This window comes from Ptychodera flava, chromosome 9, assembly GCF_041260155.1.
Source record: "Ptychodera flava strain L36383 chromosome 9, AS_Pfla_20210202, whole genome shotgun sequence".
NCBI classification, from domain to species: Eukaryota; Metazoa; Hemichordata; class Enteropneusta; family Ptychoderidae; genus Ptychodera; species Ptychodera flava.
This window is the reverse complement of record NC_091936.1, coordinates 7,157,051-7,229,139: the sequence shown is the minus strand read 5'-3', so window position 1 is coordinate 7,229,139 and position 72,089 is coordinate 7,157,051. Positions and strand designations below refer to the sequence as shown.

At 37.0% G+C, this 72,089-nt stretch overlaps 1 long non-coding RNA gene and 1 pseudogene across 1 annotated transcript; both read right to left on the bottom strand.

Moving 5' to 3' along the window:
* Nucleotides 1–34,337: 34,337 nt before the first annotated feature.
* Nucleotides 34,338–39,929, bottom strand: LOC139139892 (uncharacterized). The gene is made up of 4 exons (XR_011553894.1): nt 39,791–39,929; nt 39,000–39,125; nt 38,227–38,318; nt 34,338–35,725 (listed from the first exon to the last, which is right to left on the bottom strand). It is a non-coding gene; the product is annotated as an uncharacterized lncRNA (long non-coding RNA).
* A 5,840-nt stretch (nt 39,930–45,769) lies between these two features.
* LOC139139890 (TNF receptor-associated factor 2-like) lies at nt 45,770–60,097 on the bottom strand (annotated as a pseudogene).
* Between the last annotated feature and the right edge of the window lie 11,992 nt (nt 60,098–72,089).

Here is a 72,089-nt window from a genome sequence, read left to right as displayed (position 1 = left end):
ACCGATTTTGTCAGTGATCTTATGTTCTTTGTGTGTTTGTTTTTACTGTTCATTGGACCTGGTAATTATTTGCCTTGAATGATAATGATTGCTGGAATCGATTTGATGTCATATTCTCATCATCATGAACAAGCTTACTACTGACAAATTTTCTTCATCTCCACAGTCTTATGTTTTCAACCACGTCGGTGTCTGCTAACGGGGACTGCATTTCATTGTCTTCGCCTTCAGCCATCTTGTCCATGAAGTCTGTTATTTTACCATTCATCTTTCCTTTGCCTTTTTTCCCGAAATCTTTCTGGAGCATGGTCTAAAACTTCCACAGTCCAAAGATGATGACTTTAACCAACTATTTATACCCTTTTGAGTCTTCTAACGTACTATTCCACAGGACTCGGGAACCGACACAGACTTCCAGTTACCACGTGTGAGGCATCACGGGATCTCTCTGTTTGGTTTTTCTTAGAAAATCCAAACAAGTTGGCCTAGTAACTGGGCAGAAGCTGCAACTGTTGATAATTGTTTCAATATTTCTATGAAATATATCAAATAGAGTTTATTGCTGTCAGCCCATAGTATGCTGAAACAGAGACATACAATGTATATCAAGGCATGTATTGGATGATAATTGAATTCGAGTCCAGACTGAATGTCATTTGTCAATAATACAAATGCACAGTACATATACACAGACTGTGCTGGTAAGCTGAATACTGGACAGTTCAATATGCTGTAGGGAGTTGAACAAGAACACGGTTGTATGACCTGAACAAAAAATATTGTCAAAATAATCAAAGTTAATACATCTGCCTTGCTACTGCAATGCCACTGTAACTGCATACCTACAGTAACAGAGATAGCTCTGACTCTGATGTAGTTGACGAAGAGTTTGGGTCAAATGACGCTTATGACAGTAAAATATACACTGAAAATCGACCTTCCTGCAACTGTCGGTTGAGACCTTGTTTTAATTGATGTGAGCAGATGAGTATACTAGGCTAAACACAGTAGGGATGTAATTAAATCTGCGACAATGTTTATATCAAAGCAGGCAGCCAGTCTCAATGAGATAACACCGGGAAGATGATTCCACAACTGATACAAGCACAGACAAGTTCAAGAAATCGTCTGAGTTTGCAACCTGGTGGTTGAGTTCTGTGTGATAAAAACAAAACATTTTGTGTGTAGAACAAAACTATTTATGTGGAAACAATTCACTTTTACCGAAACACAACTGCAATCACTTCATATGTTCCTGCAAAGTACAGCCACCACTTCTACACTTAATCGAGTTGTCCCTTGAAATCCTGCACCATCCTCAAACTCAGACTTGTAGCACACGTTCTATATATACATTTACCGGTACTGTAAGCGTTACATGATTACTATTTCCATGGTCCCTCGACAGAGGGCCGCTATATTTTGCTATAAGCAAACAGTCTAAACCCTTGACCATTACCGAATCATCTTCCCGCCTTTTATACGCTATCTCATTTAGACTTGATGCCTGCTTGCTTTGATATAAACAATATCACCAATTTAATTACATCCCTGCTGTGTTAGCCCAATATATCGGCTGCTGACATCAATGAAAACAAGTCATCGTTGATGACACAGTCCCCACTTGTTAATGGGTACTTTAATTACAAGTCCTCCTAGAGGATAGAGTCCTCTTTATTAGGTCTGTGATAGAAATACTGTGATACAGATGGCACTCAATGGCCAAGAATGAGTTCCATGGTGATAAAAACATAAAACCATTTAGGCCACTATCCTAAAGGTCATTAATGAGTCAACTCGGAATTAGTTGACAGGATGTTGCAAAACATTTTTTCATACTATCCTAACATTAATGGATTATCACTTGCACCATATTTCACAAAGTTTAATGCAGTATTTACAACACTATGAGATCAACATCGGATCGTCAAATTTGACGTTGTATTTGTGGATATATCACTCTAATTAGGAAAGTTCATTACATATGCAATTACAAATTAATTAAAATGACACTGATAAATGTCTTTTTCACTGTTAAAGCAACGTGAGCTTAACATCTGTACAAAGTTTCATGAAATTTGATGCAGTATTTCTTGACATATCAGCCTAATTATGAAACTTTAATAATTGACATGATACTGCTACATGAATGAAACAAATGACGAGCATGTATGAAATAGGTCAATGTCCTTGTACCAACTTTGAATGATACTGGTGGAAATATGTCTGAGTTATGGCTCAGTACATGAGAAAATCGTAACAAAATCGCCGCCACGCAGCAATATTTGATCTTACTATTTAAAAATCAATGCGAATATGTATGACATAAGTCACTGTCCAGGTACAAACTTTGAATAAAATCAGTTGAGACTTGCCAGAGTTATGGCTCTCGACATGAAAAAACCATAACAAAATTGCCACCATGTGGCCATATCAGACCATATCGAGAAACAAATCGACGTACATATGCATACTATAAGTCAATGTCTTTGTACCAACTTTGAAGAAATTTGCTTGTGGATGTCTGACTTATGGTTCAGGACATGGAAAATCATTAAAAAAATAGCCTTGGTCCTTGTACCAAGTTTGAATAAAATCGGTTGAGATATGCCTGACTTATGGCTCTGTACATAATAAAAAATTGTTAGAAAATGGCCACCTGGCAGCCATACTGGATCGTATCACAAATCAAATTAACGTGCATATCTATGATATTGTTCAATGTCCTTGTACAAACATTGAATAAAATCGGTTGAAACATGCCTGAGTTATGGCTCTGTACATGAAAAAATCGTAATAAAATGGCTGCCTGGCAACCATATTGAATCGTATCACAAAACAAATCGACGTGCATATGTATGACATAGGTCAATGTCCTTGTACCGAGTTTGAATAAAATCGGTTGAGATATGCCTGAGTTATGGCTCTGTACATGAAAAAATCGTTACAAAATGGCCACCTGGCGGCCATATTGGATCGTATCAAAAAACAAATTGACGTGCATATCTATGACATTGGTCAATGTCCTTGTACCAACTTTGAATAAAATCGGTTGAAACATGTCTGAGTTATGGCTCTGTACATGAAAAAATCGTAATAAAATGGCCGCCTGGCGGCCATATTGGATCGTATCAGAAAACAAATCGACGTGCATCTGTATGACATATGAAGTAATCCTTGTACCAAGTTTGAATGAAATCGCTCCAGGCATCTCTGAGATATCTGCGTGAACGGACGGACGGACGCACGCACGGACATGACCAAACCTATAAGTCCCCCCGGACGGTGACCGTGGGGACTAACAACACCTCAATTTATAGATTGTTGCAGGAAGGTCGATTTTCAGTGTACTTGGACATAGATCAGACCAGAGAGCAACACATGATATTGACGACCAGAAAAGTTGAAAGTTATCAGGGATTTTAGAATTCTGGCATATGAGAATAATCAAATATTAAAAGAAAACAGATGGAGTCACCGTGCTTGATTGTCTAAACTTTCACATTTTCATCGTTAAAGAACACAAAATTAAAACTTCGAACAGCAAAGATACTGAACGGAAGTATTTATTTTCTACCGAATTCGCCATTATTACACCCAAATACTAGAGATTAAAACCTTTATTTATGGAATAATCTCCCTTTTGTCAATTTAGAGGGGCATCTAAGTCATGCATGTCTCGTACTTTTGAAAAAACAATTTTGCTAGGTCGCTGTGCTCAATTTTTCACAATTGGAAAAATGTAGCAGAATTCACCATTTGCATACTCTCTCATGATCGTCATCTTGTATGCTCTTCAGCTGGTGGCAAGAGTTGGATTAACTCAAGTCGGCTTAGACTGATAATGCAAAAATCCGCTGATGCGTTTAAAAATGAATCAATTTAAGAACTTGCCTTATAGGAATATGGCTCTAAAAACTGCTAATAACAGGTAGTGTCGAACATCTGCGAGAATGGGGGGGGGGGGGCGAAGCTCTTTATTTCACCGTTCGTTGTTTCATTAGCGATCTTTCAGAAAACGAACGTGAAAAACGAACGGGCTCGTCGTGTTCCCAAGCATGCTATTGGACAGCTTTCGTCACATTTCCATGTCTCGTCGCAAATTCTGCTACCCGGTTGGACAGTAGCCTAAATATTTAGTAACCTCAATTCTTTCCGTCGTCTCTCGTCGCATTATAATATTCGCGTACTGCTTTGTGTCAAAGACAAGACAATGGACAGAAATAGTTGCTCAAAGGGACAATTAATTGCTGCGACTGACGTGGGGGTGCTCAAATTATCATGTAGAGGTTATATATCTGTAACCTTGGATTAGTGATGAGATTTCCAGATGATAGGGTTTATATCCTGAGTAGCAAGACTTCTATTGGTCAGGAGGTAAACATCTCGTTTTTACTGAGATAAAATACTGAGTACATTCACAATGTATGTAATAGTAACGATGGTTTTAATTCACTTATATTAACCTGACACACGAAACTGGTTGATTGAACAAAATATTGCAGGATTTTCCCAAGTCTTCGTACTAAGTTGATGTGGCGTTGAGCGAGAAAGGCACACACATCGGCAACTGCAGGTATTTTTTTTATTCAGTCCATCATCCAACAGGCGTTAGCCCAATTACAGGATGAGGTAATAACCCACTAACTCCCCCAATGGAGCACTGAGGAGTAAAGTGCCTTGCTCAAGGGCACAATACCGTGCTGGAGTCTCGAACTCACCACCCTCTGACAGTGAATCCGTCACCCTAACCACTGGGCCACGGTGCCTCCGATGAAGCCACAAAAGGTATACAACAGGGTTGGCAACACAGTTCTTTTGTGGCTTCATAGGTCTTGAAATATGATATTGCGTAGTCGACGTTAATGCGACACTGATTAAATGACGATTGAATATTATGCGATACACCAGATTCTCGCCAACTAGCTGACTTGCTTGAAACTTTGTCATAAGTGCATACTTGTTAATGTATCTATCATAAGCAAATAAATGTGTATCATTCGAAATATCAAATGCCATTCCAGATCTGATGCCCAGCAGCAACTGAAATTGTCCAGACTGTAGTTATATAATATTCCCCCTGGTGTCACTGATTGGTTTGGTGCTCACCACATGATATCGAGAAGTAGACTTTGGCCAGAAAACTGACAACAGGGAATGCTATTTGTGACAGTTCGAGACACAATCGCTGAAACCTGTCCAAGAGAATATTCATAACGTCATGCCATTCTGAACGGTCTCAACTTTAAATTAAAACAGTTGGACCAGAGGTCAGGGATACTTTTGAGGTCTTAACAATGCAAAGATTGATGTCTTCCGACATGCAGAAGTTAAAGCAAAAACATCAAAGGGATTGGTTCCTTTTGCAATAGCCCATTAAAGAGGACACAAAGACCAATACTTACATTTTGCTAGCCAATCGGCTACTCAAAAGACGGGTCTGGCAAGAGGTACTCTCTTAGAATGCAAGTATGCTTTTTGATATCGGATCTACTTATTAATGTTTATAAAGGCCCTGTAAAATGACGTCAGAATTATTTTGCATGGAGCTACTTGTTCTTTGTACTTCCTCTTTACAATGATCAATATATTGTAAAGATTAATTTGTTACTACATTATTGTTTACAGTTATTATAAGTTAAAAAAATAGATCAGATAGTAACAAACAAGTTGATGGACAGTCGCCAACATTCCGATATCGGATCTGTTGTTGCTTAGGCTACCCTTACAAATAGTGTTGTACCACACATTAAAAACTCCATGTGTCTAAATGCAGATATACTGCATAGTTGAAAATGAAGATTCCTCAATAGTTCTCTTTATTTGCCCACTCGCAAAAAATGAGGAGGCACGCCGGCCAGAACTCTACATATCTTGCATAAAGTTGACTATTGATTTAACTTTTGACCTACGTTTCAATTTTAGCTCAAACCATTAGGAACAGTTGTCATGTCCGTCCCGAGGAGTGGGGCGGGGGAGTGGTGTCTTGGTTTCATCTAAGGTTTCTTGTTGCTATCGTTTATTTTGTACGTTGAAATATGTTTTGCCAATAAGGATTCATACTACCAACCGTTGGGTGTCTTGGTCTTTTGTTAGCACTAATTTTGCAAATATTTCTTCCTCCTTCATCGTGTCATGTATTTGTCTCCAGACAAGGAGAAAAAATCCTCTTGTCCGTGATTTGCCACTTTGTTGTGTCTATTATCTGATGCGTTTTATTGCCTAATGTGCGAAAGCAAGCAAGCAAGGGTAAGTTACTAATTTGTGGACGCAGTCAGCAGATTATCAAAGAATGAATTTAACAAAGTCAACAACGAACGTACCAGCTGTTTTCCCTTGCTGGTAAGTTCATTGTTGACTTTGTCAAAATTAATCCGGTGCTAATCTGGTGACAGCGTCCACAGATTAGTAACTTACACGTGCTTGCTTTGGTGCATAGGGCAATCCCACTCATGATAAAACTGCGTGAGATTATAACCGGACAAATACATGACACTATGCATGCAGTCATAGCCTGTAGAGCAAACTAGGGTCTATGATACAATGAAGTAAACCACTTCAAAGGAAATATTTAGAAAACCAGTTCTATAAGACCAATACACTTTAGGTCGATAGTATAATTCTTGAATGGCAATGTACATCATACTCTAACGTATAAAATAACGATATTAACAAGAAACGTATGCTGAGACCAAGATATTAATATCAAAACCATCAATAATATACAGTAGTAGACATCACAGGTAAACTTTTCGAATGAAACATGACATATAGAACAATCACTTTATCGATTAATTGTTACTGTCTTTCTATTTAACTCTTGTAGTAAAACTTCCACAGTTACGTGTATTGTAAAACGCCATCCATAATGTCAGTGCCATACAGTGGTTGCTTAGACGCATTGGCATTAGACGAACTAGATATATTGTCTAAATCGAGGTGTTGCCGACACTGTCAGGTGCAATTAACAGCTAAGCAGTAACATGAGTCGATCATAAAAAATCAATTCTGCAAAAGTTGAAACATTGTCTAGCAGAAGGTCAGACGTAGTCTAATAAAAGAATCAACTCGGCAAAAGTTGAAACATTGTCTAGCAGAAGGTCAGACTTAGTCTAAACAACACCACCATATATGTCCAAGGGATGGACCATTAGATCTTGGTAGGGGGGGTGGTCAAAAACAGAAGAAAAAAAATTTCAGAGCAGAAAGTCACAAAAAAATCTTCAAACTAGTTTGCAAATAAAAAAAAAAATTAGAAGACAAATGCGTAAAAAAAAGTTGTGATTATCTTATCTTTTCAGGACTTTTGTATTCTGATCACTTGAAATCATCAAATTATATAGCCTGTTTTCTACTTGTTTCCTGCGTACAAACCAAGCAGGTACACTAGGTAAAACATTGAAACTATGGTATGGTTGTCAAGACAAAAGGTTATATTTGCCTTTTAAGATCAAGGTAAACAGATGCAGGCCACATCAGGTTCATTTTTTTCACAGCATTTTATTGCAATGATGAATGCAAGAATGGGTGAACAAGTAGAAACACGTCAATAATGATAAAACAACATATCAAGTCATTATGTATTATTTTGCTTTTAAAAAGGCATTTTCAATTCTTTTTTCTCAAAAAACATCGTCAAAAACCAACAACGACACATTTTTTAACATTCAACAATACACTACGTAAAATGACATCTATCCAACAAATATCAACACAAAAACACACAAAAGGGTTGAACTTTGAAAGTTTCTCGATAACAAATACTGAATAAATTTGCATGGATAATCGTTTGTGTGTAGCAAATGCTGAATGACAATTATCTGAAGAATTTTTCCACCACAAAAAAGAGCAAGATTTAAACAAATCTTAAGGGACTTGTGTAGCAAATTTCAAAGAAATTGAACAAGCCCATTCAGAGAATACAGATTTTTTGACCATGAATGGCATAAATTGCCCTAAAAAGACAAATATTGAAATTTCACCACATCTATACACATCCAAGCAATTTGGACATGGTGCTACAGAGAAATAGATGTTTTGATCAAAAAAGGGCAACAATTGCTCTAAAAACACAAATATGCAAATTTCACTATATTTTGCAAAAGGCTTCTCAGCTTGTCAAATCAATTGTAAATCATGAGATATGCATGATGTTTGGTAGGGTGAATGTAGGCATTTCACCATGCAATAGAAAGGGAAGCCAGGAAACCAAAATAGTCAATTTTCAAAACTATAGGAAGCTACTAAGGAGCAAGAAGACCATGTTTCAGGGGGAGATGTGTAATCTGAAAAAATGCTCCTCAAGAACACCATTTTAATCTCTATTTTTCAAAAGCTCCAATGGCAGGAGGGGGAACACCCCTCTCCTGACCTCCCCCACAAAAATACTCCCCAAGTGCCACCAAATAACACCATTTAATCTCTATTTTTCAAAAGCTCCAACGACAGAAGGGGGGACAACCCCTCCTGACCTCCCCCTGTGACCACTTGCGCGGTCGCTTGTGGTGCTTCGCACCACATCTTTGCCCTCTTTATCCTCAGACAGTGACAAACTAAAAACAAATTATAAATCTGAAAATTTACTCCGGAAAAAAAAATTACACAGCAAATCTCAATTGCAAAAAAAAATTTTAGAAATTTACAATTGTAAAAAAAAAAATTTCACAATTTCATTGTGACCCAGCCCTCCCAAGATCTAATGGTCCATCCCCAAGCACTGTCCAAGTCTTATCACTTGAATTCAGGTGTACATGTAGTTGTTTTGACTACATTGACCTGCTGTAAGACAATGTTTCAACTTTGGCAGAGTTGATTTCACTGTGATCGATTTGAATTACTGCTCAGCTGATAATTACATCTGACAGTGTTGGCAACACATCAATTTAGACAATATGTCTATTTAACGTAATGTCAATGTACATACAGAGCAAACCACTGTAAATCATGTATTGTGATTGTTCTAGCGTGCAACAATCTTCCCCTCTCCAATTTAAAGTCGAGAACTAGTTCATAAATGTTTGTGGGTGGATCCATAATGTGGCTGCGGTCAATAAACTACTTGCGTGCCCGAAGGCCGTCCTGATGAGGAACGGGAGTAAAGAGGGCCTTTACTCAAGTGTAAATATATGTATGCCATGGGTACCTGTAAACTTAGTCCTTGAACATCTTGATGGCTTGAGATGTGTCTTTGACAAATGTGGGGAGTGTATTCACGATCTCATTAAAAATGTTGTCAAGAAATTTTGAGACGATTTTGGTATGTCACGAACATGCACAGACAGTGGGACGGTCAGGCTTACCGCTTTATGAATTTTAATAAAAAAACATAGGCCAAAGTCCCTGAAGCTACTATAGACATGGATACAAAATTAAGTATTTCCTGACTGTATGAAATTATCTCACTTAGGTCATCCTAGGGACTTGTAAACCAAATATTAAAGCTGTCTGCCAGCGGTTTTGAAAAAAACAAGCAACTCAACAGTTGACAGAGCTCTGCTGTGTTATGTAGAGAATAACCTTTTGTGACACATGTATTGATGAAGAAGGTGGATATCTTTGATAGCTCATTTCAGGATGGCCTGACCAAAAATGGAAAAACAATTCGTAAAAATTCAGATTTACTTATTTTAACAAATCTAAGTTGGGTTATCCCTAGGGACCTGTATACCAAATAACAAAGCTGTCTGACCAGTGGTTATGAAGAAGATTTTTTACCAAAAACGCCTTTTTTGGCGCTAATTTGCATACATACATACATACATACATACATACATACATACATACATACATACATACATACATACATACATACATACAAACATACATACATACATACATACATACATACATACATACATACATACATACATACATACATACATACAGACTGACGGTGCATCCCAATAGCTTCTATAGACTATATTAGTCTATAGTCTATAGTAGCTAATAAACGAGAGTTAATTACATTCTAATTAAAGTAAACAAGACTTGCTTAAATCAAGAATTACGTCATAAAAAAATAAAAAAACAGCATATCTGTCAGGTTATAAAGAATCTTAAGCTGGTTACCTTTATCAGTATTTTCATCCTATTAACCAAGCACATTTTAACTTTCAAATTAACATTGTAAGTAAGTTGAAGAGACAAATGTTTGAAACTTAAGAAGTTCAAGGTCATCAAAAGCATTATAAGGAATCATGTAACTTTCATTGCACTGTTTACACAGATTGCATAATTGCTATAAATAGCACATGAGGAATCTTACAGCCCAGTTTTATCATAAAACCCTATCACTTTGACCACTCTTTTAATTGACCACTCTATTTTTTCCTCAAAAAGTAATTTTATTTTATCCTTACCAAGTCAACCATAAATGGAAATCAGAACTTTCTTTATCTCTGTCTCTATCTCTACTGACTATTTTGAGCAATTTCTTTTAGATAACATACAGGGCACAATAAATGACAGTTCAGATATGTCAAGTTGGGATTCAGGAAAGTTGCTTTACATGTTTTAATCCTCCAAGATGGTAAGCATTTCACCATGAACTGTCAAAAAAAGTTGAACTTTCTGATAATTCTACACTAAAATTATTTTGACTTTGATGATTTCCTAATTAATTCAATTATTTAAAATCATATTAATTATTTTTTTCTGGGTGAATTGATAGGGTTTAAATAGTACAAGAATTACATACAATGTAAGTCAAATTTTGACCAAAAATGACCAAAAAAAATCCTTAAAAATACACATTTGCATATTTCATCACAATTTGAACAAATCTAAGTTGGGTTACCCTAGGGACCTGTATACCAAATAACAAAGCTGTCTGACCAGCGGTTATGAAGAAGATGATTTTTTACCAAAAACGCCTTTTTTGGCATTAATTTGCCTATTTTCAACAATATCAAAAATTAAAAAAAACGGTTTCTCAAAATCATATTTTTCATCTACACAACAAATATCAAATCATTAAGTACTGCGTTTCTCAAGATATTTGAGTGGACGGACGCCTCACAAACGTACGTACGTACGTACGTACGTACATACATACGTACATACGTACATACATACGTACATACGTACATACTACATACGTACATACATACATACATACATACATACATACATACATACATACATACATACATACATACATACATACATACATACATACATACATACATACAGACTGACGGTGCATCCCAATAGCTTCTATAGACTATATTAGTCTAAAGTCTATAGTAGCTAATGAACGAGAGTTAATTACATTCTAATTAAAGTAAACAAGACTTGCTTAAATCAAGAATTACGTCATAAAAAATAAAAAAACAGCATATCTGTCAGGTTATAAAGAATCTTAAGCTGGTTACCTTTATCAGTATTTTCATCCTATTAACCAAGCACATTTAACTTTCAAATTAACATTGTAAGTAAATTGAAGAGACAAATGTTTGAAACTTAAGAAGTTCAAGGTCATCAAAAGCAATATAAGGAATCATGTAACTTTCATTGCACTGTTTACACAGATTGCATAATTGCTATAAATAGCACATGAGGAATCTTACAGCCCAGTTTTACCATAAAAACCCTATCACTTTGACCACTCTTTTAATTGACCACTCTATTTTTTTCCTCAAAAAGTAATTTTATTTTATCCTTACCAAGTCAACCATAAATGGAAATTAGAACTTTCTTTATCTCTATCTCTACCTCTACTGACTATTTTGAGCAATTTCTTTTAGATAACATACAGGGCACAATAAATGACAGTTCAGAATATGTCAAGTTGGGATTCAGGAAAGTTGCTTTTACATGTTTTAATCCTCCAAGATGGTAAGCATTTCACCATGAACTGTCAAAAAAGTTGAACTTTCTGATAATTCTACACTAAAATTATTTTGACTTTGATGATTTCCTAATTAATTCAATTATTTAAAATCATATTAATTATTTTTTTTCTGGGTGAATTGATAGGGTTTAAATAGTACAAGAATTACATACAATGTAAGTCAAATTTTGACCAAAATGACCAAAAAAATCCTTAAAAATACACATTTGCATATTTCATCACAATTTGAACAAATCTAAGTTGGGTTACCCCTAGGGACCTGTATACCAAATAACAAAGCTGTCTGACCAGCGGTTATGAAGAAGATGATTTTTTACCAAAAACGCCTTTTTTGGCATTAATTTGCCTTATTTCAACAATATCAAAAAATTAAAAAAACAGTTTCTCAAAATCATATTTTCATCTACACAACAAATATCAAATCATTAAGTACTGCGTTTCTCAAGATATTTGAGTGGACGGACGCCTCACAAACGTACGTACGTACGTACGTACGTACGTACATACGTACATACGTACATACATACGTACATACATACATACATACATACATACATACATACATACATACATACATACATACATACATACATACATACATACATACATACATACATACATACATACATACATACAGACTGACGACGGACGCCGGACGGATACCCATCCCAATAGCTTCTATAGACTATAGTCTATAGTAGCTAAAAACGAGATGTGCGTGGATATGTTCATGACAACCTTCTGCCTGATAGTGCATCACCTTCAATAGTGAATTTTACACCACGTTTGCCGTGTTGCCATGGGTATACGTATGGGACCTTCTTATGCTTGCTTAGTTGTTGGTTTTCTCGAACAACAGATTTTACATTGATATACCTGTCAAATTCCCGAGCTCTTTAAAGGCCTTTATGGTGATCCCTGGGATCGGCTTTGTTCTATTCTGCATGAGGATTATGAAAGTTTGATAGCCTTTTGTTTTCAATTGAAATTGTAATGTAGTGGGTAAATTTTCTGGGGAGACAATCTGGCGCCAACGCAGGTCTTTAAACGATAAACCCGTACTCGTCCGATTATAAGCCCCTGGTTCGGCAACACAGAACGGCGGTAAAACTAGGGAAGGGGCTTATACACGACCAACCCAATGTTATCTGCTATGAACGCTTAATTTATGCTAATTTTATGCACAATTTTAAACATTTGATTTTCAAAATATGGGCGAACACCTCAATATTTCAAGATAACCCTTTCTTCCTAATCGTTTTGCTTGAGTTTCAAAGTCATATGAACGAAAATGAGTGAAAATTTGAGACAAGAAAATCGAACACCAGCGTCTACGGCGGCCATGTTTAATGTTTACAACTCGCATGGGTTTCCTTTTAGCCTATGTGAAGAAAATACTAACAAACACCGTTCATGATGCCGCTCTCTAGAGACAGACCTCCTATATGAAGTACTTGTCACATTCGATGATTGTTGAATTTACTGCCTATGGAAAGCTTGACCGACACAAAGAAGCTTTTAAATTATTAGAAAATGGCAAATTGAATAGGAGATATTATGAAAATGTCAAATACCGAGACAAAATGTGCAAATATTCATAGTAAACAGTTTTACTGACTGGTCAGTCATAATGAGGGAAAAACAATGAAAATGTTTATGATCAAATGTTTTTGAGATATGCATCTTTTAACAAATACTGAAATTATTAACATTATAAATTATAACATTGTAATAAAATAACGTCGATGATGACACTGTTGCTCCTCAGTGCATTTAGCGGCAGGGATGCAAGGAGAGAGGTTTTGGGAATTTTGCTGAGAAAGCTGCCATGAAAGGGTTGAAATGTGAAACTGTAATAAAACATACCGTTTTTTGGCAGTGAGCGTCTAGCTTGGCAAACGTGCCATCTCATAACGAAGGCAGAAAACATAATTTTCACATGTCCAACAAACTTGGAATTTGCATAGATCAACGATATCATCAAAATCTACTGATCTGCAATATTTTGTACGTTCCTTGCTATCAAATTCTGACCCGATTAAATTATAACAGGAAAACGTGCACGCTTGACTGGACATGATGACGGATTGAGTTCATTGCCAGACGACCACACTGCATCAAAGAACAGTAGTTTACAAAGAAAAGTATAATTCCAAACAAACTTTCTTTGTATCATTGATAGCCTTGATTTCCTTTGGATATTGAATGGACATATTTATGAAAGACGTCACTTTAGCTTGTCCATGACAGTGAATTGATTTTTTGCGGAAACTCGATCGGCCCAGCCAAGTACACATGCTTACTCATAACAGCTGGACCGCGATGATCACAACATTGTTTTGTGATATCCCGATACAAAATTAAAATATTGTGATTAATATGTCGTATTGACTATAAAGTTGCAAATGTTTCTTTGGGTCTTGAAACATGTTAGCACAGTGTGTCACAAATCAACACACCAAACAGCGAATGTGGTGTTCATGTAAGAACAACCTGCTTGATTTCCATGGACTTTCTGGTCTCAAATCGCACTGGTATGCCTGTGTTTCCTCTGGCTTCTGAAAATTCTTACTAGTAGTAAATTTACAAATTAAGTCTCAATAGTTTTAGACAGCAGTTGCCGTTCTCCTTGATTTGGGCACGTTTCAACAGTAACTGTTGTCTTTTGTGATAAGTTGCAACCTATATAACTTTTCCTCTTTTGCACCATTCATATATCATGACATGTCGTTCTCTGTCATGTTTATACCACATAATTGTTATCTGAAAGAGAAATTAAATCTGATTTTAGCAAACAATATTACATGAAAAGACATGACATCATGTTAAATAAATTGTATCAATTCAAGTCAACAGTCTTGAAAATATGAGACATAGAAACACAAATGCAAAGCTTGTACAGATGAATTGGCAAACTCATTAAAATTATCAGTTGTAGAAAGTGCCAGTCTTGTCCAATACTCTCAATAAGTGATAAGTAATAAGTGAACATTTACAGTGGTCATAAACAGCGATAAGTACTTATATGCCAAGACAAAAAATACTGTATTTACTTTCATGTAAAATTCACTGACATCGCCAAATTATGGTACAAGTTATATATAAAATTTGGATTGACTTTGCTAGACATGACTTCGTGTTCCTACTTCTACACTCTCATACTTTGATTTTTACAATGCACTTTCTATTACATGAAACACCTCTCGGTAGTGTTGTTAGTTCAAACATGGTGTTCATGTTACAGTCTCATTACACATCTCACTACAATGTCCCAGATACCTTTGATGAGTGACCTATTTGAGCCGATTGATTTTCAAAGTCATCTCGCTGCTGACATGTACAGTATGCATACAGGTACTATGTGTACTGACCTTCAATGCTTAAGTTTAGTTCAAGCACTTTGTCAATCTTCTCCGTCTTTGTATTCTCTCTAGGCTTCTTTGTGTCTGTAATCTTGTTTCTAAGCTATCTGCTTTCTTTCCACTCTTGTCTTACTTGCTATACACAGCTATAGTCCGTCTACGTTTGAAAAAGTCGAACAGATAATGGCAAGGCGATCCCTATGTACTAACATGCTTGACCGCCATGATAAATAATTAGCCAAAATACTTCCAGAAATGCACTCCTGACCAATAAAATATGATGTTACGAAACAAAGGCAATTTTTTATCGTGGCTGAGGCTTGGAGGTCTTAGGCCTATATGGCTCCTTAAAGACAAGGGTGGGGTATAAATAGCTAGCTGCCCCTGTTTGAGTTAGTTTATGCAAAGCGTCCTGGCTTGATTGCTCCGTAAAAACCATGCGAAAATGGTAACAGGCGAAGCAACTTAGGTGTCCATGCACATATTCCTAACTATTAATGTCTTGTGATTAAATGTATCGATAAAATTTTATGATTTTGAGCATAAAGAAACCTGATTGTGATCGATGAAGGTATTTCTCTTTGTCTGCAACAGGCGCACAGTAAGTGAGACTACCCACAATTCCCCTTGATTGTGTGCTCAGACCTTATTTACTAAAGGCTTCTTCAGTTTTATCAGTTTCTGAACAATATGAAACTTAGAATTTAATTTAAGGATTATTGGTTAAAACTATGCTCCAAAATTATTGATCATGTTTAAAATTCAGGAGTAAATTGAATAAGATACGGCAAGTTTTCAATCGGGTTCGAACCCACAACAACATACGGCATCAGTCGCCTAGCGGAGAGGCCACAGAGAGAACCGCACGGCTAAATCCCCACTCTCAAAAAAGCATGGTTAATAATTCGATGTTTCAAGGTGCTAAAAATCGTACACTTGTCAAGGTAAAGTTATCAGCAACTAAGATGGTCTCATCATACCACCTGTCAGACATGTTAATTTCCTTTGTTACAAACATTCAAAAAATCAATACCCTTTCTTTTGCCAACACAGATGCTACTTATTCCCTTAGTTTCCTTGAAAATATTGCATATGGCTGTCAAATAAACTATGTCGACAAAATTGCAAAACTGCTATCTCCTCTGCGGAAAAGGGGTTGATCTTCTCATTATTCACAGTGAGAAATCGGAAAATTATGATTATCAGAACTATGGTCCCAGAATTTTGAAATATGGACCAAGTTGTTCTGTGTACAGAAGAAATTTGCTTCAGTTCAGTGAGTGATCTCCGTGTGTACGGATCATGGAGAATTGTGGGTAGCCTCACTTACTGTGAAGCGTGGCAAGCGGCCATAACAAAGGTCTGCAAGCTGTCAATCAAAAAAGGACGCGATACAGGTGTGAATTGGTAAACGTTTGCGATGTCAACACGTTATATACGACACAGCATTGTAATTAGATGTGGCGACAGCACTGCTGTTGGAAGGGCAGACCCGCAAGCACAGGCGCTCTTTAGCTTGGTAGTCTGCTAAATAGATCGATTTTTGGCTCGATCTATCGATCCCGTGGTCGATATGCCCGCCACTGCAACCTAAACACTCATTTAGGTTGCAGTGGCGGGCATATCGACAACGGGGTCGATAGATCGAGCCAAAAAGCGATCTATTTGGCAGACTTCCCAGCTCGAGCGCCTGTGCCCGCCTGTTGTATGTCCCGATCGAGCCATAGCGCGTTCTCGTGTAGACGTCGTGCACGCCGATTTTTCCGATCGTTTTTTCCACAGAACTGTCATTTAAAGTTCAGATTCAAGTTCTTTAAGTTGTTTGCTGTCGTTTAAAGTAAGATTATTATCGTCGAGCCGGTTTAAAAGATTTTGAGGACCTAAACGACACTGTGTGTTACTCCATTGCCATGGAATCCGGTGTCAAGGAAAGGCGGCGACTTTTTTCGAAGTTGGATAAAATTTCCTTTATGGTTGTGTTAGTCAATTAATCGAAATACTTTTGTTCACAAAGACCTGATTAGCGTTTTCCATCATTTTCAAAAGACTCGTTGGAAATTGCGTTAAAAACAGTTAATAGTGAGTTAAAATATTCACTTGGTATACATATAACTTACAGACGCCAGCAGGTTGTGTATTTCTTATGCACTTAGGTCAGCAGGGAAGTGCGTCATTACTATTCCCCGACTGTTATTTCGTATTTCTGAATTATTTAACTTCTTTCCACATTGAACTATCTTTAAACAGTTTGTAATGTAGCTTATGCTGCTGATCAACATTAATAATGTGAACTTGCATGCATTGCCTGCATAGAAAAGCAACTAAACATTCCAGTATCACATGGTCTACATCTTGTGAAACAAAAAGATAGCCGTGAAAATTGTAATAGTCACCCGCAAAAAGTCTTCACAAATGAAAGGATAATTGCTTCAAACAGATGAAACTGCATGGTTTGAGGATGAAAACATCGTGGTCACTGTCATGAATGATAATAAACAATGTCGGACGGTTCCCATTGTTTTAACATGTTTTAATAGTTCCTTTCATTTAAAAGTATTTTACCAAGTTTAACGACCAAATATACTCTCCTATTCTTCCTGTATTTGATTTTCACTAGGGCAGAGGCTTATACACGGATGAAATGCATTTTCAAAAATCCTTACACTCGGACGAGTACGGTATTTGTGACTGTTTTGGGGTAGCTGTGGAAACGTAGCTATCTGTTGGCGGGGTAGCGTGCGTCCGATCGCTATGCGGGTCATCAAAAGGTCAACCCGCCAGTTTTAGGGCTGCGTTTTGTTCTCGCGCTGAATTGGACAATGTTATTGAACATGTTTCACATATTCATCCTGCCTTGAATTTATTCCCACAGTTTCAGATCTGTCGGTTTCACTTCTCAAGTCTCAATAAATGGCGATTCGTTGTCTAGCCCATACATAACAAGCCTACAGACTCTCATGCGTAAGATCTATTCCCGACGCGCTCGTCGCATTTGCTCTGATCAAAAGGACTTTGAGCAGCAGATGGACACCAGGAGTACTTGGTTCACGGCTCGGGGTTACTTGCTTTGTGGTTGACAAAGCGAAGCAGCGCGCCAAACCACTAACACAATAGGAAATATTAATGTCAACTACCCCTTCCCAATGAAATCGCATTCGTCTGGTGAAAACCTATTACCGGCAGCATTTTATAAGTGGTATTGCCACAAACTGATGACGTCAAATCGCCGTACACAAAACACAGGCGCCTTGAAATTATGGCACTGTGTATTGTGTATGGCGATTTGACACCATCAGTTTGTGGCTATACCGTTTGTAAAATGCTGCCCTACCACCACCCTTTAAACCATAGTATTCGCATAATCATTTTTGATGAGTTGTCTTTTTTAACAAACTCCACTAACAACCGTCGCATTTTTTCCGCACCCCCGGGCCCCCCCCTCCCAATTCGTTCCAGTTTTCCAATCGCGACCGCGCAACAGGCACAGTATCATGTGGTCGTCCTTGACAGATCCGAACACAACCGTACAGTGTTATTGCTGATATTGCACTATATATACATACCATACAAGCCTGTTCGTGCTGAACCTATGCATGATGAACATCAAAATTTCACACATCTTTCATTTACAAACAAAGGAATTGATGCCATTAATATCAGCAATATACTTCACAACAAAAAAGTTACGTCAACTGTACCTCTATACTTTAATAACCAGTCTGTACCTATTCTGTCATATCGGTACACCAAGACAATCTATAATAAAATATTCAATTACAATAAGGCTTTGCGGCACTTAAAAATTGATGAATTCCTTCAGACACCAGCATCCTGTGACTGCTGTACATCTCCTTTCAAATATACTCCGGTTGGCCACGTCATCACCGGTGACCTGAATTTGGTTGAACATCACCACCTTCCTAAGATATTATCTTGTGGACCCAAATTCAGAGAATCTCGCAGGATCAACTGAAACCATAATTTTAAGATCATTATGGACTCTGCTGAGGAATATGCCAGGGAATGGGCTAAAAGGGAAGATGTAGAGCTAGACACACTGTCAGAGTGTGTCAGAATGGGTCAAATCTGTGATTGGCCGACTTAAATCACATATTTGCAGAAGACCCAATTCTGTATTTACAGATCCGGATGCTGTTAAGTGTCTGAATGATATTCATGGCAAATATGTTGTCGTCCCTGCTGATAAAACAGCCAAAAACATTGTATTTGTCTGTAAGAAATATTATTTTGAATGTCTTATAGCTGAACTTGGTGTAACTAGGACCTCCATCAACTCTTTTTTCGTGGTATAAGTAGGTCATTTTACAGGTTCTAGTGTGTTTACAATCCTAGACCTTACCGTGCGGTTTACAACATGCCTACTAAAGTGGCGATGTTTGGAATTGTAAACCCACTCGAACCCTTACGATTACCTATGCTTATCTTCCGCTGGTCGGTCGGTATTTTAGGCACAGACAAAGAGAAACTGTGTTTTTCCTTGTCTGTGTTTTAGGGTAATATCCGCCCGATATACCATACCGAGTGTCAAAGATTTGGACCGCATTACGCCTTTCATACCAGGCTGAATTTCCCTTCTTTAGACCATGCTCCCTCTATATACAGCGAGGCCATGGTTAGACTTTAGATTCCACGATACTTGTAGATAATTTGTAGTAAGAAATTACAAATTTCCAATTTGGCATCAGAAGTATTAAAGTAAAAATTTTGAATATACCACAAGGATAATACGGTTTTCAATCGGGTTCGAACCCACAACATACGGCATCAATCGCCTAGCGGAGAGGCCACAAAGAGAACCGCACGGCTAAATCTCCACTCCCAAAAAATAGTGGTTCAATAGCCGGCTAAGTTGTTACATTTTGTCTGACTGAGACCGCTCCACACGTTGTAGAGTTCGTGAAGCACTCCCGCACGCATGCTCACTATCACACATCGCACATACAAACCTTATCGAGGCGAAGAAACGAATTTCATCGCTTTAACTGGGCGAACGATAACCTCGGGGACAATTCTGTCCACCAGCAGAGTTACCAACCCAGGATAGAAAATACGGCTAGTTTTCAATCGGGTTCGAACCCACAACATACGGATAAGGATCGGCCAAGGAATATAGCTTTGGAATTTAAATAACAAGAATTTTAATGTTCTGATCTTTATATGCTGACAAATGTTTAATATCATTACACATTTCAATTTCCTCTCCTATTGGACAGGTATAACTGTTTGAGGTATGTCGGTATCAAAAACATATTTTATCAATTAAACGCCAACATACATTAGCAGGACAATTTTTATCGTGCTTATTGCACCTTCACGACAACGTACGGACCATTTGCGAAATAATATTAATTCGACGTTTCTATTTCAAGTAAGCAATACTTGGAAAAAGAGGATCTGTCCTCACAACGAAAGGTTTAGCAGATAAGAAAAATTTCTTCAGCAGTAAATGACCAACAATCATACACAGATTACGACATCTCGTCTCCGATAGCTGTACAATAGTCACCGTGGTCACCTGCGCAATGTTTGTTACAGTGTCAGAATGTTATAATTTAATCATGTCTCGCCCAACGTTCGCAACACTTTATATTGTGTACATTGATCATTCTATAAATAGGAAAACATGAAAGGCTTTAGCTATTGAAATGCAACATGAAGAGATATCAATCGTAATGCCATGTAGGGTACCATACGTACGATTGCATTCTAACAGTAGCAAATACACATACAAGCAAATGAATCTTCGGACAACGATTTCAGATGTCAATGTAATGGCTGTACTCTCACCCTTTCAAAGTAATAATATGTAACAAATCGCACGCGTGGATCATTTCCAACTTGCTTTTTTATGTGATTATTTTGTTTTTCAAGAACCATTTACTACACAAGTTCATTCACAATTTCAGCAGTTTACTACTTATCATGACTTCCCAGTGGAAAAATTTCTAGCACACATAAGATGTACTAACGAGGTAAATTTCATGGCAGCATTTAAATGAGATACTAGATTCAGTGTTAGTACATTTCACATAGAAATGATTCAATGCTGTGAACAAAGCTACTCTTACATCCGATGAAAACATTCTTTTGAATGTACTTCCTAACGTACATGATTGTCAACTTGGGTCTCAAAACATGAATTTCATATTTGACCCTTCACGGTACATGTAGAGCAATATTAGGCATGTCGCCCAATATTCTGTACCCAGTATATACAGTGAGATGATGAGCGCCTTTTCCATACTGAAATATCCCTTCTTTAAACTTCTGTGGAATTGTACTAGATAATTTCGGAATTAGAAATTTGAAATTTGAACTTGGCAGAGGAAGTCTGAAATAGTTAGAATCTAAGAGTCCTGTAGATAATGATATATCACAAGGGCGGGGATACACCATGGGTTGTAGTGGTTGTAAATTTAGATATCGATATTCTGATGTCTATATAACAGAGAATGCTTTGACGACATTGCCAACAACAATTTCTTATGCCTTTCATCATGACAACTGTTTAGGATATATGGCTCAAAATATAATAATATGAGAGTTTGCCCGAAAACCATTCTGAACAGTTGCAAACATACAGCTCCACAGACATAGCTGGGCCACCTTTTATCTGATCTACCTTACGGCAGCTACTACTACTGGCCGTTGGTTGGATTTCGACGAGTCTTTGCAAATTCAATGTGCTAATTAATGCTCGGAGATAGAGATATGCACTCATTACGGAGCATTTGGCATTACAGCCAAAATTGAAGAAATTACCAACAACCTTAACCAATAAGGCTGGCTTATCTTTTCCAACATCTCGTTTCCGAAACATTGCATACTGTTTGTTACGCTTTGTGATTATGACTGTCAATAGAAAATAATATTGGGATAAACATTGCCTTTCAGGCGTTTGTTTTTTGTTCAACCTTCTTCCCCTTTTGATACACAATGGTCACCATTGTTACCTACACCAATGTTTGTAGATGTGCCAACATTTTGTCATTTAGTGAATAATTAATGTGTGTCACAGGGAACTGATCCCAGTTAACGCCTATAGTCAGGGTAAGAATGATTAATAGGCCTATATAATGACACAGTAGCAAATATTTTGCATGTGACCATGGTGACCATTTGGTATATATTGACGTTCATCAAAAGAAGAGGGAAGTTGAACATAAAAATGGCATGACTGGCAATAATAATGTTGTTGGTCATTCACTGCTCTCCACAAACAAATTTTAGTTATAATATGCCCCTTGTAGTCTTCATTTTTTTAGTGACATCCCCCTCAGATTTCTCAGACCTTCCAGGCCGTAAAAAATGACGGCTTCCTTATAGTATACCTATAAAGATGAGAATTCAGGCCATGTTCAACCACTTCCCAGTCAGTAGGGCACATCACTGATTCGCATTTCGGTTACCGTCCGAAGTTCAAATTTACGCATCACATGACAAGCTGGAAAATACTGTCTTCTCGTCGAGGATAAATTCGGTTACATGTCGAACCGTTTTCTGTGTAACGCTTTGAGACCACGAAACAAACTATCCTTTGTGCAAGAGCACGTTCAACTCTTTCGACGCTGCCCAAATTTGTTTTGGTCGATGGAATCAAGGGGTGGACCAGTGCCGTAGCTGTTGCCTCAATTACTTCATGTTGACTGGTTGTACGAGAGAATCTTTCATGTATATCTCTCTTGTATTTTGAACAGCTTCGATCTGTGTAAGTGACCTCCAGTAACTTAGGGTGGATTATTTGATATCCTGGGGGTTTGGAAGATTTTCAAAAAAATCCCGGCAAATGCCAATGAAAAAAAATCAGCTAGAGAAGGCTTGACAAAAAGGTGGGAAAGTGGGGGAAAAATAATGTACAATGAATCGGTGAAAAAAAATTAATGCTACCTTATCAGTCTTCCAGACCTTCCTGGATATCAATGGTCCAACCCTTATCAAAATATACCACCTGTGTGCGCAAATCAAACGTAGATGACGACAACAAGCTACTTCACACAGGACACAATCATGTTATTCCTGATAGACTTTAGCTGCAATATGTCGACGTGGCCACGCACACAGTTGTAAAAAGTGCAAAACTGATAAGACCTAGCGATGTTAAGTATGTAAAGGGACTCGCAACCAGACAGAAGCAGGGTGTTATGTAGACTAGCTCAACTTTCACATGGCATTTATCTGGCGTACGCTGTATTTTGCTGTAAGTTTCGAGTATAACCACCATCTACGCGACAGTTTGCCAAAGAATATTGCTTGAATTTCATAGTCACCTTACCATCAACGCAAGAGTCTTCTGAACTGTATTCCACCACTACACTCTTTTATAATGTTAATAAACCCAGTCACAGATCGAGGTGTTCCACCAATTCACTGCCATCCACACCTGATTTTGACTATTATCGTTCGGCGAAAGACATTCGTCCGGATGTAGGATTATGCCTTGAAAACATGCGAGGTAGCACAAAGCGCTCCCTCATGCAGGAGAAAAAAAGCAGGTCATTTCGGGTGAACTAAATTCCTCCTCCATCGCTGAGGTCGATTGGATGTGCGTACCTAGTGTGACATATGCCCTGTTCGCAGATAACCTTTTCGGCCCAATAGAGCACTATGAACAAAGCTACCTACTCGAATTGTGCGCCTGTTTCTCAACTTCTGAATACAATCCTACGTTCGAAATCATTGAACAACAGATTTGCAACACGTCACTTCAAGAGACGGCGGTTCACGAAAAGCGATCTCTCACATCCAGAAATGCAAGGGCATCGATATCACTGAAACGTGAGCCAGGAGTTTCGGTTAACCCCTTTACTGTCAACGGGTTAAAAACACCAATTCGTGCAGATAGTTTAGAAATGTTGATAAAGTTCAGAAACGTGCATTTTTATTACTAAGGGTGTTGTCCGGTGATCGTACAGAACGCACTTGTTTTAGAAGTCAAACAGAGTTGACTGAGGTCAGACTCTCATTCGCAAAGAAGACCACAGACTCTAACTATTCAGGTCTACAAATAATGCAAACAATTCGCTATGTAAAGAACATTCGGAATAGGATGTAGATGAAAGTTGCCGACGAGAACTCGAACACGTAACGGCACCGTTACCTGCAGCGAAAGAGGTCTGCACGTATACCTACGAGCATAAAATCTCCGATTTTAGACTTAAGGTCAGAAACTGATGCAATATCTAAAGAATCAGGGGACAAAATTAAATGTGACTTAGTTGAAATTATAGCAATGTCTAAGACCTAATGTTATGGGTACCTTTACAATTTGATTCCCATTATAGGTACAGTGGAATTTGATCGAGTGTCCGTTTTGCCTTGCAGAGCTCGACAAGTCTACATGTTGCTTATCATTAGAAAAGTAAACATTTGCAACAAATTGAGTATTTTGTGTTAGATTACAGCGCACGCGGCGAACGTTTCCCAGACACTGTCTCGTCTACAATCATGACAGTCGTTTCAGCATGCCACTCATGCACAACAAGCTTGACACCGCACTATAGCTATAGCACATCATCAAAGTTTTCTTTCAGCTATTTGTGTACTTTGATTTGGGAAATACAACTCAGACAAAACTCACTGGCATATTTTTCGAGTGTTGGATCTATATCTCGAGGAAAGTCCTCAACATCAACCGGACTGATTCTCGGCGTTTTATTACAGTGAAACATTGTATTTTTTCAGCAAGGTAAAGAATATTTGGAAGGCAGAGAGATATCATCGTCCCCTCCATGCTAACCCGTTGCCGTGTATGATGCCGTCCGGGAAATTAAGTGCCAAAATACGGTGAATTATTTCAGAAACACTGGGTGTGTTATTCTATGGCACAAAATGTGCCGTGTTGATTGAATTGCACTTGCCTGTGCAAAATCAACACTTTTCTTCAAGTCTATTTTGTAGCTCTGAGAAGTGTCAATTGAGAAAGTTTCATTTAGCTGAGACAAAAGAGAAAGCGGGATTAAAGTTTCATTTAGGAGTGTTTAGCATTTTCTGGTTGACAATATTCAGTGTTGTATCGTGTCAAACTTGTTGATAGAGTATGTAGACTGCACTCGCAATGCTACAGACTGCATGTTGAAGGAACTGTTGTCGTGATGGCTGACATCGAGAGGAGAAGAAAAGTTTTTTTTAAAAAAAAAGAGAATTTACTTGTTTCTTCATAAAGTTCCCAATTTAAAGTAAACACCTAAAAGAAAACTGGTGATGTGCATGTAGTGCAGTGTTATGCTTGTTGTGAGTGACATGCTGAAACGACTGCAGTGATCGTGACGAGACAGTGTATGGGAAACGTTTGCCGCGCGCTGTAATCTAACACCAAGACTCAACACGAAGACTCAAGTTGTTGCAAATGTTTACTTTTCTAATGATAAGCAACATGTAGACTCGTCGAGCTCTGCAAGGCAAACCGGACACTCAATCAAATTCCACTGTAATACATCAAAGCCGAAACACTGAATTTGATTGTCGTCTGAAGTACGTAAGTCATTCTAAAGTTTATGGAGAAATGTTCAGGAGCGTGACACAAGATTGCCGACTCATTTCCGTAGTTAAATGAATTTTTGTAATTAGGCTATGTATCAAAATTCAATTGTGACAAGCATGGCTGTTAAGTTTTGACCAGCCTATTTCCAGCTATTTCAAAAAGACAATTCTGTGTTCACAGATGCTGGCTGCCTACCTTCGAGCTGATTCGAACTCACAACGTGCGGCACCAAGTCACCTAGCGAAGACATCACAGTCAAAACCGCGCAGTTAAATCCCCACCATTAAAACAGAGTGACTCATTAGCCAGGCTCAGTTGTTACAATTTTTCTGACCCCTCCATAAAGCCTCCAATATATTAAATACAAATTTATTCAAAATTATATGTACCTATGAGAGGATCTGTCACACTATTATTACTGCCTAGAAGAAAGAGTACCTTTTTCTGTCAACAAATTCATTCACATCATATGTGCAATGCATTCTATGGTTTGTACAAGGTGCATAGCTAAATGATATGAAAAGGAAGAAGGATGTATCTAAAATTATCCCATCACCACGAGTATAATATAAAGATCTGCAGCATAATTACGGAAGAAAGAGCAAAATTGACACAGGCAGAAAATACTAATGTGATTCTACTAATGTGATTCTACAAAGGATTTAAAACACTGTCAGTATACCATACAGTAACTTTTCTTGAGTTAAAATGCCGTCTCTACAGGACAATTTCAAGAAATAAATGAGAATATATAAATGATATTAGAAGCTTGATATCTTTTTACTGAAAGGTGTTCACCACTGTGCACAAGTTCAAACTCAATGTAATCTGCACCTTTAAAAAGAAGTGACGCTATTTCAAAATTTAATCTAGGTTCAATATGATTCTTATTATTGACTTTCAATATATTATTCATTGTTTTTAAACTTATATGTTTTGACTTTGTTTGATGACACTGAAATATTACAATGTGTAAATGTTTAACCACACGAAAACATAATATTGTATTAATATAACGATCATTGTGGTGTTCTCTTTGCTATGTTCATAATGGCACACCAATAATGGTGGACACCCTAAAGCAGTTTCCTCAGTGATGTCTTCGAGAACATTCTATTTAGCATAGCTTGGTACATGTTTAGCTTTTGAGTTAGGATTTGAGAGTAGCCTGCATGTGGATGGCTGTGAACTGCAGGTGAAAAGCCTGCCCTGTGAAGCAGTTGACTTCTGTATGATTTCAACACAGGTATACAACTGCACATTCCATCAGCTAATCCAGCGTTAAAACCAATGACAACCAATCTAGCTCGAATCGGATTGTGAGTTTATTGATTTTGGACGTGAGCTACATTTGGACAAAAATGTAAATACATTGCACCTCATCGGAGGTCAAACTTCGTTGTACATGTTACAAACTTGAGCATGGGGATATCAACGAACACTCACTAATTTACGAGATGTATTTGCAAATTTTCCCTACCTTACGGAAACATTCGAGAATTTTTCTGTTGTCTTATACTGGTTGACGACGTCGCCCAGCTCTCAAATACACCTCTATTAAGATGGCTTCGTCCTGACAGGTGTGCCCGGCATAACCTTTGTGCTACTGCAACACTGACCAGGCATGCCACTCATACCTCACGGTAGCTCAGGTAACTGAGTTGGCCGGCGAAAAATTAGGTATTTTGTTCACAGAGATTTGGTTCCTGGTATTAACATTCGAAGTACTTTTTACAATAACACGCTTTAATCATTGCTTTTTGACAATGGTAGCGAAGGACAATGTGACCACAAGGTGATGGATCGTAATTGTTTGACTATTCCTTCTCTGACAAGGAATAATCCTTACATGCACAAAACCGTGATTTTTGCTTTGGTAAGAAGCCCCCATCAAAATACCACATATCAATTGTTCTTACCTTTGACGGGAATTTCAAACCAAAACCGTATGCAACGGTTTTAATTATTTACAAGAGTACTTCGCAATACCCTGCACACAAAGTTTCCTGTTTATGCTATTTGTTTGGTTAAGAAATAATCCGTGGAATTTTCAGACCAACCGAATTTTAATGTCGAAATCGAAGAAGCAATTCTGAAATATCGTCATATTTCTTTCCGTGATTGTCGGTTTAGAGTTGGCACATTCAACATCGGGTTTTACATGTAACACCGTGCATTACGCGGCCAGCGTATATTTGATGATGATATTGGAGAGCTAAACGCATATCGGCTCGAAATGCAGCACCTATGCATTGTTCGCATGAAATGAGTGAGAAGATGCAAAGAGGATAGCTTTCCAATATGCTTGAAATAATATCGAAATTTTGTGTAGAACAGGAAGTTTAATTTGTCAATCTTTCATTTTTAATGCTGACCTTGACCTGGCGTCACAAATCAGACCGCTATGCCAAACATAATTTCGCGCGCTAAACGAAAAACGAAATAAACATAACTGTTCTGTAGACCATCAACTGTATTTCGGTGATTTTGCAACATGGGCGTTTAAACCAGACCTTTAAACAGAGTGATACATTCTGCTGAGAGCATTATTGGTGTAAATCTGCCTCAATTAGATGACCTTTACAGATCTAGGATGCAAACGAAAATAAATTCTATACTATCCGATTCTTTGCATCCTGCCTTTGGTCAGTTTTCGCTTTTGCAATCAGGGAAACGTTACCGCTGTATTGCAGCAAAATCAGAACGTCATAGGAAAAGTTTTTTCCCTTTAGCAGTCCGTCAACTGAATGGGATTGACCCTTTAGCTAGATGTTCGTAACGTTTTTGCTCACGTGTTGACACACGTGAGCATATGTCGCAGCGATGTCTGTCTGACTGTCTGTCTGTGTGTCTGTGTGTCTGCCCGTCTGTGTGTCTGTCTGTCTGTGTACTCAATATCTCAAAAACGGCTCATCAGATCAGAATCAAATCTGGTACATAGATTCAGTATGCAAATGCAAGAACTGATTAGTTTTTGGTGGGTGTGGCTTGCTTTCTTTTTTGCTCATTTGCATAATTAATGATTTTAGAAAAAACGGATATATATTGACAACGACTGCACACAATTTGATGAGACTCGCTACAAATGTTGATCACACCAAGATATATCACCTGTAAAAGGTATGAAGGGGTGATATAAAAGATAATGGATAATTTGCATATTTAATGAAATTTCCTCATTAGGGGTATATATCTGATTTGACTTGATCAAAATTGACAAAACTTGGTTTGTATATTGAAGATACTATGATTTAACATTATTTGAAGTCATTAAGCATTTTTACTTCATCAAACTCTTAATTTGCATATTTAATGAACTTTTGAAATTAGGGATATTTATTTGAATTGACTTGACCAAAATTGATGAAACTTGCTATGTAGATTATAAAAGATACTATGATCTAATATTTTTGAAAGTCATTAAGCATTTTTACTTCAGTCGAATACTTATTTGCATATTTAATAAACTTTCTCAATTAGATATATATATATCTGAATTGACTTGACCAAAGTTGATGAAACTTGCTATGTACATCACAGAGTAACATAAACAGAGTGGCAACACTTGCATGCCTTTTGTTCCATGGTCGTCTCGGTAGACTATTGGCTTTTCATATTAAAATGAGCTTAAAAGGTGTTAAACTTTTTGGAGGCTTGGTTTGTGGTTGATAATTACACGAGATTATGCGAAACATACGACGAGATGGCATCGTACTGCCAGTCGCGTAGCAACCATAGTTACTTTGTGAGCTCTCAGGCCAGAAACACTGCCTCACGCCAATCAAAACATAACACGCCAGCAGTTTCATAAACATGTCCTTTCTTGGCGCACGTGTAAAAGACAGTATGACTGACCGTAAACCATTGAGTAAAACCAGACAGTATCGATAAAAGACTTTCAAATTTGGTTCAAACACACTCATTATATATTCATAAAAATATTAGAGGAATTTTTAAAACGGTAAAACCCACTTTCCTGAAGCTCAAAACACTCCCGTTTTCGCCAGCACATCAATTCCGATCAGCACCACACGACAACAACAACACAAGCTTTGTCGAACATACTTTCGCTTAACAATTGGTGAAAATTCGAAAATTACCGAAGGGTGCATGGTCGGCACTCTTCGGAAAAGAGAGCCAAGAGCTTCGTGAGGCGAGGCAAACATGGATTGCTTACGTAACCGCTTCACGCCTTAAACAATAGCTGTTGCCACTCTGTCTGATATTACTCTGTGTGTACATTGAAGATACTATTATATAACATTATTGAAAATCATTAAGCAGTTTTATCAATTCCATATTTTCATATTTAATGAACTTCACTAATTAGGGATATATATCTGGATTGACTCGACTGAAGTTGATGAATCTTGCTACATATATTGAAGATACTGTAAAACAACATTATTGAAAGTCATTAAACTTTTTTACTTCAGCCAATTCCTAATTTGCATATTTAATTAACTTTCCTAATTAGGGATATTTATCTGTATTGACAAGACCAAATTTGATGAAACTTGGCATGTACATTAAAGATACTATGATACAACATTGAAAGTCATTAAGAATTTTTATTTTAGCCAATTCCTTATTTGCAAATGTTATGAACTTTCCTAATTAAAGATATTTATCTGTCTTGACTAGACCAAAGTTGACGAATTGCTTTGTACATTAAAGATATTATGATGCGAGATTATTGAAAGTCATTTAACATTTTTACTTCAGCTAATTTCTAATTTGCATTTTAATGAGAACATTTCAGTCATTCATAATTTGTATATTTTAATGAACTTTCATGATTGGGGATATACACTTGGCTTTAGAATCAATCTGTGGTGAATATTATTCATTATGTTGATCATAACACTTTCAATGAAGTTGCAAACATGTGGCGAAGGTTCAAATTTATACATAACTGCAATATATAATGAAACACGTGAGCATGTTCAGTTCATATCTGGTTATATTGAGTGTTTGTATCTTATCAGTGTTTTTTATCCTGTTTTTATATTGTAAATGTTTTAATTGTAATCTTCGTGTTTAAGAGCACGAGCCAATGAGATTTCTGGTGTATATTTATTTTTAAACATACATTAGCGAATAAACTATGATACTGATACTGAAACTGATACCTGTTTCCTACCTGATTTTAAATGAGAAAACAGTTTATCGGTATAAAAACTGGTGAGACAGGAATGCACATCCAAAAGACTCGTGAGGACTTTCAAAAAGTTCTACCGTCGATATGACGACATTGTGGCCAAATATGACACTTCGGTCACTCAAATGATTAGTGACAGCATTCCCGGCTTTGACTTATTACATTGATTCAGATACTGTATCACTTCATACAATATTTAGACAACTTTGGGACCAATCCTGAAGGGTGTAGCATGCTAGCAGGGTACGCTTACTCACCCGGACACCTGGTACCACCACTAACTATCAGTGGTTCAGGATGGTCCTACTTAAATTTGTAAATCACAAATGTCCCATGGACTTGGTAATGTATTACCTTGAATGGAAATGATTATTGGACCAGTTTAATGTCATATTCCTTTAGTATTAAAGGTGTGCAAGTATTCCCATCAATCGACTAGAAAATTCACTTCATGGGTAGAATCTTGAAAAATAGCATTTTCTTGTCTGGTTACCAACATGGGCTACCAACCATTGTCACCGGGCTATCAACTTCAGAAAATGGTAGCCCAAGTAGACTATCTGAGAAGAAAGTTAATTTCGAGCCCTGTGTATGTAGATAGAGTACTTTTTGCTAGGCTGGCGAACTTTGGTAGGAGTTCAACACGCTGCCAATGGTGCTTCATAATGATGATAATAATGATGAAAATAATAACAACGATAATAATTTTCATATTTTTCATATTTCTTTAATCATTTTCATATTTCCATATTCTTTATAAACAACAACAACAACAACAACAACAATAATAATAATAATAATAATTTTTTTCATATTTCTTTATTATCATTAATGACTACTGAATATCCAATGGTCCTAGTAAAATTTGTGATTTCGGAACTAAAAATGGGCATGTTGAACAAATGTTACGGTTCTTGCGAAATACTGACGACTGCTTTTATTACGGTACAAGCCAGTTAAATCAACGTATAGAAAGATGGTGGGGTACAGTTCGCACTCAATGTGGCCAGTTTTGTATAGATCTCTTTGTGGGTCTCAAACGTGATTGCCAATTTATGGGCGATCCCTTGGATAAGAAGGTATTTGGATTATGCTTTATGAGTATGATTCAGGATTCTTGTATTGAGATCTCGGTTCAGAACAATAAGTTGCACAGTAACATTCCTTTATGATTTAATTAATAAAACGTTTATTTCGAGCATAAATCGTCGAGACTTGCACTTCACACAAGTAAGGCTCAGTCAACAATAACTTATATGTTCTTATTTCAATGTTTCCCTCTATAACTATTTTTTTCTGACATGACATAATCTCATGTAATGCAAAGTTTTTATTCGCATTAAGTTCGTAGATGAAAAAGCTGATATACAAAAACCGTAACATCTTATTTTTGGTGTCAATCCCTTTCCCTCATTGCGAAGCCCTTATTGCGAAATTATTTTGGGGAAAATGGTGTGTTGTATTACACCAACCTGTCTCTATAGCTTATATTTGTGCAAACTCTTCGCATGATATTGCTAACAAACCTGGTCTTGCACATTTTCAACATTCAAACTAGCCTATATTCTGCTATCAGAGCTCAATTATGGTAATTTGTTAATTTTGTGTCCCATATTTCTCGATGAAGAAAAAAGATAGTACTGTTTAAGAGCCGTACATTATCACATTTAGTTCAGTCAACACGTTTTAAACCGCACACGATAACATATCCTGTGTCTGTGTAGTAATTCTTACTCTTCTGTCTCGTCTCTCTTTCGTTCGGCTTTCCTTTTAATCCGATGAACCAAAAATTATACTGTCTTCATCAGTATACGACATAGATATAATTGCAGCCACGTTTACACGCCGTCTTCTCCCAATCACAGTTCTCTGTCAGATTCAAGGGCAAACGGTAACACAAGAGAAGACAAACAGTACGGGTGATCTTGTTCGTGGCAGGACGAAACCCATGCGAACCAGCAGAATAGTTAATCTGACTGTGTTCATGGTCACTCCAAGGCGAGTTTCCTAACATCCCAATATACAATTTATTACTTGGTGTCATGATTTGTACTTATTGCAATTGAAATATCGTATTTGTTATAGTTTCATGATTTTGTTGTTACATCGATCTGTAATGCGCTATTATATATAAAACATATTGTTGTTACTCGAACAAACACATGACGATTTGAATGGTCTAAATACTCTGATACAACGTCTTGTTGACGTAGAGTCTATAAAGCGACGTTCTTGGTTAACAGGAGGCAGTTCACTGCATTTATTACTTCTTCGAACTTTCTTTTTGCGTTTACAATTATGCAATATCATGCTCTTATGATGAATCCTGTCCGACCTGTCTGAAGCGATCATTACCCCACCATGTCTGGATCAATTTCAGACACATAGAGATATCACATATAGATATGTATCGATTTGTTTTGCCATATAGTAAAATATTGCCGCTTAGCGGCCAGTTTTATATGTTCTTCCGGAAACCTATCTGAGACATGTAACTTTTAAATGATGACGTTAAAAAAGATAAAAGATGAGGATTCGATAGGCCCAAACCGGTACATTATTTTTAAGCTTACATGCGAATAATAAGGATCTAGAAAAGCAAGACTAGTTAATTCCACCACGGAATCTTCCAATTGGCTGGTATACATCTGACGTATTTACATATGTATATATTCAAGATATTTAATGTATACTTAAAATGCACACTTTTACACCTGTAAGCAACTCATGCTATGCAGTTTATGTCCCCTACCGCATGGTACGATAGTTATTCAGTTACTGTTGTTATTTTTTTTGTCTTCAAGTGTAGGAAGGACTTGATTATGCTGTGATGGAATGGAATTGTCAAAGGATTAGCTGTTCACGGAATGCTGTCTCTCCAACTGGCCGACCATATTTTGTGTTCTCAGTGCCTGAGATATATGGAAGAAGTCGCGATTACCTGACAGCATTTTCCACTGATCAAATTGATATATGCAGGGAAGAGTGCATGGGCAAAGGTCGTTAGCCCTGTGACAGGGATTTGTTTGAATTCTGTTGCTTGCACATTCAAAACAATGGTATTCATCCTCCATCAGATCCATATGCAGGAGCCGATTTGTATGTGTATCTGAGAAATTACATTAAATTCATGAAACAACTGTTATTTCAATAGAGGTTCACATCGGGAAGAAACGTACATTTAGTTTCACGGCATTTTAGGCTATCATTGTGGCTTCACCAATACAAACCTATGATGACGATGTTTCGGAAGGTTTTGGTTATTTTTCCACAAATACCTGAATTCCGAGAAAAAATTAAAGTCCACAATCAAATATAATATATGATGTACGTATCGATTTTGTTATTCTGTAATTATAAGGAGGAAAAATATATGTGACAGTCACCAGTAGAAATCAAATGTTATGTCACTTTTTTCAAAATAGTGTTTTTAACACAAATGGAAAGAACACTAACCAAATATTGTTTGTGCAAAGTTTCAGAGTTTTATTCCATTAACTTCCACATAAAATTTGCCATTGAAAAAGCCATACAGAAGCATTTACATTCACATCACTACACTTTACAGTACCGGTACATCTTCAGCCACACATTCTGCACTGAGAGACATGTAAATTGATTGGCAATGGCAAAGTTGCATTTACAGTTATAGAATTACTATAACACAAAGAATGTTTTACTTGTACTGACACAAAAAATTAAGATTGATGGATTTCTATTTAGAATTGGTTTCCATGGTAACCATTTTCAAATGGGAATAAGAAAAGAGTTGATGTACGAGCATTGAGCATGTGTGGAATGTACCCCTTCTCACAGGATTACATTTAGAATTGCTGGTTTAATAAACTTGCACTATTGTCATTTTCATGAAAATTTGCAGAAAAGGTCAGTCACAAGAAATAAATAATAGTGATAAAATAAAATTGCATGGTCATCGCACTTAAGCTTGAGATAAACAGCATTAAATGATTTTGTCCATAGAAAAAGCATGGGTGAAAAAATGATCACTCAGCATTTTTTCTCATAAATGTTGAAATTCATGGTCTTGTATCTAAACAAACGAGCGCAATGACCCTCATGTATTATTACGCATTTTGATAATATTTTCAAAGAAGAATCTGAAACTCAACAATTTAGAGAAATGACAACACTTTCAATTTTACCGGTCTTATATTCTTAAGAGACTTCTTTGAGATTTCAAAATGGAAACTAATTTTCCGCAACAGTACATATGGCATTGCAGCAAAAACAGCCCTGAAAATTAAATAATTATGTACCACTGTCATGGGTTCAGGTTAAAAACATACAATGCTTTATTATTATACTAGAGACTAGTGGACAAATTTTTCAACTGAGCTTCATGACAATTTTACATTTCCATGGAAACCAATTTTCTGCAACATCATCCGTGAAGCGAATACAGACATGGGTTCAGGTCAAAATGTCCAATGCTTTCATATCATTATCACAAGTCCACATGTGAAAAAGACAGTCACTGTATACATCCCATATCAGTGGACAAACTTACAACTTATCTCTTATAATTTTACATTTCCATGGAAACAATTTTACATTTCCATGGAAACTATTTTACTGCAACAGTATCCATAGAGCGAATACAGATATGGGTTCATGTCAAAAAGTCCAATGCCTTCATATTATCACAAGTCCACATGTGAAGACAGTCACTGTATACATCCCATGCTAGTGGATAAACTTTTCAATGAAACTTTATAATAATTTACATTTCCATGGAAACTTTTTTTCTGCAATCTATGGAGTGAACACAGACATGGTCTGAATCTTGTGAACTCTTGTAGCTGGAGCACTGGGATTCTTCTTGTGACATACTGAAATATAAGAACAAAATAAAATCATTTTTTTTCAGCTGTATTGGAAATATCAAACTGACAAATAAAGTATGCAATGATTAGCTGCCTAAGTTGATCAGTTCATTAGCTAGTGTTGGTTCAGTTAGTTGACATCTCTTCAAATAAACATTATGTACAGTGAAAGCTTCAATCACTAGATGATACCCTGTTACAGAAATGCTAATCTGGAATTGTGTCCAATTTGACTCTATGAGATATAAGTATTGTCCAGGTGTATAAATCTGTTTACCAAATGTCTGGTGTCATTCAATGTATCACACCAATCTCCTGAATGAAATTACACTGCTGAAGTGTAAACATCAAGTAAAAGGTTCTGTGCTTGCCCCTGTCATTGTGTTTGGAACCATGATCGAAAGATGCATTGGATTAACACACACAGTACAAATAATATGTATGGCCCTGATATGTATTTTGGAGCCCAAGGGTATGGCAGGCCATTCCGGGTCCGATGTTAACTCACAATTATGATAATACTAAACACTACAGATATGTGCAGGAGATACACAGTATAACACCAGATATCAAGTGCAAAGGGCTGTTCTTTTGGCAGCATAACCTTTTCAGTGTGGCTCGTATTGGAAATATTTGCTGAAAATGGTCTGCTACATGTATGTCAAAATAACTTGAAATATATTTTCTACATCATATTTTATTACCATCTGACAGGAAATTCAACTACATTATGATCACAATCTTCAATACTGTCTCAAAACACATTCATGGTCCATATATACTATAGGTTATTTAAGGTGACAGGTAAAAAATTGCCCCAAAAAGTTTGTGGACAGTTTGAGTAAAAAAATTGTGTCAACATCCCTAGGGATTAAAATGTATACAACGTTTATGACTAAAAGGTAAATTTGGGAATAAAATATTACAACTTAATTACACCTAATTAATAAGTGAGTAAGCGATATCCAGCTGTATCTTGTCATGCACTTAGGTTCAAAATTAAAATGGTCCGCTGTGTCAAAACTAACCTAAAATGTGTGTTCTGCATCAAATCTCATTTCAAACTGATAGAAATACAACTACATTTTGTTTAAATTTTCTGTAATTTGTACTTTTCTTGCCAAAATACATCGTCCATTTTTTGACGATATGTTTTGCATTAATGTCAGTAAGTCATATTATATCTAAAATGTTACTCAATCATTCCTTAGCAATTGACTTGGTCTATCAAATTCAAGAGCATAATTATGTGTTCTCACTGATGGCGGTCATATTTGGCTTGCAAGCCAAAATTATTTTATTGTTAAAAACCTAAATTGTACGTTCTTTACCAATATTTGAAAACTTTCTGTGGCCAAACTGGAAAGAACTTTGGCTTGAGTGACTTTTGATTTGAAATCATATTAAAATCCAAGAAGATACAGGTACATTGTAATATGCTTTTAATTCCTCATTAATCCTTGCACTTTCATATTTGGATGATTAATTAATGTTATCACCACAATAAACTTTTCTGATTAATTTCTGTGATCCAAGGACTGTGCCCGCTGTGTTTTGAAATAGATTTGGCTGCATGTGATTCAGCATTGTTAAATAAATTCACAATACCGAAATTATACGGTGTCACTCAATTTGATCGGAATTGGTACATACCAAAGATCAACAATAAGTGTTATTTCTATCTGTTCAGTGCGGGAATTTATACGTTGATGTTATAACAATTTCTGCACAGTACAACCAGAAAAACAACAAGAAATATTTAAACCAGAAAATTAAGAATGACAAAAGTAAAAAAGGTCTGAAACTTTAGGTACTGAAGGTCAACTTTAGCAACATGCATAGCAGAGAATCTTTCAACCATGGATGTACAAAAATAGACATCCATGGTTTCAGCAGATCTGTTAAAATGTCACAGTTCATAAACGATGACAGGCAATGACCAATTAGCTGTTTCAGTTACTGCTACCACTCCCAAACATAATAGGTACCCTGCAAATAGGTTAAAGGTCAAAATCCTCTTATTCAGATGTGTGGGCTGATTCAGTTCACTGCCACCACTCCTGCACATTTGCAGGATTTCCCTTTTTCTTACCTCATTTGCACATTTTTGACACTGACGTGTTCATTTGAACAAATTCATATCTCAACCCCTACATCTACCGTACCTGTACACCAAATACTGAGACGGTAGCTTTGGCGGTATGCGAGCCTTTGTGTGTGACGGACATACATCCGCACATACCGGTACATACCCACAAATATAGAGACATACAGACACCACCGACTCATGAGCTCTTTTTTGGTATTTATATATAAAACCAAATATGAGCTAAAAACAGTACTTGTACATCCAAATATAAGCAACATGCCAGGTGTGATGTGGAAGAAACTGCAGATGTGAGGGCACTTATTCCCATAGGTTTATGCAGGTGTACGAATTCTGGTATATAATAATCAACAATGCAGACCTTTGTGACATAACATTTATATACAACAACGACACTTACTTTAAATGTGGACAGCAAGGATTTCAGGCAGCCATGGAAAACTATGTTGGCATCAGAATAATTAATTTCAATTATACACATGGCACTTAAACCTGAAAGAATGAAAAGAAAATTGATTAGTAAATAACAATAAATTTTTAGGATTTAAGAACAGTCAAAGGTTTTGCAATCAAATCTTGATGAGAATTTTTCTATGCAAAATAGGTAGGTGGAGGGACCGTGGTGTAGCCTGCTAGCGTGCTACAACTGTCAAGATTGAACTAAAGTGATGAGGTAATTGTACAGTAATTCAGCTAGCTATCAAATTACTGTTGTAAGTCCAAGCTGGGCATAAATGTTCTAGAATGCAGTCAATCAATTCATAAAGTAGAAATTTTGAACAAGGTTTTCTGACAGGAAAAAAAGGAACATGACCAAAATCTAATAAAATATTTTCATCATCCACAGAAAATCTGAACACATGCTCTACCACAACAGAACTTATCTGCATGCCAGTTATCAAAACAAACAGTGACATAATTGATTTTACATTTTTAGTGTTTCAAAATCTTTCTATTATTTTAGTTCACTTTCTGATCAAGTCACTTTTTATGAATTAACTGCAAACAACATACAAATAAACCCAGGCTGTCTTTATGAACTGAATGCCAAGGCAGTAGCCAATACAAACAGATTTTTTTTAAGTCTGAATAATGAGAAGTACTACTAGTTGAAACAAAACTCTAGCCCCCAATAATATTATCAGCTGTACAAACACAGACAAGTATACTCACGTTATAGACTACAGTGATGGGTCTATTAATTACGTCAACATCATCTTGACAACACAAACTGCAAATAGAGGCCCACTGGTCTATATACTCTCGGACTGGATCATCCCATGGCAACCATTATCTAACCTGAAAGAAAACAAAGCGAAACGAAAACACACAGTGATACAAATTATCGAAAATAAATTGGGTCGACACGCATCGAATGTCAATCATCCAAGCGAGTAGTCAATGGGCGCGCCACGCACCGAGTCGGCATGTCGTCAAAATGAAGTGAAATCGGTCTATTTTCAAAGTTATGAATTTCATAGCTAGGTACTCGACATACTGAAAAAATAATTCATAACGATAGCAGCCTTCAACCAGTTTTAAACATGATTTGGGACGTCTTCACATATTACATGTATGATGTACACAAAAATCCGAGCCGAGCGAATGTGTGTCGGACTGTTCAATACTGCTGTCACCTTCCTTTGACGTGTGGGTTCGATAGCTGTATGACCATGATGCGAAAACTCAGCCAAATCTCGCTCATTTTCTTCCTTGAAGTCAACAATATATTAAATTTGTGTTCATTAAATTTGTGTTCCGTAAGAGACATGATTACATGTGTTTGACGGCAATTGATCTTGGAAAGTGGCTCAGCTTTTTACAAAATCAATTACGTGAATCGAACATATCGACTCGATAATCGAGAACGTGTTTCAGCAAAGGCTACCTGAATTTCACCCGGTCTTGTTTTCAGTTTATTGTTGGCTGTTGCAAATTACTATTAACTGATTAAATATACGTACCTATTCAGTCCGTGCCAAAAGGCCATGCCATTCCGTACATATCCGATGACTCGAGGTCCGTGACTGAAGGTTGACATGTTGTAAAACTTCCGGGGCACATAATGACATGACCTGAACTACGACCTCTGCTTGTTTCAACTACGTGCAATGCGGAACTTCTCCTTTACTTTCCATTTTTTATCAACGTTCAAAACATACTAGTGCCACATTTTTTGACATTTTTGAAATTATCTCAACAACGGAAAGAAGGACTACTTGCGTATTTGATCATCTACCATCCCAGACATGTGCTCACTTGCTAGACATGTGCTCACTTACTTACCAGTCCGGGTTATGTCCATAGAGAGGATAGTACGATTGACCAATCAGCGAACCTGCCGCCGCCAACGTCATGAATAATTAACCATACAAACCTTTGCTCGTACATTGCAACGAGTTTGGAACTTTTCGGCTTGATTTCGCCCTTTATTTTTAGCACTGGGTAGTTTTTAGATGTAGACGTTACGCACAATGTTCAGTGCAGCCGAGATGGTGACCGACACAAGTGGTTAGTACATTGAAAATTACTTATTTCGATTAATTTCCTGGCCGGGTACGGCTCCTAGAAATCAGCATTTGACCCTTGTAAATCTACAGCAAGTTATTTGTCGCCAAATATCGCCTACTTTTGGTCAAATTTCAAGTTAACCTTGCCATCTGCAGTATGGAGAATGTTTCAAGCTTTGCAAAGATGGGTCAACTGTCTTAGTCGGTCATCGGAGCACGATGGAGCACGATTTTTTCGATCACCATGCGTTTCCCGGTACGATTGACCCTTCGCTCAGAAAAACGCGCGCCGGATCAATGGCCGAGAAGTTAACCAAAAGATGGAAAAGAGAACGAAAAACGTCCAATAACTCTTTGTCGAATATGGTCAAGGGTAAAGAAACTCAGAAAACTATTCCTGAAGAAATCTTACAATTTTTAACACGGTAGAACGTCGCCAATCGACTGGAGCTAAGATACTTCCGGGTAGCCAACAGTCTCACTCGATCGGTGGATCTGTCAGGTCATATCGCGATCTGAACAAAGTGAACCAACGTAACCTTTGACCCTTGTTACATATACAGTACGTGATTGGTTCTTGCCTTAATTTCATTACATATACGGTACGCCATTGGCTCTTCCCTACTATCCTCTATATGGACATAACCCGGACTGCTTACAGTACACGCGTACGTACGTACGCATACGAATGTTCAGCGCGCTGTATCTCCGTTTGGAACAAGTGACATAATATTCGATTTCTACTGGTGACTGTCACATATGTTAAATAGGCCAAACAGCTTAAATCTGTAGCGTTTCCTGTTTTCAATCGCCAGATGAGTCTCTATGACATTCTTTCCCGGGTAGTACTTTGCGCTACTACGTTTGTCAGACGAGAAACATGGAATGCATTTCCAACTCATTTTCGAGTCGCTAAAGCTTAAGCAATTTCCAAAAAATCGAATTTGGAGCCGTCGACCTCTTCTTTCTTTGATAAATCGTGAATTGCAGACGAGTATTACAACAAAGAACATATTGCCGTCGGGTTCATACGATGAAATGTGGATAATTCACTTAAAACATACATCTCTTTAGAAAGTTTTTAATTCTAATCCAAAGCGTCATTGAGCATTGTTTAACATAAGAAGTTGGATATTTAGGCGCAATACATATGTTAGATGAATAGATGGAAATAACCAACAAAACTACATTTCATAGGAAGTTCTCACGTTTCTCAAACTTCCGCTCGCTGTGTTACATCAATAAAATAATTAATGCCGATACCAATCACTCGCTTTCGCATGATTTCTTGTTGACATTGTCTATCTACATCGCAGTATTCCTTCGGTTTTCCTTTGTATGTGTTAGGAAGTTACTGAATTTATTTTAAATTGAAGCTGGCAGACGACAATCTACCCCTTTAACAGTCCATAGCACCTATCTTAACACTCTAACAGCATCTTGGTTTTATCTCAGACTAGTGGTATGTGCTCTTGTATTGTTGACAGACTTGTTGAATTTATGAAAATACAACATTCATGATGGTCCCTGCACTGAGCAATGCACCTATCGTTCCATCTTTCTCGTACAGCCGAGGAATGCATGACGACATCGCAAACTGTCATTTCGAATGTAGTTGTATGATAGACGACGTGATCTTATACTGTTGTACGTTTCACTCTTCACAGCGCCCACACGTGTTTGGTATACACGTTCGCCAAATGTTTTCGAGGCACTGTATATGGAAGAGTTTGAACTCTCATACGCTGTCAATCGTTCATGTACTGATACGGTAGATGTTACTGTCATCTGCACCTAAAGAAAATAATAGCGAGGGCTTGTAGTTAAACTGCAGAACAAACTGCGTCACACACGGATATGGTCTGAAGACTACTATTAACGGAAGGGATGTCACGTATATTCACCTGGATCGTACTACACTTCTATCTAACAAGAGTTATATTGCTATGGTGAATTACAGTTTGGATGAATACAACATTCCCGTTTGACTAAAAGGAAAAGATAATGTGAGAGTGAGAATCATGCTCAAACAGCCTAAATTTTTACTTATTCGGAGCTAAAAATTTTCACTTTGTTTGGAAACAACAGGGATCCCAACACTTGAGAGAAATTTGAAAATAACATTAAGATCCAATTCTCCCAAATTAGTTCCAATCGTGTTGACCCTAGACACACTTCTCATGAACATATAAAATCACATGCTAACGTCAGATCGCTAGGTTTGCACACGGTAAACGTTGTTATATGATCATTTAAAAATTTGACCTATAGGTGTCTTGATGAAAGTTACTGAAAATAGAACTAAGCTGCTCGATTTATCAATGTAAATAAGTAAGACAATCAATCATTCCAACGATAAATAAATAAATAAATAAATAAATACTACAGTATAAATAAAAAAGAGTTAACGGTGAAATAATTGATTCCGAACTCCAGACATCGGATTCCGCACGATGTCGTCAATCACTTAATATTCAGTGCACTTTGATTTTTCAGAAAGCATAGCATCAGTGAAAACACACTGCTGACGATCAACTGGCCATGATTGTAACCGGTACTCGTAAGCGGTCGAAGAGGCTACTGTCATGCCCTATCAGCAGGCCCTAGCGGGAATAATCTTCCATTTCCACTTGTCTATATGACATTCGTACAATGAACTATAGGGAAAAAGTGCGTGACTAGAGCGAGAAACTGACGCTTTCTCGCAATCGGTGAAAATCTATTCTTATTCTCACTGCTGTCGGTGAGAAAATTTTAATCTCCACTGGAGATTGGTGAAAAATGCACTCCTTGGCGAGAATCAAGCGTGAGAAAAAATTCTCACCGGTGAGAATGGAAATTCGCATTAAGTACAGCGAGAATTGAAATTCACTGGCGAGAATCATCAAGACTCGCCGTTCGGAGTCTTTATGATTCTCGCCAATGAACGGCGAGTCTTGATGATTCTCACCAGTGAATTTCAATTCTCGCTGTACTTAGTGAGAATTTCCATTCTCACCGGTGAGAATTTGTTCTCACACTTGATTCTCACCAAGGAGTGCATTTCTCATTAATCTCCAGTGGAGATTAAAATTTTCTCACCGACAGCGGTGAGAATAAGAACAGATTCTCACCGATTGCGAGAACGCGTCAGTTTCTCGCTCTAGTCACGCACTTTTTCCTATAGTGACAATGAACAAAATATCAGCTCGAGGCGTTCTTGATGCAACAAGTTTTTGTGGTCGTGCATGTAACATTTGCTTAATTGTTATAAAGTGCCGTATCTGTGAGCGTTGAAGTAAATGTATTCATTTCGTGTATTGGCTATCACTTTCATGTTTGTATGAGGAATAAAACATGAGTTCACAGCAAGTGTATTTTGACTGATGTTCAGAAAGAGCTAATTAGTAATGTCAATTACATGTAAATTATGGCATTAGGAAATACATATTGTGTATTTCTAATTGTATTAGAAGCTTCATTACCTTTACTAAAAATAGATCATGGCCCGTAGCAATTTCACGCAATGCTATTTTCATAAAATTTAAAAATAAAATATGACTATGAGGGCGAAATGTTTTTCCGTTAACTAAATGTGAAAATGGTGTCTCGAAGTGTGACTAAGACTCGTGCGAGTAGATGTCCATCTATTTTGTGTTTGGCTAAATCACAGAGAAACATATTGACAGAGTGGCAACACTTGCATGCCTTTTGTTCCATGGTCGTCTCGGTAGACTATTGGCTTTTCATATTAAAATGAGCTTCAAAGGTGTTAAACTTTTTGGAGGCTTTGTTTGTGGTTGATAATTACACGAGATTATGCGAAAAACACGACGAGATGGCATCGTACTGCCAGTCGCGTAGCAACCATAGTTACTTTGTGAGCTCTCAGGCCAGAAACACTGCTTCACGCCAATCAAAACATAACACGCCAGCAGTTTCATAAACATGTCCTTCCTTGACGCACGTGTAAAAGACGGTATGACTGACCGTAAACCATTGAGTAAAACCAGACAGTATCGATAAAAGACTTTCAAATTTGGTTCAAATACACTCATTATATATTCATAAAAATATGCGAGGAATTTTTAAAACGGTAAAACTCATTTTCCTGAAGCTCAAAACACTCCCGTTTTCGCCAGCACGTCAATTCTGCTCAGCACCACACGACAACAACAACACAAACTTTGCCGAACATACTTTCGCTTAACAATTGGCGAAAATCCGAAAATTACCGAAGGATTCATGGTCGGCACTCTTCGGAAAGAGAGGCGAGAGCAACCTGAGGCGAGGCGAACATGGATGGGTTACGTAACCGCTTCACGCCTTAAACAATACCCGTTGCCACTCTATCTATCTTTCTCTATGACTCGAGGAAATTTACGTAGAATGTTCACATACGCCTTTTTGCAAAGATGCTCCGCAGTATTCTATGGATAGCTGCGAAGCAGAGACAAAGAGACAAAGAGACAGAGACTCTTTAATTTTGAGAGTGGGGATTTTTTAGCCGAGCGGTTCTCTCTGTGGCCTCTCCGCTAGGCGACTGATGCCGTTTGTTGTGGGTTCGAACCCGATTGAAAACAATCATTGTCAATGACATAGTCCCCACTTGTAAAAGGAGTATTAGTCTTGATGGGGCAGGGAAATGTGGTCATTAAAAAGTATCGCCGGAGTGTATAAGTTCACATCTATGGGCACATAGGTTTATGTCATTTTTCCCAATTTATAACAAGAGGCATGTCTAAGTTATGGTTCAAAATCGGGAAAAAGATCAGACCTCTAGCTGTGTTGGCCAGCCAAGAAATACATATGTGCATAATAAATGAGGTGCGAGATGTGAAATCTTAAGGTCTAATATCCTATCAAAATTGAAGCTTATAGAACTTGTGGTTACTGAGTTAGGTATATATATGTATAATCAAGGTCTAAGGTCATCAAGGTCACGTGACATTTTGAAAAAAAATTGTATTGCTAAGTTATCCCTATATACCAAAAATCAGACCTCTAGCTCTATTGGCTCGCTCAAAATTAGATATGCACATAATTGATGAGGTACAATATGTGGCGTCATAAGGTGTCCTCATACCATATATGAAAGGTTTGGCACTTGTGGTTACTGAGTTGTGGACAAATATGTATATTTGAGGTCAAAGGTCACCAAGGTCACATGACATTTTGTCAAAAAAATTGTATTGCTAAGTTATCCCTATATACCAAAAATCAGACCTCTAGCTCTATTGGCTCGCTCAAAATTAGATATGCACATAATTAATGAGGTACAATATGTGGCATCGTAAAGTTTCCCATCATACCATACATGAAGGGTGTAGCACTTGTGGTTACCGCGTTATGGACAAATATGTATATTTGAGGTCAAATGGTCACCGAGGTCACGTGACATTTGTAAAAAAAATGGTACTGCAAAGTTATCCCTATATACCAAAATCAGACCTTTAGCTCCATTGGCTTGCTCAAAATTAGATATGCGCATAATGAATGAGGTACAATATGTGGCGTCATAAGCTCTCCCATCATACCATACATGAAGGGTGTAGCACTTGTGGTTACTGAGCTATGGACAAATATGTATATTTGAGGTCAAAGGTCACCAAGGTCATGTGACATTTTGTCAAAATAAATTGTATTGCTAAGTTATCCCTATATACCAAAAATCAGACCTCTAGCTCTATTGGCTTGCTCAAAATTAGATATGTGCATAATTAATGAGGTACAATATGTGGCGTCATAAAGTGCCCCATCATACCATACATGAAGGGTGTGGTTACTGAGTTATGGACAAATATGTATATTTGAGGTCAAAGGTCACCGAGGTCACGTGACATTTTGTCAAAAAATTGTATTGCTAAGTTATCCCCATATACCAAAAATCAGACCTCTAGCTCGATGGCTTGCTCAAAATTAGATATGTGCATAATTAATGAGGTACAATATGTGGCGTCATAAGCTGTCCCATCATACCATATATGGAGGGTGTAGCACTTGTGGTTACTGAGTTATGGACAAATATATATAGTTGAGGTCAAACGTCATCAAGGTCACGTGACATTTTGTCAAAATATCTGAGATATCTGCGTGAACGGATGGACTCATGGACGGACATGACCCAATCTATAAACCCCCTGGACTTCATCCATGGGGACTAAAAACTGCGTCTCTGCATCCTTTTTGCAATATGAATACGATGAGAAACTAAATTTTATTTTTCTTGGCCTTATACATGGGAGTCTATGGACTGCCTTATACATGGGAGTCTATGGACTGCCTTATACATGGGAGTCTATGGACTGCCTTATACATGGGAGTCTACGGAGACTGCCTTATACATCGGAGTCTATGGAGGTGAAAACTAAAAAGTCCTCTAACACAGCCAAATTTGATCGCATTGTGAAACAAATCGACGTGCATCTGTATGGGGTAGGGTACTATCCTTGTGCAAAGTTTGAAAGAAATTGACCCGGGCATGTCTGAGATATCTGCGTGAACGGACGGACGCACGGACGGACGCACGCACGCACACACGGACGGACATGACCAAACCTATAAGTCCCCCCGGACGGTGTCCGTGGGGACTAACTAGTCGTATATTCACTTCTGACTGCTCTAATGCACTGACGATCCCTATCAACCCAGATTACTGGTATCAACGATAATCTTCAAGAACGCTGTATCATCCTTCACATATGCATGCCGTGAACTGTCTATCTGTGATAGCGGTATGAAAAGAGGACAACCACTGGCAATGTTCATATCATTTGTCGGTCTTTGGAAAGAACTTGACGTAGGGTCTGGTCTGAATGCGTCGGTGACGTGTCCTCTGTTGTTCTGGTCCAGCCACATGAAGGTGACCTTCTGTCTGAACGGCCAGCGAAAAATCAAAGGGTCCCTTCATGATGACAAAGAACAGTGACACGTGATTACCCTTCCCGATGCCATCTCCATTCAGGTATATCCGGGCACACATTTTGTAACCATGGCGACTGGTAAAAAAACACGGTGAATACACAGAAGATGTTTTTCCTGACCTGGCTTCCTGCAGTTTTTTAGTGAAATCACTAATTTTCCAAAGTAAACAACCGTCGTAACTTGTCATTTCCAGCGCTTGAATTCTAAGATCTTGTTCAGCTAATGCAATATCTTTCAGGGCTATGATTCTGTCCTGATCTTTAATTTTTCTTTCTCAAGATTCTAAAAGTTCTCTGTCCCTTCGCCGTTGCCTTTCAGATGACTGAATATTTTCAGTCTCTCTCTCTATTTGAGCGTTGAGCACGGCTACTATACTCTCGTATGTTGTCACTTTTGTTTCAAGCAAGGAGCATTTCTTTTTTAATTGATTCACCTTTGCATCATGAAATTTTAGAGAAGTTTCAATATGTCCGACATTTGTACCTTTATGATCAGCGCATGAGTCCTGCTGAAGTTCTGAAAATTTGTATTGCAATGAATGAAAACTCTTTTCCATTTCTTGTAAAAGGTGATCATGTCGTTTAACGAGATCATCTACATTGTTTATCACAGTGTTGCATTCCTCAATGTTTTTTATAAATGGTTTTACTTCTAAGACTCGATCGAACAACAAGTCTTGATGGTGATGTAAATATTCTCGATTGTGTTCTTCAGTCCTCCCTTCTTCCATCTGTAAGAGACGTAAGAACTTGGATTTAAAATTTTGCATTGCTTTTTTGCGGTTTCCTTCACAAGCACCAGCTACCAAATTTCTTCATTGGGAATTTCAGTCGAAATGTTCGATTGAAGCAGCAAAAATATGCAAGTTTTAGGAGCTTGGGAACAAATTTCGAGTGACAGTAACAATGTATGGCTTGACTTTCCGACTAAGATTCGAATAGTGCCGGCACAACACACAAGTACATGATGAACATGTACAAAATTATGAATTGGCCCACACTTATACAATTGAATCATTTTATCATTCACTGTTCAAATCGCTACTCCAAACGTCCTTCGTATACTAACCGTTCAAACGCCCGAGGCCTCAACAGTGGTAAATATAATCGAATGCGATTTTTGCCAACAGCTACAACAAATTTCACGTTTTCATTCACGTGAAAATACACCTTTGTGTTAAGTTGAAGCTTCTAAGTTCAAATTGCCAGCTGAGAGTTTACTCACCAAGGTATGGCATCCTATTGCATTGTAGTTGCATAGTTTTAATTTCCGCTGGCAATTACCATTGACTGGGTCCTTATGTAAATTCATCTGCGAGACAAGAAAGATTTCCTCATAAGAAATAATACCGATGATTCGTTTGGAGAGAACGTACGTGGTAAATAATGTCTGTGTTGCTTTCAACGGGCGACAACGCACATTTGCTAATAACAGTCTCGCAGACTTACACGCAGGCAAATTTATATTGCTTTAATACACAATCTTCATTCATGCCTTGGAAAACGATTCTTATGTCACAAATCTTATAATCTTAGTGAGTTTTGATTTTCTCGGCAGAAAGCTGGATATTACTTCAAAAAAGTCGGATGAGTATTCAATCTTAAAGTTCGTTGAGAGAGTCTGTTTAAAATTTAACGAAATTAGGCTGCAACCTTTCAATTTCAAGACCGGTTTACTGTGACTTTGTTAAAGCATAACTTGCGGATATAAAGGGTATCTTGTATAAAACTGCACAATTTATAGATGTTTGAGTTTGGATTGTAGTTTAATCACATTTGCATTTCATATTCATATGTTTACCTCCTCTAACCCGCACCTGAAAGTCAAACATTTACGTTAGAAACTGTATTCGCGGACACAAATTTACCGAGTTCTCTATTTTCTGAGACAATGCACGTATCCGTTAATTGATCTGTAATTTAGATTAAGCTTTTTGCAACGTTTTAATCCCCGATATCCTTGCTTTTCAAATCATCAAATATTACCAGTAGAAAGCAAATTTGCATTGCGAATACAGAGCAGAGGAATAATATCGTCCTGAAAGTGTAACATTACATTGTTAGGAAAACAAGCATGATGATACTAAAGTTTTGTACACAAGGACAAGTAAGTTGGTCTGCATTCTCCGAAGGCTAACGGGCGTGTGTAACTACAATGTACTTACTTCTTTCCTTGGCAGTATTTCGGCTTGGCAAAATTCGCATTGTATCGGATAATCGTCACACTCTGACAGGTGTCGCTGATTGGAATAAGGAAGTAAACGAATGGAGGCGAAGAGAATCAATATTCGAACTACAAAATGGATGGAATATAGCCTTTATCGGCAGATTTGGCATGCGATAGCAGTAGTGATCCCTGCAGTTGCCCTGTAGATTAAAGAACAGCTTGTTTCTGCGTCGATGCGACCTTCACTTAAATTAGCATATACATGTAGATTAGAAAGAGTATGCTGAATAGACTTCACTAAAAGCGACAATACAATTCTTTCTAGAATATGACAATTCGACAAGGAAATAATGGTTATCAATTACCCACCTGTAAATGCCTTTGGAGAAATTCCTGGTCACAATATTTACAAAGAACTCTTCTCATTGGACATTGCTCACTGAGATGTGTACTGAGATTCTTCCGTTTCAGGGAAACCTTGCATTCTTTATGAATGCAGCTTATCATTTCGTGTTCGCACGTTTTCCCGTGTCCCTATCAGTGGAAAAAAAAAGCAAAGACAATTTTCTGATGTGTGGTAAAAGTCTGCATCCGTCTTGTCAGTGAAGTGATGACTTCCTATGCGAGGATCTTAAATTCGTAAATATCATCGTTACAAATGATTTGCATAAAGGATCAAAATATCTTAGATGGTTTAGTCTACTGCATAAGGATTTACCTATTTGTCATCTTGAGTGACAAACTTAAGTTATTCCTTTGCGATCATCAATTTCAAGGGACTTTTTTATCTCGTAACAATTCGATTTATATCAAACACTCTCATTTAAATAATTGCAGGTACACTGTAACTTCAAGCTATGTGATTTAGTACAACAAATTAAGAACAATTGGTCACCGAGAATCTGTGAAACGTCACATTATTTACTCTCAGCCTAGCTTTTATCCTCTGCCTCCACACAAATATAAAAAATATGTAAACTAACTTACCTCATAGGCTGTGAGTTTCCCGGTCCAGTCGCATCCTTCATTGGTGCACTGTACAAGAAACCCTTGCAGCTCTCTTGCTATCGCCTTATCTGGGAATATCTAAGACATGACAAAAAGGAAGGTAACTTTACAGAGTCTTGCTGAAAGAAAGGAAAGTAAAGAATACAAATTATATATATATATATATATATATATATATATATATATATATATATTATATATATATATATATATATATATATATATATACGAAAATGGTTTGCTTGTCAATGCAGGCAAAGTATAGTGCTCAATGCATTTCTGCAGGGCGGTAATACTGAGAATCTAGGAACTTGTAGTTGTCACTCTACAAGCCTGTAGAGTGGCAACTACAAGTTCCTAGATTCTCAGTATATATATATATATATATATATATATAATATATATATATATATATATATATATATATATATATATATAACACTACTGTATTATATTATACTACTGTATTATATTATATATGTAATATATAATATGTATTGTATATATGTATTGTATATATGTATGTATGTAGTATGTATAAATATAATTATACACCCAACGGTTGATCATCGTATACTAAACTTTTAAATACAAGTCAGAATACAGTCCTTCTGAAGACATCGCCCTCTACCGGACTAGTACGGAGTACTGCGAGTACACAAAGTTTACGGAGTATCTGTGGTTTCTACTTCATATTTTTGGAGATACACTTACGGCTTACAGTGAGTGTTTTACTGACCTTGGTTTTACTCAACACCATCTCTCCTGATCCGTCTTTCGTGCATCCTTTGCAGTAGACCTAGTGCGAAGCCCTGCAAATGCAATGATAAGTCAAGATGTCAAAATTCCAAATTTAATAGAACTCGGCTGTGTGTTTTCAACTTGAACTTAATACACCTCACTATCCATGAAAATGAATCTGCAAATTATCCTTATCATAAAACTCACCCTGTAAGTGCTTGATGGCAACATCTGCAGTATCTGTGTCCGCATTGTGTTTGCACAGGATCGCGCAGACATTGGCTGCAGTGAACACACTTGAATTTATCGTCCAAGTTTTCACAGAAAAGAGTGCACGAAAAACCCTTAGAGCATTCTTCAGCAGGGTGATTTTTAGCCATCGTCCTGTGAAACAGTGAAAGAAATCTACAGGAGAGAGAGAGAGAGAGAGAGAGAGAGAGAGAGAGAGAGAGAGAGAGAGTATTATAGACAACTCCGTCGTGGCAATATACATGTAATTAGAGGTAAGTTTGGGAAAGCGCACCCGACAGTATACCGGTACAACGAGATTTTGACCAATTCACTACATACATGCACGAGTGATAGTGCAGGAGGTAGCCATCGTCGTGAAACGTCAAAAAGGAGTTTTTTCTAGCTATTAAGAGCTCGCGCGTGTTCCAACCGTCCTATATCGCGAACATAGCACGAGTAGTTTCACGTTTCAACCAATCAGATTGCTGTATTTGCGCCATCAGTATACTCGTATGGCGTAATACCCAGTATCGTCCTGTGTCGTATAAGCATATGAGTCATTTGTCTCGTCTTACACACATGACACGAATGCTGATACGACGCAGGGAACCACAGTAAGTGAGGCTACCCACAAATCCCCTTGATTTGTTCACTCAGACATTTTTTGCTAAAGGCTTTTTCAATTTTATCAGTTTCTGAAAAATTTTTAACTTACAATTTAAGTTCAGGATTAAGTGTTAACCAAAATTATTGATTATGTTTAAAATTCAAGAGTAAATTGAATAAGAAGTCTATGATTGGAGGTGCTATAAATTGCGCACTTGTCAAGATAAAGTTGTCAGCAACTAAGATGGTCTCATCATACCACCTGTCAGACATGCAAATTTCCTTTGTTATGAACATTAAAAAAAATCAATACCCTTTCTTTTGCCAACACAGATGCAACTTATTCCCTTAGTTTCCTTGAAAATATTGTGTATGGCTGTCAAAAATCTATGTCGACAAAATTACAAAATTGCTATCTCCTCCGCGGAAAAGGGTTGATCTTCTCATTATTCAAAGTGAGAAATCAGAAAATTATGATTATCGGAACTATGTTGCCAGAATTTTGAAATATGGACCGAGTTGTTCTGTGTACAGAAGAAATTTGCTTCAGTTCACGGAGTGATCTCCGTGTGTACAGATCATCCATGGAGACTTGTGGGTAGCCTCACTTACTGTGGGAACTGGAGATATTTGATCATGCCAAGAATTTACAAATGATAGGAAAAACTTAAATTTTGCGGCTTTACTTCCATTCCACCTTGCGCATAAATATGGAAATGTTTGTGTGAATGAATTTTGTTCATTAAGAACACAATCGGAACTAACTTGGGATAATAGGATAGTGAACTAAATTATGTCGTTTTAAGGGACCGTCTCAGATTGTCGCAGAAGTTCAAGAAACGAAATTAATTCGTTTTGATCAAAACCCCCTCCCCCCTCCCCCTAAACGAAACTTCAAAAGTGCGAAATGTTTATGTCTGCCTGAGGGTACAATGTTGCATTTTGCTATAGCTACTAAAGACGCATTCCCCATGCCACATTACAATTAAAGTAATCGATCAGATTTGACTACTAACAGGGCATTTTACCGCATAAAAGTTTCATTTTATTTTACTTTCCCTTTTTGCATCTGTTCTTTGTCTCTGCGAACACGCAATTTGTACTTGGTAGGGGCGGTAAATAAGCGAGAAACTTTGACAAGGGGGACCAGGCATGTTCAATCATATTAAAACGACTATGACCAGATGCATAACATGTGAGAATAAAGACATCAAGTGGTTAGAGCATACGCTTATAAATAGCACATTTAAAAAAATGATACTTTTGTCTTTGTTGAATTTGATGAGTGAAAGGTTTAGGATACAATGTTAGTATTGGTAAATTGTGTTTGGGGCACAAACGAGATGGAAACGGTTACAAATTTGTTGGCACAAGTGTGCAGTTTTTCTTTAATTTAAAATAAAACACGAAAACTTGTGATCACAAAATAAAAGTGCGAAAGTGAAGTTCACTAATTGAATGGAGGTCAAACCCCCTCCCCCCCCTAAACGAATGAATTTCGCTTTTTGAACTTCTGCGACAATCTGAGACGGTCCCTAATCATCTGCAGATGTATAAGCTCATCTGCCTTTCTCTTTAAGAAATGCACTTGTTTTTTGAGTAATTTGTAATATTAATTGCAACATTCAGTTATACCCAACAACTTTGAGAAATTTGAAATATATAAAGACCTAATTCTCCCTAATTAATTCCAATCGTATAAACTATACGAAGGAGTCAACACTACGCGTCACAACTCCTCAATCGTCTCAATGAACACCGATAGAAAAGATAACGGGCTTTAAAAAAGTCGCACGGGAAGAAAATATGTTATTATAATCGTTACCGATCAAAATCATTCCTCAGCTTTAAATATCTCCCGATTTGGATCACGCTCCATCGTCGTATTCTGAGCCGAGAGAGGCGGCCATTTGTTTGTTTACACTGAGAGTATTTATTTCAAAGAGTGTCGAGCACAAGACATCGCTGTCACGCCTTGCGCCCACTACCTGTTCAGAAGTAGCCCGTGCAGTGCGAGCGGTAGAATGTTTGCTAGAGCTTGTCCAAAATTACTGGAACTTTAACGGAACAAGTCATCGTTGATGACACAGTCCCCACTTGTTAATGCGTACTTTGATTACATATAGTCAGAGAGGATAGAGTCCTCTTCATTAATTAGGTCTGTGATAAAAATACTTTGATACAGATGGTGCTCAATGGCCTATTGAATGAGTTCCATGGTGATGAAAACATAAAACCAATGTAGGCCACCATCCTAAAGTTCATTAAATGAGTCAACTAGGAATTAATCAACAGGATGTCGCAAAACATTTTCACATACTATCCTAACACTAACAGATAATCACCGGTACCATATTTCATAAAGTTTGATGCAGTATTTACAACACTATGAGATCAACATCTGCATCAAGTTTCATTAAATCTGACGTTGTATTTGTGGATATATCACTCTAATTAGGAAAGTTCATTACATGTGCAATTACAAATTAATTAAAATGACACAGATAAATGTCTTTTTCGATGTTAAAGCAATGTGAGCCTAACATCTGTACAAAGTCTCATGAAATTTGATGCAGTATTTCTTGACATATCAGCCTAGTTACGAAACTTCAATAATTGACATGATACTGCTACATGACGTGAAACAAAATGACGAGCATGTATGAAATAGGTCAATGTCCTTGTACCAACTTTGAATGATAGGCTTACTGGTGGAAATATGTCTGAGTTATGGCTTTGTACATGAGAAAATTGTAAAAAAATCGCCGCCACGCAGCGATATTTAATCTTACCCTTTAAAAAACCAACAGGTATATGTATGACATAAGTCAATGTCTATGTACCAACTTTGAATAAAATCGGTTGAGATATGCCTGAGTTATGGCTCTGTACATGAAAAAAATCTTAACCAGATATGAATTGAAAATGCTCACCTGTTTCATTATATATTGAAGTTATGTGTAAATTTGAACCTATGCCACATGTTTGCAACTTCATTGAAATTATTATGATCAACATAATGAACAATAATCACCGCCGATTAAATCTAAAAGGTCATGAAGTATATAGCAAGTGTAATTACCGTTGGCCAAGTCCTTCAAGATATATATGCTGTAAAAGCTGTGAAAGCTCATTAGATATGCAAATTATAAATTAGCTGACATGAAAAAGTGAAATGACTTTCCATATTGTTTTGACCTAGTACCTGGTATAATCATTATGTACATAGCATGTTTTGCCAACTTTGATGAAGTAAATCCCGGTATATATCCCTAATAAGCAAAGTTCATTAAATATGTAAATTAGGAATTGGCTTAAGTAAAAATGCTTAATGATTGTCAATAATGTTGTATCATGGTATCTGCAATATGTGTAGCAAATTTTGTCAACTTTGGTCAAGTCAATACAGACATATATCTCTAATTAGGAAAGATCATTAATTATGCAAATTTGGAATTGGCTGAAGAGAAAATGCTTGTTTTTTAATAATATTGTATTATAGTGTCTTTAATGTACATAGTAAGTTTCATCAATTTTGATTAAGTCAATTCAGATAAATATCCCTAATTATGAAAATTCATTTAATATTCAAATTAGGTTTTGGCTGAAGTAAAAATGTCTTTTGACTTTCAATAATGTTATAATATCACAGTATCTTTGATGTATATAGCAAGTTTCAACAACTACAAACAAGTTAATTCAGATATATATCCCTAATTGGGAAAGTTCATCAAATATGCAAATTCGGAATTGGCTGAAGTAAAAATGCTTAATGACTTTCAAAAAAGTTGTATCATAGTGGCTTCAATATATGTAGCAAGTTTCATCAACTTTGGTCCAGTCATTTCAAATATATATTCCTAATTAACACAGTTCATGAAATATGCAACTTAGGAATTGGCTGCAGTTAAAACGCTTAATGACTTTCAATAATGTTAACTCATAGTATCTTTAATATACATACCAAGTTTGGTTAATTTTGAGGGAGTCAAATCAGACATATATCCCTAGTTGTTTCAAAGACCTGCATTCTATTTAATTTCGTGTTTAATTGCTCCGCTATGGACTGTAATTCTATTTCCGCACTTCGACGGACGGACGGTATGGCGTTCACTCGTATGCTACGGATTGTCATTCCATTTCACCTGGACGGACGGTATAGTATTTCATTTCTCCGCTACGAGTCTCATCCCATTTCACTTCGACGGACAGTCGGCACGGCGTTACACTTCTCCGCTACGGATTGTCGTTCCATGTTATGTCGACGGACGGACGGACGGTATGATGTTTAACTACTACGCTACGAACTGTCACCTCGACGGACGGTATAGTATTTCATTTCTCCGCTACGGATTGTCACTCTATTTCACCTCGACGGACAGTATAGTATTTCATTTCTCTGCTACGAGTCTCATCCCATTTCACTTCGACTGACAGTCGGTACGGCGTTACACTTCCCCGCTACGGATTGTTGTTCCATGTTATATCGACGGACGGACGGACGGTATGACGTTTAACTACTACGCTACGAACTGTCACCTCGACGGACGGTATTGTATTTCACTACTCCGCTACGGATTGTCACTCTATTTCACCTCGACGGACAGTATAGTATTTCATTTCTCCGCTACGAGTCTCATCCCATTTCACTTCGACTGAAGTCGGTACGGCGTAACACTTCTCCGCTACGGATTGTCGTTCCATGTTATATCGATGGACGGTATGATGTTTATCTACTACGCTACGAACTGTTGTATCACCCCAATATGTAATAATTAACCCAATATGTAATACTACCCAATATGTAATAACACTTAACCCAATATGTAATACTAACCCAATATGTAATAACACTTAACCCAATATGTAATAAACCTTCCATGCATTCTCTATGGGGACTTTATTACATATTGGGTTAACCCAATATGTAATAAAATTTCCATGCATTCTCTATGAGGACTTTATTACATATTGGGTTAACCCAATATGTAATAAAACTTCCCTGCATTCTTAATGGGGACTTTATTACACATTTGGTTAACCCAATATGTAATAAACTTCCAATGCATTCTCCTTAGTGAACTTTATTATATATTCGGTTAACCAAATATGTAATAAAACTTCCATGCATTCTCCTTGGGGGACTTTATTACATGGAAGGTTTATTACATATTTAGTGAACCCAAAATAGATCGTTAATTACATATTGAGTTAACCCAAAAAATATTGTGTGGGGCACATATTTTGAGAGAATACCAAAAATAGATAAATGAATATTTCTTTCTATCCCATAAAGTAAGCCTTATAAACGAAAGGCCAGTATTATCATTCACCGAAGTTGGTCACTTCCGCCTTTCAGAGCTATCATGTATAGTTTCTTCTCTTTATTAATCTGTTGAAACTTTTATGTCTGGATAATATTCTCGTTTATTTGCCCATAATGTTGTGATATTACACATCATATTAATATATCGGTAGTCGCTTTCATATTTACCATAAATTGTGTTTGGTTTTATGAATGTTGACAGCCATAAGCGTTCTGCATGTAAATATACATGTAAAAATTTGAACCATTAATGTAATTTTCTGATTGTTGTAAGGTCAGGAACTAGCAATATTGGTGAAACTTTTCTTTCCGTATTGCTAAATGATTATAAGAAATGTGTGTGTTTTCAGGTATTTTCCGCTGTATGAAAATTAAGGAACAATTAAAATTAAAATTTAAATGCTCGACGTTGGCTTGATTAGGGTACCTGGGCGTTCTTAGCTTTTTTGCAAGTTTACTGATCTCAATAATTGTCTCCACTTTTATCTAAAGTTTTGAAGTGTTTTGGCTACACAGGGACATGTTGATGGTTGTTAGGCATTTTTTGTATTATTTTGCTTAGTATTATATCCCAAGTTTAGTTTTATTACATATTGGGTTAAGTGTTATTACATATTGGGTTAGTATTACATATTGGGTTAAGTGTTATTACATATTGGGTTAGTATTACATATTGGGTTAAGTGTTATTACATATTGGGTTAGTATTACATATTGGGTTAAGTGTTATTACATATTGGGTTAGTATTACATATTGGGTTAATTATTACATATTGGGGTGATACGCTACGAACTGTCACCTCGACGGACGGTATAGTATTTCATTTCTCCGCTACGACTGTCATCCCATGTCTTTTCGATGAACATTCGGTACGGTGTTCCACTACTCCGCTACAGATTGTCATTTAACTTCTCCGTTACGGACTTTTTTCCGTTTCACCTCGACGGATTGTCATTCAATTTCACCTCGACGGATCATTATTCCACTTCGCCTCGACGGACGGTGTGGTATTTTTGCTTCTCTGCTACGGAGAATAGTAAATTTTTTAAACTCACACTGCGCAGTCCAACGAAAAGTTGTTCAAATGTTGTTGAAAAGTTATTGTTGAAAAGTTTTTCGCCTAATAATATGCAAGAGAGCTTACACACAAAATAATCATTTGTTTGCAGTGAGTGAAAAAAAACGGGAATGACTACACAAAAAGGGAAAACGACCAAGTTCAGTAGCATCACCAATACCTTAACGCTCGTTTCGAACGTAGTCCAGTCATTTCTGATAGGTAGGGACTGTATGGCTGCGCGAACAAAAGAATGACACAAGGGATTTTACTTTTTAATCTGTCAGACTGAAATGGGACGACTCAATCTGATTAAAATCAGATGTAGAGTAAGGCTGGTCTATACTTACGCGGTATTTTCTTGCTGTCGCCTGAGAATATCGCGTAAGTATAGACGTCGCGTAAGTATGGACGTCGCCGTATTCTACATCTGATTTTAATCAGATTAGGAACGACTGTACTTAGCAGTTCAAATGATGTAAAAATTACAGTAAAGTACATTGTATGGTACACCTTATAAGGCTGTAAAATGGGTAACAGAGCAATATCACAAAGGTCAAAGTACAAGGTGTGCCGTGACAGGTTGTCATTGTACTGTCATTCGTTTTGTTGTCATTCAGTCTGTCATTAAGTTCAATGGCACTTGAGATGGAATGTTTGATGACGAACATCAGCACCGATACGTCGATCACATTTAACTCTATTTTGACACTTGCGAGAGTTAAGTAAGTTTAATTTTCGAAGTTGATTACATTGTCAACTAGTTTTCTGCAAAACTATAGTTTTTCACAGCCCAGACTCCAGAGCCTGCAATCATGGTACTCTGTAGCGAGATAGCTGGCCGTAGTAGGTAAGCGACTCCACCTCTACAACGCATGACAGTACAAGACCCCGACTACAGGCCACGGCAATTTTTCCATAAACCTTCCGATGGACTGCATCCTTTCAAGTTTTAGGGTTGAGTACCTCTCATGATCCGCTTCTTTTTCATAGAAAAAACACCCGACTCTGGAAGCATGCTCTAAAACGTCCGATCCTCTTCCTTTAGAAATGCTCAAAATGGTCAAAATATCAGCGAAAAATCAAACGTTGATTGGCAGCCATTTGGCTCTGAATATTCGTGTACGACGGCATCTGACTCGACTTGTGCCGAGTTTATGGACATATAAATATCAAAACAAAGTAGATTCAAGGAAGAAAAATCAATCGACTATCACATCAGTGGTGATTTGACTGTTTGGCGTTGTGTACCCATGGAAGTAGCAGTGAAAACTTTCCCTTCCCACCCCATGGTGTAACCTAGGAGAGCACGGGATCGCTTCCAGAGGCGGTACGGACGTCGACGGTAAAACACTCATTTGGTTGATATAATTCGCAAGTTTTTATCTACTTACCCGCCTATGTCTCCGTTTGCCCTCTCTGTATACAGGAACATATCGTTGGATTGTCGTGAGTTTTGCTGCAAAAATGTTGGCATTACGAATAAACAAGAATCAACTTTGTATCCAACACCATTTTGATTATTTGCCGCTAGGAGAGAGGGGAAACAGACTTACATTATCTCAAAGTGTGTTTCCTCTTGAATCTTTGGAACGCTGTCGCTTATGTTGCGCTGGATATAGTGTTGCTTGTCACCTTTCACGCTCATTAAGGAATATTAATACCCTTGTCGACTTTGGGCATGTTGAGGAGAGGGCGTATCAGTAAACGACCTGTAAACATAAGCAACACACCCTCCATTATCAGATATTTAGTTTCTAACATCACAACTTATTTTCTCCGAAGCGTCATGTGACGGTGAATTTTAGCCATAAACAATGGTTTGATCTCCTGTAAAGGTGCCATGTCATAATGTCACGCGATGGTCTCGATGGCAATGTCCTATTATCGACAAACACTTCCAGATTCCAGAATGCTGATAACTAAGTTGTTGCTTACCAATTTGATTTTGCAAGCTTTAAGTGACTGAAAACTATAGAATTGATGACAATTCAATGTAACCAAAGAAGCTAACTAATCTCAGTATGCCAATTCCGTGATTTTATACGTGCCATTTACCCCTTAGCAGTTTTAGTATCTGAGAGCACTAATAAAAATAGTGTGCATACCATACCATACTTCTATACCCATTGTATGCAAATAGATACGGAGTTATTTACGAGTTACATGAGAGAGGTGGTAAACCATGCGTCACTGTAAAACACTTGAATTTCCTATGACGTGCACTCAGAGAACTTGACCGCTTCAATCAAGGCCAGGCATAAAAAGGTATATCTACGAAAAACATAAGAAGGACAGTATACCTATTTGAACTTTTATTTCATACGTGTCCATAGAAGATCGATGCACGTTTTAACATTCTTTACACAAGACATGTTACATTTATTACGGGTTAAAAGAGGTAGTTTCTTTTTATCAGTTCAAGTTTTCGACTGCTAATCTTTTAGATAACTTGGAATTTTGTCAAGGCTCAGAAAAGGAGTGACTATATCTTTTCAAATGGAGCGGTCGTCCGAAGATTTGTTACGGACGATATGCTCTTGTTCTATTGCAGAAATTGCCGATCATTGTTACGGTGCTCGAACTATGATTAATTGTTATGTTGCTGGCCTGACATGGCAACTATTTGGCATATCTCTGATAAGCAGGTTGCACTGATCGAATAACATGATGTGATAAAAGTCACAAGGTCTTGATAAACACCTTTATCCATTGTTTCTACTTGGCTCGAAAACCATTGACCTGGAAGGGGAACCTTGCTCTAATTACATGACGGGGACACTGCATGTACTGTGTGCATTTTGACGATCTGGGTACTTTTTCACAAATCTATTCACCAATTCCTGGCGTCTTGCTTCTTCATTTATTTTTGTAAAATTTTCACATATAGTTTTCATAATGCTATACAAACAAACCACGATTTTCTTTAGCAATAAATCTTACGTTTCGACTAACAATCGTGTCGATTTTGCATATGATGTTTTCAACCACTTTATTGTATGTCTTCTTTTGATTCCTCCCATCTAAAATGACTAGATTCTGCAAAACAAAATTGCAGTTTTGTTCTGCATAAATTCTACTTTCAAATGCGATATTAAATTTCAAACACTGTGTCAAGTTTTAGATTTTTTAAACTAGTCATCGTTGATGACCCAGTCCCCGCTTGCTAATGGGTATTTTGATTACAGGTTCTGTGATAAAAATACTTTGATACAGATGGCACTCAATGGCCAAGAATGGGTTCCATGGTGATGAAAAACATAAAACCAATGTAGGCCACTATCCTAAAGGTCATTAAATGAGTCAACTGGTTGACAGGATGTTGCAAAACATTTTTTCATTCTATCCTAACACTAATAGATAACCGGTACCATATTTCATAAAGTTTAATGCAGTATTTACAACACTATGAGATCAACATCTGTATCAAGTTTCATCAATTTGACGTTGTTTTGTGGATATATCACTCTAATTAGGAAAGTTCATTACATATGCAATTACAAATTAATTAAAATGACACTGATAAATGTCTTTTTCACTGTTAAAGCAATGTGAGCTTAACATCTGTACAAAGTTTCATGAAATTTGATGCAGTATTTCTGACATATCAACCTAATTATGAAACTTCAATAATTGACATGATACTGCTACATGACGTGAAACAACTGACGAGCATGTATGAAATAGGTCAATGTCCTTGTACCAACTTTGAATGATACTGGTGGAAATACCGGTATGTCTGAGTTATGGCTCAGTACATGAGAAAATCGTAACAAATTTGCCGCCACGCAGCGATATTTGATCTTACTGTTTAAAAATCGATACGTATATGTATTACATAAGTCAATGTCCAGGTACAAACTTTGAATAAAATCAGTTGAGACTTGCTAGAGTTATGGCTCTCGACATGAAAAAAACCATAACAAAATTGCTACCATGTGGCCATATCAGATGTATACTATAAGTCAATGTCCTTGTACCAACTTTGAATAAATTTGCTTGATACATGTCTGAGATATTGTTCAGGACATGGAAAGTCGTAAAAAAAATGGCCACAAGGCGGCCATATTGGATCCTATCACAAAACAATTCAATGTGCATTAAGTATAACATAGGTCAATGTCCTTGTACCAACTTTGAATAAAATCAGTTGAGATATGCCTGAATTATGGCTCTGTACACGAAAAAATCATAACAAAATGGCCGCCTGGCGGCCATATTGGATCATATCACAAAACAAATCCACATGCATATATATGACATTGGTCAATGTCCTTGTACCAACTTTGAATAAAATCTGTTGAAACATGTCTGAGTTATGGCGCTGTACATGAAAAAATCGTAATAAAATGGCCGCCTGGTGGCCATATTGGATCGTATCACAAAACAAATCGACATGCATATATATGACATAGGTCAATGTCCTTGTACCAACTTTGAATAAAATCGGTTGAGATATGCCTGAGTTATGGCACTGTACATGAAAAAATCGAAACAAAATGGCCGCCTGGCGGCCATATTGGATCGTATCACAAAACAAATCAATGTGCATATGTATGACATTGGTCATTGTCCTTGTACCAACTTTGAATAAAATCGGTTGAAACATGCCTGAGTTATGGCTCTGTACATGAAAAAATCGTAATAAAATGGCCGCCTGGCGGCCATATTGGATCATATCACAAAACAAATTGACATGCATATCTATGACATTGGTCAATGTCCTTGTACCAACTTTGAATAAAATCGGTTGAAACATGTCTGAGTTATGGCTCCGTACATGAAAAAATTGTAATAAAATGGCCGCCTGGCGGCCATATTGGATCGTATCGCAAATAAATCGATGTGCATCTGTAGGTCATAGTGCTATGCCTTTGTGCCAAGTTTGAACAAAATTGGTTTGGCAGTGTCCGAGAAACTGTTGATGACGGACGGACGGACGGACGGACTAAATTGTATCATCTTCCCGTTAAAAGTTAATTTTATACTTGTGACATACTTTTGTAACAAATAAATCAGATTTTAAACAAGAATTGCCTTTTGTATTATGTGCAGCAAAAATGGTAGAATTTAAGATAAGCTGTAATTTGCGATTTGAACTTTTTGGGTATGGGGTAAAGTTTGACCATATTCCTGTAAAACTATGAATGACATTGTATATTACAATATGTCATCTTAAAGAAGAATAAATTTCCCTACTAATGATACCTCACAAGCCAGGTTGTGTCAAAAAATAAGTTAAGCAGATGACTTACAAGAAGAAGAATTTAACAAAAAAGGTGCCAGTTTGCGGTACTGCGATTTTGCATTCCCCTTCAAAATATGGCTGTTACAACTATACAGTCCAAATATTTTTACTGTTAAAAGTCTATTTCACATTTCTGACATGACCCACTACCATATACTACAGATTTAATACCGAAACAGAGCTATTTTTATCATGTCTAGCTAAAAATTCACGGAATTTGATCATGTTATCTATGACAGTACTTTCAATATAAACCTTGGGGTATGGGGTACGTTTTTGTCATATTCCATGAAAACTATACAAGATATTGCCTGCTACAATATGTCATTGTAAAGACTATTTAATTACCTTTTCAATGATACTAACAAACCCGGTTATAATCAATAACAAGCTCATTAGACGACTTATAAGATGACAGATTTAACAAAAACGCATGCGAATCAGGAATACTGATATTTTGCTGTACCCTTCAAAATACAGCTGTTACAGCTATAGAATCCCAATATTTTTTCTGTTAAAAGTTCATTTCATTTTTCTGATATGGCCTAGTACAAAATAAAACAGATTTCATACAAAAAATTGCCTAATTTTTTATGTCTGCGTAAAAAAATTGCTTGAATGTGACATTAGCTATGACAGTAGTTTTCGATGTAAAATTTTGGGGTATGGGGTAAGTTTTGGTCATATTTCATAAAAATCTGCACAAGATATTGCATGTTACAATATGCCTTTTTAAAGACTAGTAAATAATCTTACTAATGATACCTAACAAGCCAGGTTATATTCAAAAACAAGCTCAGCAGATGACTTAAAAGACGATAGATTCAACAAAAATGCACGCAAGTCAGGAATACTGAGATTTTGCTGTACCCTTCAAAATCTCACTGTTACAACTACAAAATTCTAATCTTTTTTCTGTTAAAAGTCTATTTTATATTTTTGACATGACCCATTACCGAATGAAATAAATTTCATACAAATAAATGCCGGAATTTATATGTCTAGGTACCGAAAATGGTAGAATTTAATTTTAGCTATGACTGAAATTTTCAATGTAAACTTTGAGGTATGGGGTAAGTTTGGTTATATATCATGAAAACTATAGAAGATATTGCATGTTACAATATGCCATATTAAAGATTAGTAAATTATCTTTCTAATGATACCTAACAAGCCAGGTTATATTCAAAAACATGCTCAGCAGATAACTTATAAGAAGACAAATTTAACAAAAATGCATGCAAATCTGCTACACTATGATTTTGCGGTACCCTTCAAAATATGACTGTTACAGATGTAGATTCCCTATATTTTTTCTGTTAAAAGTCTATTTCATAATTCTGACATGTCCCTGTAACAAATAAAATAGATTTAATAGCAAAAACGGCCAGATTTTTTGTGTCAAGCTAAAAAAATGGTATAATTTGGTTTTAGCTATGACTGAAATTTTCAATGTAAACTTTGGGGTATTGGGTAAGTTTTGGTTATATATCATGAAAACTATAGAAGATATTGCATGTTACAATATGTCATTCTAAAAATTAGTAAATTATCTTTCTAATGATACCTAACAAGCCAGGTTATATTCAAAAACAAGCTCAGCAGATAACTTATAGGAAGACAAATTTAACAAAAATTCATGCAAATCTGCTACACTATGATTTTGCGGTACCCTTCAAAATATGACTGTTATAGATGTAGATTCCCAATATTTTTTCTGTTAAAAGTCTATTTCATAATTCTGACATGTCCCTGTAACAAATAAAATAGATTTAATAGCAAAAACGGCCAGATTTTTTGTGTCAAGCTAAAAAAATGGTATAATTTGGTTTTAGCTATGACTGAAATTTTCAATGTAAACTTTGGGGTATGGGGTAAGTTTTGGTTATATATCATGAAAACTATAGAAGATATTGCATGTTACAATATGCCATATTAAAGATTAGTAAATTATCTTTCTAATGATACCTAACAAGCCAGGTTATATTTAAAAACAAGCTCAGCAGATAACTTATAGGAAGACAAATTTAACAAAAATGCATGCAAATCTGCAACACTATGATTTTGCGGTACCCTTCAAAATATGACTGTTACAGCTGTAGATTCCCAATATTTTTTCTGTTAAAAGTCTATTTTATATTTCTGACATGTCCCTGTATCAAATAAAACAGATTTCAGACAAAGCATTGCATTTTTAATCATGCCTAGCTAAAAAATTGGTAGAATTTGAGATTTTCTGTAATTTGTAATGTTAAATTTTGGGGTAAGGGGTAAGTTTTGGTTATATTTGACAAAAACTGTAGAAGATATTGCATAGTGCAATATGTCATCTTAAAGAAGAATAAATTCCCTTTCTAATGATACCAAACAAGTGAGGTTATGTTAAAAAATGAGCTCAGTACATGACTTACAAGAAGACAGATTTGACGAAATGCATTTGGCTTGGAAAATCGTGATTTTGCGGTACCCTTCAAAACATGACCATAACAGCTATTGCGTCCCTATATTTTTTCTGTTAAAATTCCATTTCGTATTCTAGGGATCCCAAGGGTTCTGAAAAATACAGGTTTGTTATCCTGTGGGGGGGATGCACGTAGACCCCCTCTAGTCCACGGACTACAATGCATCTGTTCGAATTTTATTTGTGGACTTCTCAAATGCATTTAATACTATTTCACCAAACTTATTAATCAGAAAATTGAAAAATATGTCAGTATACAGGCAGTTAATTTATTGGTGGGTTGCAGATATTTTGGTTGGGAGGCCATATTTGTCAAGGTAAATTCAATATGATCGCATGTGCGATTGACAAATACCGGCTCGCCTCAAGGCTCGGTTATATCACCGTCATTATTTACCATATTTACATCTGATTGTACCCCCATACATGCGGACAGTAATGATGATGACAAGTCTTTATTTTTTATTGGATTAATAATAATAAGTGGTCCTTCATTTGAAATTTAGTAAGAAGTTAGGGTGTTAGTTCAGTTCAAGTTCAGAAACATTATGGAGGTCAAATGTATGAACTGTGGAGAAGTCTTTGAGGAGAGAGCAAAAGGTTACAGACAAGTCTCCATTGGAAGGCATTCATAAAACAGAAAATGTGAAAGATGTAAAGGAAAATAAGGGCAACTCCACACATCAGCTCTACCAGGTTTGTTTAATATTACGATATGGTAAATAAAAGGATCATTGCATTTATTTTGTGTTACATGTGATGGAGAACATCATGATCTATAATGTAAAATTTCTCTGGGGAATTTAACATAATTTGCATGATGGATAATAGTTGGAGAAGTTTAGTGTCATTCAACATATTTATTTTATTTATAAACTTATTACATATTTTATTCACAATTTTTGAAGTTAAAAGTAATTTGCTTTCTATTCATTCACTTTTTACCACGCGAAAATTCGCATAAACGTAGCCGACAATGCTGAGACAGCAATACTAGTCAGCGCACGTGTTGTTTGTTGATATCTGAATGCAAATGAAGTAGGAACGGGAACTTGCGAGACTTGCATGACGTCATGGGTCAAGCAGCTTTAAATTCAAGATGGCGGTTATGCAAGGCGATCGTCGGTCTTGCTGCGAAAAATCCATTTGGAGGAGAGAAAAATGACAAATACCGAGTAATTATTGAGCGGGTAGGTTATATGAACACCGGACACGGTCCCTTTTGAAAAGTTATGTCAAATTTGTGCCTTTGAAAATTTCTGGCCAAGGCCGTATCCTGTGCGATATTTGCGTATTACACATCGTAGCCCTACCACTCCAATGACCAACCTACCCGAGTGGTAGAGGCTACGGATTCGCAGCAACTTTATATCCAACATACGAAAACGTGCGTACTACACCTGTCGGCCCCATAAGCTCAATTCAAAATGACCGAAACACACAAGCGATCGCGTGGTCAAGCTTCGCTGTACGATATTGCACAAAGGAACAAGAGAAGAGTAATTACGTGGGTTTAAACTGTTTTCGAAGGTACTAATGACCTTATTTTTTCTTACGAAAAAACTTCTCGATTCTGCTGGTGGACAGAATTATCCCCGAGGCTGTCTTTCGCCCAGTTAAAGCGTTGTATTCATTGCTTCGCTTCGATAAAGCATGGAGGCTCAGGTAGCTAGCAGAGATAAAGTTTGTGTGATAGTTAGCGTACCAGCGTGAGCGCTTCCGAACTCTGCAGCGTGTGGAGAGTCGCGGTCAGAAAAATGTAACAACTTTATAGTTCGGTTATTGAACCAATCTTTTTGAGATTGGGGGTTTGGGCGAGCGGTTTGTCACATGGGGGCTCGTACTCCTTGTTTATTTGTGTCTGTGTTTGTTTGTATGTGTTTGTGTTTGTTTATTTGTACATACATAAATAAACAAGGATTACGAGCCCGCTGTGGCTTTGTCTGTGGCTTCTACGCTAGGCGACTGGGTGCCGTGCGTTGTGAGTTTGAATCCGACTGAAACCACCATATAATAGTTTGAATTTTAGTTGGCCGACCGCGACGTGCATTGCACTGCCATAGGCATCAATGTGTTCGTACAGCTGGAGGTATGATATGTACAACTTTTCAGTCTGTCCACGCCAATAAGAATTCACCCTGAGTGGTTGAAAATACGAGGAAACCTTTGAACTCACTTCAAAAACGATCGTCATGTTAACGTTAAACCCATTATGTAAGCTTCTGAAAGTACAAATTTTCATATCCCATATCAAGGTACTTTATTTCAATTTGTGAAATATGATTACCATAATCATTTTTCATTTTTACCTCCCAAATGGTATTAATGTTCTTCATTTACCTATTTTCATACCCAACATCAGGATTCTTAATTTAAAGCACAACATAGGACAACAAATATATTAAACATTACAATTTTTTATTATTTTTAATTATGAATTATCATATTTTATCTCCCAGGAAAATGGCTTTCATGATAACAACACAAATTGTCCTGGAACACTGCTGACAATACTCCTGAAAATACTATAGTTTCAAGTGACAGTGAGCTGTAGAAAGGGAATTTTCAGCTAATTTTCTAGGGCTTCCTGCCTTCAGCCAGGAGGAGGGACACCAGCTCCGGCACCCTCCCCCGAGGACCCCTTGGCAGTCGTGGCATCGAGCGGCAAGCCGCGTACATTTTTATTTTAGCCCCCTACTTCAAAACTTAGTGAAACCCCTGCAAATTGCATTCAATTTATTTGCAATATGAACTCAAATAATCACAACATTGATAACACTCCCTGTCGACAAAGTTGAAGACTTTTCCCATCCATATTTTTTCAAATATTTTGGTCTCTTGTTATTTTTCAGTCATTTTGTAAAAACTGACTATTCGCCACCAACTAGGTGATTGCCCAATACACTGCCAGCAACAACGTCCAGAATCAAAGGTCGGTCACTACCTTCATGTTTGCTTATGGTGTGCATATTAAGTGACCTGAAATGTTCATCGTGCCTCATTTGCAATTGAATAATACTGCACTAGTAGAGTCAGTCATGGTATATAGTGTTTGTAATAACGATCGGTAGCCATACTTGCCATGTTCCGTACATCAATCAATTTGTCAATTTGTTGAACACACCTGGAAAATTTTGAAATATAGTCAAATGAGAACTATCATTAAAAGTTATGATCAAAATCCATAAATCTATAACTCTAACAAATGTAAGTTTTTGTTTCCATGAATTTAATATCTCCAGGCATTTACTGTTATTAAATTTGAAACTATAATGTAACTGAAACTGCCATTTTTTCCCAATACTGCAGGAACACATGGAGTTTGCTGACAACATTACAGAGGATGAGTGAATGCAAGATGGTGAAAGCACAGCAGAGGACAAATACACAAAAGACATCACAATAACAGCTGCCAAACTGTTAAGCCAGAACAAGAAGAGTGAAGAACATCCCTTGCGTAAAAAGAAAAATGCTTCCAACAAAATACAATCAGTTCTGCTGAAGTTGCAGGAGTTGTTTTCTGCACAATTTGAAACAAGGACAAAGTGTCTCATACTATGTTCACAACAATGAAATAACTGCGGGGATGGAAAAACAAAACTTTTTGAAAACTTTTAAGTCAAAGGCAAGGTGCTTATCAGCAACAGCACAGCTTGTCTGCAAAAGGATGGTGTCACAGATGAGGCAATCAATATTGTTGTGAAATTTACAGCCATGAAATACTTTTGTCATTGAAAGGAAAATGTAATTCGTAAGATATGTAAAATTCATCGGACCACTGACCTAACATACAACATACAAAGCAAGTCACAAAAGGAGAAGACCGCCAAGTACCGCACTAAAGACATATCATCATTTTTCAAAAAAGCTACAAATAAACTGTGATCGATATACAAACCTGGCAGGCAGTTTTACCATGGTTACTACAAAGATAGCATCACTTACATGCCAATGCTAATGACAAAGATGTTCCGTATAATCCATGACTATTGGCACATGTTTTGCAGGTGAAGATAATGGCAAGATTTCATGGTGGAAGCCCAATAACGAATAAACTGATAAGTCTGGCATTATGAAAAATACAAGTAGGTGTATTACAGTACTTGTTGGCCACTGGTTACTCTTATCGGTTCAATATAATTTACAAGCTTAATTGTTAGATGGTTAAAATTCTACCAACCAAAATTTGCTGGTGCTGTACAAGTTTTATACATATTTCAGATTTCATTATGCAGGAAACAGCATGCAGTGCACACACTAATGAGCAAGGAGTTTTGACATCGACAATGCGAAGATTTGCATATAACAGAGACCAACTTATTAGGCGAGCATGGAGACTATTTGGCATCAGTGTGTGAAATTAACTTGAAATGCATGCTGGTCCGAAGGACCAATAGCAAACGGAATCTGCTGGTCCTTCTAGATGTATGTTGGTCCCACAAAAAAACTTAACAAAAACCCATTCAAAATATACTTTCAATTGAAAGTAGCTGATAACATGGTACATTATCAATCTCTCCTACTCTGGTGTTGTTATATAATATTGATACAAATAAATGAACAAATATGTATTTTAAAATTTAATTTTTTTTTGCTCAATAATATATGCCATGACTGGAGGTAGGTATCACCCAGAACCAGATCTCTATGGGAAAAGGTTTTATAGTTCATTTCAAAATTAACATGGGGGAAAAGTCTTTCAGTTTTCATTCCAAATTAATATGAGAAAAATTCTTTCAGTCCTCATTTCCAATTAACAAGGGGAAAAGTCTGAGTTTTCATTTCAAAAAAACATGGGGGAAAAGTCTTTCAGTTTTCATTTCAAATTAATATGAGAAAAATTCTTTCTGTCCTCATTTCCAATTAACAAGGGAAAGAGTCTCAGTTTTCATTTCAAATAAACAGTCTTTCAGTTTTCATCTCGTAAGCTTATCTCTTCTACATGGGAACAAGTCTCCAGTTTTCATTTACACCATCAACTATTTCAAACAGATCATGGGCATCATCATCCTCAGAGCAGCTAGAGTCTCCAACTCAAAGTTAGATTCATAGTCTGATTCTATATCAGTGTCCAGATCAGCACACTCAGTAGCAACTGCATTTGTAGCATCTGCCTCCTTTTGCACGGTTTCCAATTCATGAGTTAGATGTAGATGCAGTGACTGTCACAGCATCTGTCAGCAACTACTTTTTTGACGTCGAGTGAAGCCATCCAGACAAAGTCTTTTGATGGACGGTTTATTCATACATATGCCATGGGCATTACGGAGCAGATACTGAGATATCAGAGTTTTGTGGAGACCGCACTGTTCAGTTTTGCAGTGTTACCTCAGCTGTGGCGCATTGCGGTTCTAAGTGTGTTCCACGGTGATTTTATGAACCCCTGACTGACTGTGTGAGGCTAAATTCGAGTATCTAAAGTTGTTTGTGCCAACCACAAACGGACCCTTAGAATAAGTTGAGAAAGCAGACTTACAAGATATGCGGGCTACCGTATGGGCAAAGAGATCGCTGTATACTCGTCGGCATGGCATGCAGTACATACATCTTTGACTTATCAAATAACAACCATTCGCGAACTCATTCTGAGCATTCATTATTCATTCATTTATTCTATATGGAACTCTGCATGCATGCTGAAAAAGATCGCGGATCAGGCAAAAAAATGAAATAAATTGTGCTGTTCCGATAACACGGTTGGCAGGGATTTTTTTCCATAATATTTTTATTTTAAAATAGGCCGAGTCTATTGACACCCGGGTGTCAATAGCCATATAGAGCTTCTCCTGGCTATTGACACCTCGGTGTCAATAGCCAACCGGCACTCTATTTGGCTATTGACACCCCTCCCGTTTTTTCGCCAGTCGGCCTCCAAATTCAACCAAACTAAAAGTATAAAGAAAGAAACCGACAAGTGACCCAAAAGTCATTGACAAGCTAGAAAATTTTTTTGGTTTCCGGCATATGTGACACCTTGCTTCAAAATATATACGATTTCATTGTCGG